Source organism: Protomyctophum bolini (assembly GCF_963924005.1).
Source record: "Protomyctophum bolini genome assembly, chromosome: 21".
Lineage (NCBI taxonomy): Eukaryota > Metazoa > Chordata > Actinopteri > Myctophiformes > Myctophidae > Protomyctophum > Protomyctophum bolini.
In genome coordinates this window covers 19260982-19333070 of record NC_137882.1, presented here as the reverse complement: position 1 = coordinate 19333070, position 72089 = coordinate 19260982, and the positions used below count along the sequence as shown (strand labels likewise).

Below are 72089 nucleotides of genomic sequence, written 5' to 3'. Positions count from 1 at the left end.
TATGTGATTTAACAGCACATTTCTCCTCTTGTTAACAGATCCTGATGTCCCTACAGAGCCCATGCTGCCAGAGGACCGCTTCAATGAAATATGTAAGTCGCGTTGTCCGATAAACCATCACATAGTAATAATATATCTAATACTAAAACATTATACATCCATGGGCCCACTATCACGTCATATTGGGGCGGCTGTGGCTCAGGAGGTAGAGCAGGTCGTCCAATGATCCCTGGGTCGGCGGTTCGAAGTGTCCTTGGGAAAGACACTGAACCCTACATTGCCTCCAATGAGTCGGTTGGTGTGAGCTCACCACCATTGGTGTGGGAAGGGAGGACGCTGGTGTCGACTGTTCGCCACTTCACCTCCAAATGTATGAATGAATGAACCATTGTAAAGCGCTTTGAGCACTTGGAAAAGCGCTATAAAAATGCAATTTATGATTATTAATATTATATGAGTAGAATTATCTGTGTTTTTATTTTTTTTACATGAGTGTACAATACTGCTGTACGCTTCCAGCTGTATTGCCATGCATGTGACAGCACACACTTTGAGCTTTCGTTATCGTCTCTGTCGGGTGTAAACCTCATATGTCCAAAACTGTTACTTTTCAGGATTCACGTTGAAAAACAGCAAAAGTAGCAGATCTACAAGCTCGAAATGCCTCGCAAAGCGATGCATTTCGAGTTTGTAGATCTGCTACTTTTGATTATTTTGTGGGACGCTGTAGTATGATCAAGTAAGGCATTCATTTACGAAAAAACTAAAAGTTAAAATATGGAGATAGGAGGTTTCTGCCCGACAGCAACGATCTGACATTTATTCGCATATGATGTTACATGCATACTGTACATATAGTTGTAGACGGTCTTAACGAAACACTATAAGATGATACTGATGTTAAATAACTTTCTCCGTCCCCGTCTGATCTACGCGCAGTGGAGGAGGTCACGGACTACCCGGACACGGTGGAGACGAACGAGGTCAGCGGGCCGGGCAACATGCTCAAGACACTGGACCCCATCCTCATCACCATCATCGCCATGTCGGCCCTGGGCGTGTTCCTGGGCGCCATCTGCGGCGTGGTGCTCTACTGCGCCTGCTCGCACAGCACCATGTCCGACAGGAACTTATCGGCCCTGGAGAACTATAACTTTGAGCTGGTGGACGGCGTCAAGCTAAAGAAGGACAAGCTCAACGTACAGAACTCGTACACGGAGGCGTGAGGTGAGCGGGGGGAGACAGAGGGAGAGGGAGAGGGACGGAGAGAGAGCGAGAGCTCTCTTTAAAACCGACCTGAGCGGGGAGATGTGCAGGGCTCGCAGAGCGCGCACAAAAATACTTTGTCGGCATATCCTCTCTCCTATGTCCGCTGGGACAAGGGGGTGGGGGGGGGGGTGATGGGGCTAAACGGACTGCTGCCCCAACCCCCCCCCCACCCCCATCACCCCCCCCACCCCCATTCACCGGATGAGGGACAGGTTCAGGAACCAATGGGAGGTTTTGGGACTGATCCATGCTTTTCTCAGGAGCTGCAGTTAAAAAAGAATAACAGAAAAGAAAAATGAAAAGAACAGACAACTACAACAACCCGCCACTAGGGGACACTGTGTACAAAATAAATACAGAAAAAAAAAACTATGTACAGATGATTTAGATGATATTTTAATTTTCTATTTTGATTTTCATTCATTTTTACAATCGGATGCTGGTGTTGAGACCAATTTATTATAATGTCTAAAGTATTTATCGTTTTCTGGGAGAAAACCTTTTTTTTTATTATTATTATTAATGTTATTATTGTTATACTTTCTTGGAAGGCTTGTCGTTAGTTTTTCCACATTTGTTTCATTTTTTATGAGAGGTTATCAAAAATTTCAAATGAACCATATCTGGCGAAATGCCCACACATTGCCCATGACTGGGCATACAGGGTGTACCCATAAACCATGACCCCGATTTCCTGCCCATGCACCCACCCACAACCCCCTTTGCCCCTTTAATCGGTCCCGCCTGTGGCAGTGTATGGTTCTGACAGTGCCTTTAGTTCATCTTTGTTGGCCTCCTGTGTTGATTTGGCTTGTTTTGTATGTATGCATCACTTTAAGTTATGATGACACAAAAACACGGGGCACGATATAATTATGATATATCACAGTATGACCTGCAGAACATAGGATCCAATGAGAATGCGGTCCGTCCTATAGCGCTTTGTTTTCTTTTGTTCGGTTCCCGTTTGTTTTCTGTCCAAAAACCCACATAACTGTAAATAAGTTTTAATATATTTTATTGCCCTTTTTTGAAGAAAGTAAAAAGGTAAAAAAGAAAAAAGCTGCAGTACTCCCTTTTTCATGGGTTGTGTGTCTGTGTGTGTGTGTGTTGTGTGTGTGTGTGTGTGTGTGTGTGTGTGTGTGTGCGCGCGCATGCGCAGTATCCCTTTTTCATGGGGTGTGTGTGTGTGTGTGTGTGTGTGTGCGTGTGCGCGAGCAGGCGCGTGTGTGTAAATACAATCGCTGTTTTTTCCGTGAAAGGTGCCGTGTTTTAAGATTTTAATTTGAGATTAGGCTTTTGCTCAGAAGAGCGAGCTGTGTGACGCTGTGTGTATTCAAGCTGATGAGCTCTTTGAACATAAGACGCTTGTGTCAGCTTACATCAAAGCCCCCTCTCATCATCACAGTACCATGAAGAAAAGTCCAGCAAGACAAAAGGGACACAAATGAAATTATTTCACGTTAAAACACTTTCTTCATTCTATCCCTCTTTCTCTCTTTGCGACTCTGGCTGGAGATTCTTCACACAGCCTCAATTCACACATTCACAACGCAAGTCTATCGTCAATGGCAGTGGAGATGGGAAGAGTAGAATTTCTGCCAGCATACCAAAAAACAATCTTCATTGCTCTGCTTTTGGCAGAGGGACTAGACTATTTTGTCAACTCCAGACTTCACTGTGGTTTGTTCACCGAAAAAGTGCTATCTGGACTAATGCAGCTTTGTACGCACTTTTTCACTGAATCCCTCGTGGTGGGATTCCTTTCAAGGAGTGGTGTGTGTGTGTGTGTGTGTGTGTGTGTGTGTGTGTGTGTGTGTGTGTGTGTGTGTGTGTGTGTGTGTGTGCGTGCGTGTGTGTGTGTGTGTGTGTGACTGTGTTTGTGTAATTTAGTATGCATCCATGTGGGTGAAGTGGGTGGGGGGGGTTGCACACTAACTGAAGAATGGTGCTATCGTTACTCCCATGAATCACGATCACCCCTTTCCCATTATTCACATGCTGTATTGTAGCTTACGGCCAAGCCGCAAAAAATAAAATAAAAGTTTAGTGTCTCGCGTGTAGCAGCCATAACATTGTGATGTCAGAGCTGATGTCATAACGAAGGGACACCCGGTATACACCGGGGGATCAGGTGACATCACTAGAATCAGGTCACCTGAGCTCCCGGTGGCTTCACCAAAGGATGGTCGCACCCCTGTCTTGCTGCCAAGGGTTTTCCTTGCAGCACAGAACATCCACGCCCGGGGCTGTGGTCCAACCACAGTCATCACCAAGCTGAAGTTCATAATAAACTGACTTGCCCTGTCAGAAGATAAAATCAAGAGGGGTAAACAAAGGCTGACTGTAGAACAGAAAGTGGTGGTCTGTTTTTTTTATATCTGTTTGTACGCTTATAACAAGTGCATACATCTACTCGATGTGAACTCTTTGAAATCTCTATTGTTGTTTGCAGGATGGGGGTGGGGGGTGGGGGTGGGGGTGGGGATTACCCCCTGAAGAGGTTTTTTTATTTAATTTTTTTGGGACCATAAGGGAAAAGGAGACTCTGTACAAACTCACCCGCGTGTGTGAGATTGACATTATCAGGACACAATTGGGGCCCCCGTCGTTGGGCCCGGGAACTTGATGGTTTTTAAGCACTGCAACAATCAGAGACTTGATCCTGAGAAGGCGGACATTTTTCTCACATCAGTGTGCTTTGTATGTGATGTGCTGTGGTGAACACATTTCCAAGCTTGTTCATTTCAGAGTGTCTCTCCCCAGAAAGCCCTACTATTACTACTACTACAACACACTCTGTGCTTTTCAGCTGACTGTAGCTAAGACACTATCCGCTAAAACAAAACTAGAGTAAAAAGGATACTGTAGCGTGGTCTCAAAAAAAAAGAAATGTTGTTGCACTGATAAATATATTTAAGACGTTTATGTGTTTATAGCATTCATTTGCAAAAAAAATGAAAAAAGTCAAAAACACAAAAAACGTGTTCGTTTCTCTCTTGTCATCTTTTTTATATACATATATATAGTTTCAGATTATGTGAATTCTGAAATATAAAAAAAAGCTATTGAGATGTTTTCATTATTGAAAAATGCATAACAGATTCTCCCAATTGTGACATCCCTGCTCCCCTCTATTGTACCTGACATATTCCGGCTTCGTTTTTTGTACGGTCATTCAGATTTTGTGCAGATTTTTGTTTGTTTTTTTACGAGAACAGTGGGGGAAAATGACTTTTATTTTCAATACTGCTTCTGTAATTTTGCTGTTGTAGGAAAAAGATGAATAAACAGCAAAGGCCTTAACAAGGTGTAGTAGGGGACATTTGTATTGTGACTCCTCCCGATCTACTGACCTCTGTGACCCCCGGCATCTGTTAGTCTACCCATTTCCTGTTGACCACAACCCTCAAACCAATATTCTTCCAGCCAGTAGCCTCGCGGCTTCAGCGCGGAGAACAACAGCACTCATTGCGTACAGATCAAAATGTGTTATGGTACTTGTCGTGTAAAAGTGAAAATACAGGCTGGCAGTAGTGTTACAAAAATAATAATAGTATGGCCTGTCCAGTCGTTATCTGATTTAACAGCCACCCCATTCCAAAGATTCAACCTAAATAAATGGATTTTTATTAAGATGTACACAATGCAGGTTTGGTTATTTTATGTATTACCTACAGTAGGCCTATAACAAGGTGGTTTTGACAGGTTGCAGAGAAGATGTGCACAAGTGATTATTTCCAACATTCAGGGAGATTCAATTCCACATGGGAGAATGCATGCTTCTTGAAGTTCCTGCAGCAAGGTGTACACAGTACACAAAACACCGTTCATTGACACGGGCAGGCAGTTCTGTGTTTGGACGAAGAAATCATTTGAATCTTAAGCAGTCTTCCCGAGCAGATGGAAACGACTTCGAGGAAGTCTCTAATGTGAAGCATCCCCACCTATCGAGAGTGGTAAACAGTGGTAGGGATGATGGCATGGCGAAATGGGCGGGTACTGACCACTAATGGGAGACTGATGTGCACCAACGCTCGCTAGCTCAGCTGTTTGCATGTTGCTCTGTCATTAGTCTAAATTAGACTTCGTTTTCACCAAGCTTTCACTGAGGGTCAGCAAGTCCACATCTTAAAGAGTGCGTGTCTACGCCGTAGTTCTAGTTTGACGGACTGAAGAGCAAAAATAAGTGAAATACATGATTTTTTAATAAGCTGAGTCATTCTTCACCATAACATTAAGTGCATGAGGTAGTGCGTAGTGCGTGGGTGGCTCAGGGGTAGAGTGGCTGGATGGTTGCCAGTTCGAACCCGGGCTCCCCCAGAGTTAGTGTCGAAGTGTCCTTGAGCAAGACACGGAACCCCTAATGCCATTGGTGTATGAATGTGTGTGTGTGAATGGGTGTATTTTAATGCACAATCTCTGTAAAGCGCCTTGGATAAAGGCGCTATATAAATGCACCATTTACCATTTATGAGGTCAAATGTTCTTAACATCTCCATCAGGAATCCTTTCTAGAGCATGAAACTCTTTTACGCACCGGGATTTGAATACCGAGAATCATATTAATACAACATATTAATACCTACAACAGCGGTTTTCCACCTTTTTTTCCAGAATTAATCATTTAGTCTATTGGATGCAGCCAGGAGATTCCTGAAGATAGAAGTGAAGAGGACCAATTGATAATCTCTTAAGGGAAGGATTTTCTCCAACTCAGAGTCAGGCCGCTGGGTCTGGGTTATAGTATACCATGCATGGACTATATTGTGAATGGGTTGGGATCACTTTGGGTGGAAATTATTGTATGGATGGACAATTTAGAGTATGAAGTATAATCGATCCAGACCAGTATACAGGTATATAGGTCGAAGGTCGCCACCTATTGTTGAATTCAGAGAAGATGGAGTGAGCATGTGACTGATCACCTGATCAGGAAGTTGGCAGCACTGCATGGTTATTTGTTTGTACTAGCTCTGCAGGCTTCACATTATTGATCTGATTCATATTTTCTGAAGTCAAGATCACTGTTTGTGTTTTGTCACAGACACAGCAAACAAGAACACAAGAGAAGCAGCAAAACAAAGCAAACAAAAATAAACGGGAGGTAAGTTCACATTAAAAAGCACTCACTGATCACTAGAATAAAATGTTTAGCATAACTTTCACAGCATTTCAATTCACATGCATTCAAGACTCCTCTGTATTATGGCTGCTCAACAATATACAGAATTACAGATCAAATTGTGGTACTCACTTCAAACTCAGCTAGTAGTAATGGCCATCTTCATCAATACTAGACCTATAACATCACTTCATTGTACCTCAAAGTTTTCTATAAAGGTCTATTACTACAGTACATGTAAATGGCGTATATATTTTGTCTTGTAAATACCTTTTATATGAATGGGGTCCCTTTGCAGGGCTCTGTACCTGGGACACCAAGTACAGACCCTTAATTGGGGATATACAATAGATCTGCTGAACATAGCAGATCTACAGTTTCACAACTTTGCCAAATGTTCACCTCACACTCATAGTATGTTTGCCTATTATGACATGCCCAGAATAGAGAGCATAATGAAGGTTGATGTGTTTAATAGTACACGGGCCAGGAGAGAATATAGTACCACCTGAGGTGGCAAAGTTTCTTTGGTACCAGTTTGTTTGTATAGGGTTCTTTATGATAACCATTTAAAACAAGTATCTTTACTAATGTTTTTGGACAATCATTGTTTTTGCCATCAACAAACTAGACATTCTTCAACCGATGCCTCGGACTGGTCTAACAACATCATCTGCAATGCCAACCTGTAGGACCTCACTAAACAAGACACACTATAGAAACCCAACTCAGGACGAGGAATGGAACTGGATATAGGTCACACACTTCGAAGACCAAATAGTTCACTAAATCACAAAACATGCTTTAACATGGAACCTGCAAGGCAGGAGGAAGAGACTAGACTGAGAAGAACCACAGAGAAGGTCTAAGGAGATTAAGGCGCAAGGCTGTCATGGAGCGGAGAGCACAAGACAGAAGAGGATGGAGGCGTTTCATCAATGGCCTATGTTCCTCAGGGATTTAAAGGCCTATGTAATGTAAGTAAGTATTGTTTTTGCCATTATCGCCCTATTACAGTATCCATCCACACAGTAGTGTGAAGGGAGTAGAACTATAGTGGAGACAAGTTATTTTATAGTTGGTTGCTTGCGCTCTGAAAATAGCCTATCTACAAACTTGTGTGAGCTCAAAAGCAACACTGCCACACAGTAGGTTTGTGTGCAGTCAATCTTATGTAGGCTACCACATATTCTTTCCAGTATAAAGAACATGTATAAACAGGTTGAGTTTGTCTATTTCGTGCAACATGGCGGGCTCCGTGGAACAGGACCAGCTGCTCCCTTTGTACTGTAGATATAAATAGTACAGACATTATAATCCAAAATGTGGGTCGCCCTGTTAAAAGTGGTGAAAGGTGGGGTTCCTCCTGTGGGGTTAAGCCAAGTGAAGGGAAGGGAATTGCAGCAATAGTGGATCGCTTCAGGCTCTCATGCTATCAAGACGGTCAAAGGCAACTGAGGCAATTTAACACGCTGTCGCTATCTAAATTACATTTTAACCTTTGCATAAGACTGGATAGTCGTCGAGTTTAGGTCAAGTGCTACGGGCTAAGGTGGAGTGAGTCTGAACTTCTGAAGAGGTATGGGGTGTCTTACTGTCTTCAGATTATGGCAGAACCTTGTGTGTGAAATTGAGTAAATCTGAAGTTCTAATTGCGTTTGGGAGCCAGAAGGAAGAAGTCTGTCAGTCCTACTATATTGTAACTTTGATAAATTATGATCCGTTGTGATTAGAGTACATTATAACTGAGGACATATTGGGTAACATGGCCGCCACCGTATTTTGGTGGCCCATCACACAGTGGATCCGACCAATAATTGTCTGAGTGGATCATAGTGTTGGGGGCTTTGTCAGAGTACCTGTTGTACCCACCCTGTCTGTATCCCTTTTATGCCCATATATAGAGATTTCTGATGTCATCAACATATTCCCATATATTGGAATGCTCATATATAGGCCTAACGGATGGACGGCGGTTACATCTACATGTCTATCTATATGGAACCACACTAACCCAACAGCCTCATACAGTATATGCACATGACCATGTATGGGCATAGCAATGGGTTCTGTGGCCCACCGTCCACCCCAAGGCAATTTTAATTTAAAGTAGCTATAAGCAATATGTCAAAAATGTAATGAGTACAACCCTCTCAAAACATTTAGTCTCTGTGACACATCTAGGGGCCACAAACTGCATTCAAAGATTTTCCTAGAAGCTTTGTCATTGGTCCAAAAATAAATGACAAAGCTTCTAGGAAATTATTTGAATGCAGATTGTGGCCCCTAGATGTGTCACAGAGACTACATTTTTGGGGGGAGTGTTTTCTGTCTGAATTAGAAAAAAAAGATCATTATAATTTTGACATATTATTGCTTATAGCTACTTTAAGACAATAGGGCCTTCTTGGCCCCTAATTAGCCTATTATATGTTTTCCTTTGACAAACCCTCTCAATAGTTTACAGAGAGACTGTAGTTTGTCAACCAATCCAGTGTGGTTGACAGGCAGCTATGAGTTTGAACCCCACCAGTAATGTGGTATAGCAGGACCCAGGGCCACTGAATCACTCAAGCCTGTCTTGGGATCTTCAAAGAGCTGTTGTCTGCTCCATTTCGTCTGTTTAAAAAAAAAAATTGAAAATCAAAAAATGACTTTCAAGTGATTTCTTTGCTCACCAAGGAGCTGCTTCTCCTTTGGCTGTACCAAAAAGAAAGTCAGTTCCTTTTAAAGGTGGCCACTAACAGTAACTACCCATGGAGCATCCGTGGGACATCGACCGATTGGCAATCGTAGCCCGCCTCTTGCAAGTGCCCTGCCGGCACCTGGCGTGCTCCGGCAGATGCTGCTTGCAGCCTGCAGTACTGACCAGGCTCGGAAGGTCCACGGGCCCTGACTACATGCATGGGGCCCGTTTATATAAAATTAAAATATATTTATTTATTTAGTTAACACTCAAATATATGTGGCCCCCTCAGCCAGGAATACTTTATTCCTGGCTATATAGATGACAAGTATTTTTAAGATTTTTACTTTTGTTTTTGCATGCAATTATATATCATAAAGATACTGTATTTTAGACTGTAAATCCTGCATGTGATAAAATGTCTACAGGTGCTTTCTTAACCCATGCATGCATTTACAACAGACATTGATTTGTATTTTATACATGCAAGTTGCATGTATACAATATACAAATCAAATGTCTACTTGCATGATGCAAGCTCACAAGTCTTATGAATATGGTATTTGCCTATACCCGACTGTCTGTCTGGTTGGCATGGGGGATATGGAAGCGAATAGATGGCATAATTAATTCAAATTAAATGGCATGATCTATTCCCTTCCATAGGGGTTGGGCCAGGGGCCTCCCAGAAAAGGTGGTAGGGCTCAGAAATATGACGGGGTATTATTAGTTGAGCCATGATTGTAGACATAGTGTTGGTCCTGGTAGCTGCTGGGGTAGTAGGTGGTGGTGGTGGTGGTGGAGTTGGGCACGTTGGACTGGGCATTGCAGGTGGTGTTGGTGGTGCCCGGTAGACTGGTCAAATCATCTCCAGTGTTCCCCAGGCTTTCTGACTCCTGGAGGGTTAGGTCAATGTTCTCTGTGGTGAGTCTCTGAGCCTGGTGGTGGTCTATCATGGCCTGGCCGGCCTTGACCACAGGCCCGAGCTTGGGGGTGGCCCATGTGTAGACGCGTCCCGATTCACTGACCACCAGCACGAGCATATCGGTTCCCGTCAGCTTGGCGAGCTCCTTGACCTTGTTTATTATGCCGGATTTTCGCTTGCTGAAGATTCTGGTTCGCCTCGACTTGTTCTGGATGAATTCGATGTCTAGCTTTATGCGACCACGTGACTTCTTGAGGGCGGCTGCCTCACTATTCATCGTCACTAGTCTCACCCTCTTTATGCTGTCTCCAGCTGAATCCATGGAGACAGTTTCATTCTCTGACACGTTGCGCATAGACATTCTAGCCACTCTATCTCTGTGCACCATTGTGACAAATTAATCCTAAATGAAATGCAAAACCAATCATAAACACAACTGTCAACTAATTATGTGTGGCTGTGAGCTGTCTTTTAAAGGATCAAATTATGCGACGTCACGGCACGCCTAGTCACAATTTGTGACGTAGGCCTACATGTTTTGTATAAACGCCGTTAAACGGCCCCTCTGAAACGGCCTTCCATAAGAGCGGGCCTTCTATGGCCATGCGTGACGTCACGTGGCACGCGTATTAAAACCTTAGAGTATACATACTCTAAAGATTAAAAAAACCTAAAACCGATTAAAACCTAAACTCCGGCGCACTTCACTGAAACTGTAGCCTGTCATTCTGTCAAGTCTTGAATCAAGAACATTGTGTGTAGTACCTCTGTTTTGTCACAAGATGGGGCGCGTTCCTAAAATTCCATGTAGTCTGGTAACTATGACGATATAATGTATGTTGAAAAATAGCATGCTGTAAAATAACGCCATGTAAAATCTAAATGCTGCATTTTCAAGTAAAAGTCCCGCGTGGAAAAAAATCGTATGTTAAATTCCTGATTGATATAGGACTATACATGATGTAGATGAATAGTCTATTGAAAGCATCAATGTAGCCTAAGCATTTGAATATTTTAAATTAACCCATGTAACAGAAGTACTCCTAATCTCCTATCATCCTATGGTATATGTTGAAGCTGTTAAGAACTCTGATAGCACTGTGTTTTGTTTGTAAGACGTTATATTAGTCCTAACCAATAATCAATGTGTCAAATTGCATTTTGATCAGAAAATAGAGGATTACAAAGTAGAAGAGTAACCTTTAGCTTAAAATGGACATAGCCTACTCAAGATACCACAAAATTGTAGGCTACTTAGGCCTACCTGTATATGCCTATGAGTACATTTATGTAGCCTACTGTATCTAGTTACAAAGGCAAATTATATAATTTGAAAACCAAGGTTTAGCTGGTTCTGTAGGAGAATATTAACCATAGACATACGACAGTAATCATATGTGGATGTAGGCTATTAACCCACTGAAACTGCATTTATACAGTAATTTCTCAAGCATGCTCCATGTGTGTACTAACTAAAATAAACCACAAGGGGGAAATATTTCAAAGATTAGTAAGGTCATCTGTCAGGTCTTTCTCCCATTCATTGTTCTTTCATTATCTTGTAACACAATTAAAATGTAACAAAATACCATCTAATCATGTAAATGAACCAAGGGGGTGTTTTGCCTATCAAAAAAAGAAGAAGCATATTAGAAAATGAGAGAGTGAATTGAGCATCGCCATATGCAGAGACGAAATGTTTTTATAATCATAATCATCCGGTCTAATTCATCATGGGGGCTCGAGCCCCGCCGCCTCCACAGAGTCTTCGTCACTGGCCATATGTGTTTTATGAGAATGTCTTAACAATCCCATTTGGACTTTATTCCTGAACTCATTTAAATTGGTTACTCTATCGGTGCTTATTACCACTGGAATGTTCTTTCCTACTGATAAAATAACTCTGCAGTTAATGAGACGTAGCCAAGTCACGTTGACCCTTCCACGAACTTAACACGATGGATCAATTGTAGCTGCATTTCTTTCACAGTTTAAAACACATCGGCTGCAGACAACGTTGGAATGTAATGCATATTAGAGACATGGCTGGACCTATGGATTGATCATCTACAGGTAGAGTGGCACATCTGGATAGCGTGCAGTTCCATGGTATATATATCTCTTCCTAGGTCATGGTTTCGAACATCTGGACGCATGTTGGACATGCTCTGGTTCTTCACCTCAGTCACATTCTGTTTGCGTTCATGTGTACTCCTAAATCAGAGATCAGCGAAGCCCAGTGGCTCCTAACTCATCTTACAATGTGTGATTTGTGTCATTAAATTGGCTGGTTATCTGTACATGATCATGAATAGAACAGACAGACGGATTCCATTCATTCCATGTGACAGCCGTTTGACAAAGTAGCCTATAAATTATAGGGAGTCTAGCGTGAAAAAGGTCCTATTGACCAGAGCAAGGGTTCCCAAACTTTTCAGGCCTCGACCCCTCCCCCACCAAAATAATCATAATTTGAACTGGGGACCCCCCACCCTGACAAGCACTTGGAATTGTAGGAGTTGAGGCGTCACAGTTGAGGCGTTTGACTCGATTCCACAGATACACATTTCACATTTTTTGCCCTCTTTCTTAGGTCATATTTTACAATTTGGCCAGTGTTTTTGACTATTTATATAGTATAGTTTGTGGGTTACCTTTTGATGTAGTAATAGTATTATTATTATTATTACACTTATTATTTAGAGATGCTAAAAAGTCCTAAAATTGTTACCGTACTATTTTTTTCCCCTTTTCTTTTCTGTGAAAAACAGAAAGCAGTGTTGCACATTTTAGGCTAATCATCTGGGTACCCCTCAAAATCATGGGGGTCCTATAGTGTCAGGTTACTGAGGGTCAACATTGTACACACACACACACACACACACACACACACACACACACACACACTGTACACTGTTTTATTTACTCTTGGTATGTGTGCAATGCATCTGTATGTTCTTGCATAATATGCATATCGTTAATCAAGATGTCAATCAATCAAAGTTATAGCCTGCCCCTATATAGAGAGACTGTCATGGAGGGGATTGAGATGAGCTATGTTCCCTGCTTCAGGGAGGGGGGGGGGGGGGGGGGGGAGACATTCTCTGGAGAGTAAACAGGAAAGCTTTCAACATTTCCGCTATACACCTGTCCAACCCCAAGGACGAGGAGGACATTCTTTTAACGAAAATTGCAAAATGTATCTGGTTGTGTTTTTCATGAGACCAATCCAAAATGCAGTGGTATTCTGAGGGCTGGGAGGGGCCCACTCAGGAAGGGTGAACATTGAAAGTCCATATACTTATGTACAAATTTGAGTAATTTCTTTTTACTTTCTTCAGTATTTACACATTCTACCCTACTACATCTCAGATTACAATTATTTGATTACTTTACTTATAGTTACTTTGTAGATTTTGATTATTACAAAACGCACTAACCACTTCAGCCCTACCGCTATTTCAGCGGTATACTTTCCGATACTTTTGTACTTTTATTCAAGCATATTTGAAATACGGGACTTCTACTTATAACAGAGCTATTAGTATTGGTACTTTTACTTAAGTAAAACTTGTGAGTACTTCTTCCATCACTGATATCCAGTTTTCAGAGAGTGAATAAGTTGTGCATATTCATTACTGTCACTTTGCACTTTTTATTTCCTTTTTTTGTTGTTTATCTTTTTTTTTATACTTTAAATGAATGTTTCTTGAGAATGCCTGATCAGTGGAACTGGAAACATCTGTATGGGATTTCACTGAGATTTACAGCCACCACAGAAACACGCGTTCCCATTTATATTTATATTTGAGTTGGTAACCAAATGGACCCAAGAGTCCATTTGGTTTAATTTTACGCTCCCAAGAGTTAAATTATTGTTAAACATCTGCATTAATTAATTTACAAGAAGTCTACACAATTACCAACAAGTTTTGGGTCTGCAAGGCTAAATCTCATCAGATGATCCATGGCTCAAAATTAATTTGAAAACTACTGATCTAGAGTGATGGTGGTCTGACCTGCATGCCTTGCTCTATTTGGGTATGTGACCTTGCATTGTACGTAGCTCCTTCCTCTAGTAGTCTTCTTACTGGCTTGTATTTGTATTGTTTATTCTAATCTAGATCATCGACAATCTTATTGATGGAAGAGTGTTTTTAACCACTTGAGTCCTATTCAAAACAATGAAGATCTACAAGCTCGCAACGTGTCACGATGCAACATATGAGAAAGCAGTAGTTTAACAACCAAAAATCATTAGGTAAATGTCAGTTTATTTTAATAGCTGGCTGGTCAAATACAATATTCAGATGTAAAGTGCTACAGTGTGATCATGTTTCTCTCTTTTTTTTTTTGGAAGGTTAAGTGGCCAGTCACAGGCCCACTGTCCAAAGATGCGATTAATGCATCTTTATATTGCTCTGTGGCACAACAGTAGAGCCTTGTTTAGCTGTTGGTAAACTTTTACATTTATTTGATATGCTACTTCAGAAGCATTACAAGTCATACATTTTTATTAAAAACTAAAATGACTGCCAATAGGCCTAAGCTTTAAGAAAAAGGGTAAGGTTGCCAAGAGATAATTTCTTGCAACAGTGTACCCATTATACTGTAGGCTACTCTCTCACTGAGTCAACAGTGTGCCCATCCATTATAATGTAGGCTACTCTCTCACTGAGTCAACAGTGTACCCAGCCATTATACTGTATAGGCTACTCTCTCACTGAGTCAACAGTGTGCCCATCCATTATACTGTAGGCTACTCTCTCACTGAGTCAACAGTGTGCCCATCCATTATACTGTAGGCTACTCTCTCACTGAGTCAACAGTGTACCCACCCATTATACTGTAGGCTACTCTCTCACTGAGTCAACAGTGTACCCACCCATTATACTGTAGGCTACTCTCTCACTGAGTCAACAGTGTGCCCACCCATTATACTGTAGGCTACTCTCTCACTGAGTCAACAGTGTGCCCACCCATTATACTGTAGGCTACTCTCTCACTGAGTCAACAGTGTGCCCACCCATTATACTGTAGGCTACTCTCTCACTGAGTCAACAGTGTGCCCATCCATTATACTGTAGGCTACTCTCTCACTGAGTCAACAGTGTGCCCACCCATTATACTGTAGGCTACTCTCTCACTGAGTCAACAGTGTGCCCATCCATTATACTGTAGGCTACTCTCTCACTGAGTCAACAGTGTGTCCATCCATTATACTGTAGGCTACTCTCTCACTGAGTCAACAGTGTGCCCATCCATTATACTGTAGGCTACTCTCTCACTGAGTCAACAGTGTGCCCATCCATTATACTGTAGGCTATTCTCTCACTGAGTCAACAGTGTGCCCATCCATTATACTGTAGGCTACTCTCTCACTGAGTCAACAGTGTGCCCATCCATTATACTGTAGGCTACTCTCTCACTGAGTCAACAGTGTGCCCATCCATTATACTGTAGGCTATTCTCTCACTGAGTCAACAGTGTGCCCAGCCATTATACTGTAGGCTACTCTCTCACTGAGTCAACAGTGTGCCCAGCCATTATACTGTAGGCTACTCTCTCACTGAGTCAACAGTGTGCCCAGCCATTATACTGTAGGCTACTCTCTCACTGAGTCAACAGTGTGCCCACCCATTATACTGTAGGCTACTCTCTCACTGAGTCAACAGTGTGCCCAGCCATTATACTGTAGGCTACTCTCTCACTGAGTCAACAGTGTGCCCATCCATTATACTGTAGGCTACTCTCTCACTGAGTCAACAGTGTGCCCATCCATTATACTGTATAGGCTACTCTCTCACTGAGTCAACAGTGTGCCCATCCATTATACTGTAGGCTACTCTCTCACTGAGTCAACAGTGTGCCCATCCATTATACTGTAGACTACTCTCTCACTGAGTCAACAGTGTACCCATCCATTATACTGTAGGCTACTCTCTCACTGAGTCACTGGAACCTTGCCATATGACCTTTGAGTGACAGACTGCAGTACCTTCTCCCTCAAGTGTTAGAAGTTACTTCATCTTCTGTCTGTTTCCGTTTTCTTTGTGTTATAGTTTAAAATGTGTTGTCAACCTAGTATTGTATATACTGGATATAATCAACTGTTGTTTTGAGGTCATACTGTATTATATTATATATGGGTTAGAAAGAATTGCATGTTGGCTGTGTCAATGCTGATACAAGTCAAACTGATTTGCCAAGAGTGAAGCACTGTGACCACATAGGGTTTTATGGTTTAAAGCTATGGAAAATTATCTTCTACACTGTACTACACAGTGATTAAGAAGGTACGGTACTTACGGTACGCCACCACATGCATAATTGTGAGTTGTGACCATTTTTTCATTGGAAAACTATAGACTAGGGCACTAGGCCATTTTTCCAATGCTGCTTTTGGGCCATAATGAGATTTATAGTCTGTGGAATGCAGTTTAGCATCCGGCCAGCAGGGGGAGTCGGTCCAGTCGGAACAGGCCAGGGTACAGTTGTGATACTCGTTCCATCTGCGAATAGAAACTAAGTTGTGTTTGGCGGGAACAGCAGCGATCTATACCTGAGCCACAGACATATTACACATATTTATTATAATATATAACTGCTCACTGAGCTCAGCTGCGGCTACAGAAGCAGTATGGCGGGAGAGGACCGTTCACGTGACTTGGAGGGCTTCAAGAAACAATTACAGAGTTTGTTTAAATCATTTAAAAACTGCCCATGGAACATTGACCATGGAAATGGTGGCAAAACATTCTGTTCCGAATTCCGCAAGGTAAGATATAGAGAGGGGGTTTAGTTTAATGAACATAAATAAAAGCCTCTTCATGCTAACTTACTGTTACTTAATACTTATCCCATGCATTGCTTGGCTGGATGGGCATAGGGCAGCAAGTCCAGGGACCCCCAGGGGTCCGTGAGGGAGTTCCAGGGGGTCCCCACAACCCCAGATAAATTTAGTTTTGAACCAAATTGACCCTTTTGGGTCTGTAACTCTGAGAGTGTACACACTCAGAGTTAAATTGATTTTTACAATATACATTGGGGGTCCCAGAGATGGAAATGCCATTACATGTGGGTCCGTAGACTAATGCATGTCAAACTGGGGGTCCTTGAAAAAATAAACGGGTTGAGAATCACTGCTGGAGCCGTATAAGAACCTTCTCTTATGGGGGGTCCGCAGGCTAATTAGTATCAATTTGGGACATTCTTGACATGAAAAGGTTTGGGAACCACTGCTCTATGGTCACCCAGCTGCCAGCTCTGATGTTGCTGGAGCTCCTTCTCGATCGTCCTACGCCATGTCATTTAGGCCTCCCTTTCTTCGTCTTGCCTTCTATAGTGTAATGCGACTCTTTATTGCATTGATGTCCATTCTGAGGACATGGCCAATCCAGGTCCACCTATATGTTTCTCGATTATACTGTCCATGTTGTCTTGTTGGGTGATTTGGAGGAGGTTAACTAACTAAACTGTAACGGATGTTAAAATAAATCTTTCTTTTGTTTTCATGTATTTATTATTGCAAGTATAGGCCTACAACATATTTGTTCACTGCCACCATTGAGCATACATCAATGGTGCATCAATGCATTAATTCACTCACTCTTCCCCCCCACACACACACGTGCGCGTGCCATAATGGTGTTTTTACTAGCACTAGCTGACCAAGATATGTGACTGTTTTAGTACAGTGAATGTGTGGTGGCAACTCATACATGAGTTATACATTACAGTTATACATAAGGCATAATCCTGCCACTGACTATGCTTTGCATTTTTGTAGCCAATAGTGACACCAAGCATCTGTTATAAAGGATGTATGTATAATATGTTTATTTTTCTTTTAATGTCTCTCTAGCTGGTGGAGGAGTACACATGTCACTGGCAGACTCCACTGTCTCGACTCAGAATCCTTGAGGTTGCTGTTTGCTACTTTGTTCGAGGCTCTTCCTTATTTCGAGTAGGCTGTGAGGATGTGCACGCCATGCTCAGCAGTCTGGCCTTGTAAGTGAACAAACCTGGCCTATAAACTGAATTCAAATTTCAAGAATTATTTTCTCTCCCAGCTATAGGGATATATTAATAGTATCATATCTGTTCCCTCATAGGAGTGTGTTTGAGCTCTTGCTGTTCTTTGACAAAGAGGACTTTGATGAGGATCCACTGAAACACTTCACTGTTACATTCCAGGTCAATCCATTTTCTGAATGTTGCTTTTGTATTTCTGTGAAGGGCTTTGACAGCAGCTACACCCCTAGAGTAGGCCTATTTTTTATTTTACTGTAAGTATAAAGCACAAGTGCACACTTGACACTTCCTTGGTTCCTGTGTCTTTTCAAATGTCTGAGTGACGTGTTACACATAGAGTAGGGATTTTCTAAGTGGCAAGGTAACGTTCACTATATTGTGTCGTGTCTGATTGCAACTTTCGATTCGCATCTGTCTGACTCTCTGGAGAGACCTGTCTTAGACATTGAAACCCCCTGATATAGTGTAAAAATAAATAAACTGTGCATTGATTGTCTTTCAGGAATGTTACATGTGTCTTGCAAGGCATCAGAATGTACACATGATCCAGGTGAGCAATTGCTTGCAAGATGGTGGGCCATGGGCAAACGCCACTCTGCAGTCCATCCTCACACATGGCACTTCACCACAGACTGAAGGTTTGTAATGGTGGTACCTGTCAAACTCATCAACAACCATATTTTAGCATTTGTTGTATTCTGAGAATTTGTGCAAACATGATTTAATCTTGTGTATCTTATTATAAATTTATTAAAAAAAAAAGATTTACACCCATATCCAGGGGCATAAGACATTCAATGTGGTTATCCAGAATGTTTTCCATGACTCCTACACATACAAGTAACATGTATGGGTGGACAATGACAAGTGATAAGTTGTGTGACTCTCGTTCCTCACATCCATGATGGATCTCAATAGACTTCACTCCTCCTTTACGACTCCCTGCAGTGGACAGATACATCAGCTCCCAGCTGCCGCTGTTGTTGGAGCTTCGGCTACGCTATCTGCTGACCTGTGAGAGGGTCAGTGAGGCCATGGCCCTGGCCAAGTGCTGCTCTCAGCATCCTGCAGCAGGGCAACATCACTTCTTCCTCCAGGTGTACCTCACCTGTCTTCACAAAACCTCCCAGCACGACCGTCTGCTCAAAGAGGTGGGCTGAGTGACTGTGATGAGGATATACTGTACGTATTGCGTCGTACGTGCAATGCACGCATGTTGCATGTATGAGCGATGGCTGTATAATATTGACTTAAATATTTTCAAAATATATATCTCTGGGATGTTTTTGATATTATTTGAGATGGAAACTGAGGACGGAGAGGGGAAAGCATGTTCAGTCTCGGTCATACCATGCATAAATATAGTGGTTATGATTTATGTTACACGTGCAGTTTAAATACAATGGAAGATTTTCTCAACCCCACAATTTGATTTGGCAACCATTATACACAAACTGTCTAGTTCAGGATGACGCTGACTGAAATACCTCTCCTTCTGTGGGAAAAGTGAAGCATCTTGTATGAAGTGAAACTACTTTCTTTTTTGTTGTAACATTTACTTCAGTAATTATTATCATCTCACTCAACAATGGTATACACTAGAGTAGTACGAGTCGAGTATATCACTTTAAGACCTGATGCACATCTATGTGCTTCTACCTTTAGAACCTGAATGAGGTGCAGACTTCACTTTAGATTCTCATTTAAGCTCTCGATTTTTGTTTCTGTCTTTATACAGAGTCTGAGACATACCTTTTTTATGTGAACTAGACCTGTACGTGCCCGCCACAGTCGGCCACCGGCCTACTTGGGAACGATGCAACTTGGGAACCTAATGATATACGTTGTCATAGCACCTGTTTTAACTGTCAGCTGGTGTCCCACATGGAGATCTGTGTATGTGCCTGTGCCCACTGGCAGAGCCTGATTGGTTTTGCCTCAATTGGCTGGAAATTGCACAGGTGAAAGGAGTTGGCCTCATTAGGCCCACTGGCAGAGCCTGACCAGGTGAAAGGAGTTGGCCTCATTAGGCCCACTGGCAGAGCCTGACCAGAGCCTTTTATGGTGGTTCTGGAGACCCTTTATGCATGCTTTATGTATGCAGGACAGTATAGAAAGACAGGCAACACACCTGGAATCAAACCAAGGACTTACAGTTACTGTAGCTATTTAAAAAAAACAGATCCAATATATGCTGTGTTTCTGTTCAATTTGGTCCTTGTACTCTCATCATCCAGTTAGCTAATGGAAATTGAATGACACTGGTTTCTCTTCCCTTTCCCCTTCAGGTGGGGTATATTAACAGCAAGGATGCTGTTCAGATCATCTGTAACATGGAGAGCGAAGAAGAGGATGAATCCATACTGATCCTCACCAGAGCCTTCCTCTCCCAGCAGCTTCGTATAGGAGACATGGCCCATTTGTCGTAGGTTTTACTGTCGATAGAAATCTATACAACTTATATTAAAGGGCTGTGTGTATGATGTATTTCTCACCAAATTTAGGACTTGGCTATTGCTGCTAATTTGACGTTTCTTATGCTCAGGCCATCTATGTCTACAGTCTAATATAGTTTAATGTTACTGTACACGAAATTAGCAATATTTAGTCTAAAATTTAGTCTAATGTCTTACAGTGACCTTGTCTTCTTATGGATTAAACTCCAATTGCGATTGCAAACCTCCAAACAAGTTTTACTCGAGGAGATTCAACAGCTGATGCTGACTGCCACCAATGTCAATTCAATCTTCCCTTTCATCAGAGTCATTCTGGAACAGGTGAGTAATTTTTCTTTGAAATTTAAGAAAGAAGCTACCCATTTTGCTCTTGAACTTTATAATGTAAAGGTAAATGCTGCACAATTTGCATATTTTAAAATGTCTGAATAATAGCTGAGGCAGACTGAGAAAATAAATAAAAACAGTCAATAACTTACGTCTTGCAATAATAATTTAATTTGTTTACTTTAATAAAATACTGCGTAGTATTCTTCAGCTTTTACATATTTCAGATTTCATACTCAACAGTCTCATTATCAATATTTAGTTGGGCAAAGAAGGGCACCAGTTTTGTGTGGAGCTGTGCACCAAGGCCCTTCAGTCCTGCCTTCCCTGTGACGTCCTCACCAAGTCCCTGATATACAAGACCCTCGCTGGCCTATTTCCCAATGACCTGGAGATGTGCCAAGTCTGCGCACTGCTGGTCTTCTTCCTAGAACGCACCGTGCAGGCTTTCAAGATGGTGTTCAGCCTCTACATACACCGTGACCAGGAGGACCACACAGAGGCCAGCCCTGTCGGCAACCACGTTCGCATTGACACCCTCCTGGTAGTGCAATACTATTTGTTTGTCTGAGTCACTGCTACTGTACGTGTGAAACTTGCTATACCCTGTGTTACCTGGCTTTTGATTTCAACTTTTAATTGTACATTGTATTTTTACTGATTCTTTAGGTCCTAAAGAAGGCTTTGTACTTTGACCCTGAGACCTTGAACCTTAGCGCTCTGAAAGCCAGATGTTTAAATCTGCTGATTGAGAGGTTGGACAGTGATGCCATAGAAGAGAGCATGGTACCTGACACCTGCACAATTGAGCCGGCTTTACATTTAAACACCCATTCAAGCACTGTCCAGCAAAGAACAAACGTCCTACACAAGGCAGCGGAGAAGAGGTGTCAGACTAAAGATGAAAATAATCACATGGCAACCAAACGGTTTAAGGCCAGCTCTGATAAAGCTGCACGCTCCTCTGTTGACCTCGCCGCAAAGAAGAAATGGAATCCAGGCTCACGTTCTGTGAGGGAAGCTTCAACAAAATCGTTCAGGCGATCCCTTCGGCAGCTTGAGAAAGCAAAAGAGAATTCACTGGTGTATCACAGGCAAATCACACAACTCTCAGAAAAGAAGCCCGCAAAACAGAACATAAAGAAGCCGCAGTGGCTCATAGACCCAGAACGTCCTGAGGAGTCAACTCTGTCTCATCACAGGAAGTTACGATCAAACGGTAAGTCTAATGATGATGATTTTACAAAACTGAATGTGTTCAACCAGTGGTCTGGCAAAACACTGTCAAAGTAAAAGGGCATCTTATGAAGAGGAAGGATAATAAGCATGAAGCCTGTATTTACCCTGGGTTTGTTGACAATAAAATCCATCTAATACACAATTTAACCCCTATGAAGGTGACGTTATGATTTCTGTAACATAATCCAAGTGATAACATGTTATGATTTCACAAATACAAGGTGATCTTATATTTTCTCAATTTTCTTCTTCCTAGGTGATATGCCTTTATCTGCATCTGTGGGTTCTGTGGGGTCTAACAGTGCTTCTGCAAAGTCACAACACCCACCACGACATCCACCACAGACCAGCGGAGCTCAGAATTCACACAAGGCGTCCATTTCACGTTTGGGTAAAATGAAGAGAGACGAGCCCAAGAAAGGCAGAAAACTCAACGAAGATGCCAGTTCAAAAACACCCATGCCACAAGTGAACACCAATGGTAAGTTAAAGTAACTGAAGGCTGGCGCTCTAGTTGGGTCATTTCTGATGCTTCCATGACCGTGGAAAGCAAAGGTCCGTTTCTCAGCGGATTTGCCATCTATGTAGGTTAAATAAATTACAAATTGAGTTCCCATGCCCCTCGCAAAAATGCGAGCAAAATCTGTGAGAGCCCAAAATGGCTATCATCAGCTGTGACGAAAGTGAACTTTTCAATCGTTGGGCCTACAGTGCTCAGTAGAACTTGTTTTTGTGACTTTTTGGGTTGAGAAATTCAAATTGTTATTTTAGTAAACATTGCATCCTGCCAAGAATGTACCAATTGGTGCATTCCTAAATGTATTATTTATTGTACTTATATAAATTGTCTGTCTATCAAAAGCGATAAAATATGACAGTCGGATGATGATGTTTATAAAACCTCTCGTGTCTGTAAAGAAACTATTTATCATACGTCGATTTAATAGCCAGACTGATACGGTCGTGAGTTACCGCAGTGGGGGAAGCCATGTTTGTTGTCTGACGCTGTTGAGTGACGGTGCTGATGGCCAATCGGCTTACTACTTGGCTACGTTCGGATTTCCGAACGTAGCTGACACCGTCGTCCGTTCACACAGATGCCATTTAATTGTTTCCCATGCACAGGGGACTTGTTGGACAGAAGTTTTGTACTCTTCTGCACTCACCTTTTCACCTGACTCTCCCCTTCTCTCTCTCTCTCTCTCTCTCTCTCTCTCTCTCCCCCTCTCTCACTCTCTGCTCTCTCAGGAGTGCGGTCCCAGTCTTCCCAGGTTCAGGTCCTCTCCTGTTCTGAGTGTACAAATGCCTACAAGTCTCAGGTTTTCCTCTTCAAACACATGAAGAAGAGCCACAATAAGCTCTACTGCCTAATGCTGAAGAATGGACAGATCCCAGTCACCAGCTCTATAAACGGCCACAAACAAGGTAAAACAGACAAACTGATTTACACAAGACAGAAAACCCACATCTGTAAAAACTGTGACAAGAGTTTCAGTCACTTAAAAGATCTGACCACACACCACCGTGTCCACACTGGAGAAAAACCCTTCCACTGCAAACGGTGTGACAAGAGTTTCAGTAAGTTGGGTAATCTGAAAACACACCACCGTGTCCACACCGGAGAAAAACCCTTCCACTGCAAACGGTGTGACAAGAGTTTCAGTAAGTTAGGTCATCTGAAAACACACCACCGTGTCCACACCGGAGAAAAACCCTTCCACTGCAAACGGTGTGACAAGAGTTTCAATCAGTTAAGTAATCTGAAAACACACCACCGTGTCCACACCGGAGAAAAACCCTTCCACTGCAAACGGTGTGACAAGAGTTTCTATCAGTTAGGTAATCTGAAAACACACCACCGTGTCCACACCGGAGAAAAACCATTCCACTGTAAGTACTGTGACAAGAGTTTCCTTTGCTCAACTAGTCTGAAAACACACCACCGTGTCCACACCGGAGAAAAAACATTCCACTGTAAGCACTGTGACAAGAGTTTCCTTTGCTCAAGTAGTCTGAAAACACACCACCGTGTCCACACCGGAGAAAAACCATTCCACTGTAAGCACTGTGACAAGAGTTTCATTTGCTCAAGTAATCTGAACAGACACCACCGTGTCCACACCGGAGAAAAACCATTGCACTGCAAGTACTGTGACAAGAGTTTCCTTTGCTCAAGTAGTCTGAAAACACACCACCGTGTCCACACCGGAAAAAAACCCTTCCACTGCAAGCAGTGTGACAAGAGGTTTAGTCAGTCACATAGCCTGAAGACACACAAGTGTCAACACACTTGAGCAAACCATGACAATGTAAACAGAGTGGTCACAAACACACAAAAAATGTCCACACCTATCCATCTTAATGCTTGGCGCAAGCACGGACAAGTCATGCCAAAGGTACCACAATGGGTTATTTTGTTATTAATGCTTTGCCTCTTGCTCAGAATGCTCACATTATAAATAATTGTATATGTTTCACCAATGTTTGATGGATGTCTAGATATCTTACACTGCCTAAATAATTGACTTGTGGTGTGGTGACTTAATGTTGGGATGAAAAGAAAATCTGTTCAGTTTTTGTTGTTTGTTGAAAGTTTTACTTTCCCACCAGACTAGATGTTAAGTCTGCCTACTTTATTACAGGGCTGACGTCATCTCCTACTTGATGTCAGCATTAGTTATTATTTTGTGTAGCCAGAGATGATCAGAGAGAAACCCAGTGCTAACAAACTTGCATCTATTCCTTTGGAAACCAACCCTGATTCTGTCCCTGATGTCTTTGCATTGGTTCTGTGATGCTGTTATACATTTTTTAATCTCCAAATTGTTTCCACTCAGTTCTAGTCCCTACATTGAAATAAGATTGCCCCACTAGACAGAGATTTCTGATGTCTGGTGTTATTCTTCCACTTGTTTAATCTGTACCCTGACTGCGTTCTCTATCCTGATTTGATGAAATTTGTTATCCCAACCGTAAAATGCATTTTCAGTTTAATAAAGCTGGAGATAGGCCTACATGGAGACTCCTGTTACTGAACAAACGCACTATAGCTGCTTTTTAACACTAACATAAAAACCAAAGAAAACCACTTACCCTACATTACTTTACATTACCTTTACATTACTTAAGACCATTTTCCAAATATATATATTTTTCCATCAACCCATTGACCTGTGTGGCATCTTCCTAAATGTTGATATATTCCGAGGTAAAGACTTTAACCCTGGTGTCTCTACTTGAGATTATAGGCTATGGATCTACTTTTTATTTGATACATCTGAAAAACAACACTAAAAAATAGGGATCCTGCCTGCAGTAAAAACGATTGATATAAATGAATAGATATTCCTATAAATAGACAGTCAGACGAGTGGGCGTGTCTTAAAAAGTGACGTCGGTTGGTATTTCTTCGAGGAGGCGGGGTTAAGGAGGAGAGACGGGGAGTCGGGGAGATCGATGCTGCGGACTGCTGTCCGCCTGTCCGCCCCGTTCTGCTTTCTACCACATTTACATTTTAAATTGAACATTTTATGCATTTTTATTTGTATTTTTTTACTCTACTGCGTTCACTTAAAATAATGTCATTTTGATAGTTCCTTCCGGCCTTCCCCCGTGTTTTTAGAGGGGGTAGAATCAAAGGAATGAGCAGCAGAGAGGATCTATCATCTACTCGGTGACTTTTCTCCAAGCAGAAAGTGAGTGGTGCCAGCGGGGCAGATTGTTGCTGTGTCTGACTGTGCTGCATAGCGGATCGTTTCAATAAGGATCATCTTTATGCTGCCTCCGGACTAATACCAAGGTAAAAAAACACTTATTCATCATCCACTTATACCCTAATGCCGCTTAAGATTGTGACGTACACCAATTAAGTTACAACAGCTACGTGTGGGACGTAGTTATTCAATTCATTAATTTGCCACGCTTAACGGGTTAGTTGTTATTTTTTTATGATGACTCCTGAATAATTTTAGGTGAGATATTCACCCAGGGCAGGATAGGCGTTATAGAAATAACTTGTTGCGTTTTCTGAACGGTAAACCGCTTTTCACACGTGTCCCCGTTGTGTTGAAAAGGTGTTTGAAACTGGTCAGTGCATGGTCATCGTCATTCAATCTGATCAAATGACATTAGAGATATGAGATATCATGACAGCACTGTCTGGAAATCATCCGAGACACGGAGACGAGACAGGCCTGTGAGCTGTGCGGGTGTGCGTGCGTGCGACTTGGCCTAAGATTTAGACAAGAGTAGACTAGATGTATTATTTATCCCATAGGCTACGTGTGTGTGTGTGTGTGTGTGTGTGTGTGTGTGTGTGTGTGTGTGAGAGAGAGAGAAATAAGGTCATATAGTGTTTCACTGTTTTGGTGAGGTCATGACCTGTAGCTAACATCAAAGTGTGTCCCAAAGACGGACAGTAAACTTCCAACCACACCACTGTACTGTTATGTTATTCCATTCAACATTTAATAATCATAATTAGCCGGTTGGCCTGGATGACAACTGTTCATTTACAATTCATCATTCATAATTTTCTATGGGTTGGCCAATTTCTTCATTACAGTCCCTTTCATCAGATACTCTTGTTGCTTAAGAGCTTAATTAAATCACTCTGCTACAACTCAAGCCTTGGAACCTACTGTACAAAATAACCTCTTAAATGGTCAAGATAATTTATTAGGCATTTCTATTGGGACAGGATACTGAAGAGAGATTGGTGTGTGTGTGTGTGTGTGTGTGTGTGGTGTGAATTCTTTGACAAAATATCCACATGTAGACTTGTAGCTACTATTGACCTGAAATTGTGGCTCCACCGAAATTCTAATTGGTCTTCCCTGGTTTACCTGGCTGGCCTACACCCAGGGTTGAAATCCATCTTCAACCGCTTATCCGTAGTCTGGTCGCGGGGGCAACAGCTCCACCAGAGAGCTCCAGACTTCCCTCTTCAGAGCAACATTAGTGACTTCCTCCTGGGGGATCCCGAGACGTTCCAAGGCCAGTGAGTCGATGTAATCCCTCCATCTGTGCCTTGGTCTGCCCGGGGTCTCCTCCCAGTGGGACGTGCATTGAGGACCGCCTAGAGGCATCCTAACCAGATGCCCGAACCACCTAAGCTGGCTCCTTTCTAGGTGAAGAAGCAGCGGTTCTACTCTGAGTCTGCATGCACGGGAGTCCGACATGCGACTAATGCTCCGTCGGAATTACGTGCGGATCGCACACTGTATATTATATACAGTAGAGCTTCCAGCTTCTTGCTGCACGTTATGGTGATTCTTTGTAACCACATGAACTCTAGTCTTTCTATCCTGGGGCTGACATTCTGCAACAATGGCAGATCTACAAGCTCTGCTGCTATTTTTCTGCTATTTTCAAGAGATTTGGTCTAGAGGAGGGAAAAAAGGAGCAAGACCAATCATAGAGCCATTGGGGTCTCTGGTCAAGTTGGGTCAACTATAGCGAAAAGTGTTTGAGTGGTTTAAGTCAATAGTGTACCGAAGTCCTGACGTCACTCGTGCACCCCCTGGGTTGCATTGGTTTCTACTCTCTGGAATCGTCTCACGTAAAAATTGTGGTCCAAAAACTGTCTCAGTGATATTGTGGGGGAGGTGTCTGTATCGTTTACGATAGTCAGTCACTCATATTTCATACAATGTTTCTGGCAAAAATTCTACTAATTTGGTGGCGGTAACATTTTTTTCTCGCCGTCAGTTGATTCTAACCACGGAGATCATTTGCATATTTTTGAACAAAGTTCTTATTTGACCCAATATAAAAAAAGACTATGGGAATTCAGAATGGGGGGGAAAAACGCGACCTAGGTAGGATGTGTAAATTACGTCAGACTTCGGTGCTCTATAATATATGCTGGAGACAGGGGACATGTATGATATATTCCCAGTGAAATCTTCATCTTCAGTGATAATTTAACTCTGAGATTGTGCAAATGGAACCGTACGGGTCCAGCAGACCCAGAGTGACACACGCGCCGATCCGAACCACTTTCTCTAACCTTGTAAATACAGCTGACCGCTTTGACTCCTCCATGCGGCTCCACAGTCTAGAGGGCTTAGTTTAATTAAGGAAATGGACGGCGTGGGGGGTGGCAGGGAGGGAGGGAGGGGGCTCCGGGGGAGAAAAAGGAGACTTATGGAGGAGGAGGCTTAATTGGAGAGAGTGGGGCCCATCTGAAGGACAGCCGAGTGGTTGGGGCGCACGGGGGGGGGTATTGAACGCCAGTAGGGAAGGACAGAGGAGAGCTAATTGAGTAGGAGGGTACATTTAGGAGGGGTTGGGGGACGGGACAAGACGGTAGCAGGGAGAAGGTAGCATGGGGGTGAGCTATACCAGCTGAATGGATGTGACCTCTAGCCTGGCTAACAGCTGCCGGAGGGGCTGCAGTCCAGCTGATTTACGGACTCTGCTGTCAGCACAGCACACACACATAGAGAACCCCCCCACTGCCCCCCACCCTCCCGTGCTGCCCCTTCTGCGGCACATGCAAGCAATGTCTCTTGTCTGTGCTTTTATGTCAGTGTGTGACACAGACCTTTATGTGCTAACGTGTCTCCTTAAGAGAGGTGCGTCTGTGTGTGTGACACTTATACATATTTTAGGGGGGGGGGGGGGGGGGCACACCGTTGCGCGACTAAGTCTCAATTATTAGGCTTATGGCCCCTATGTGTTGCATCCATCCCTTTGAGACAGAGGTGATAAATGTGCCCTGAATGGCCACTGTTGTGAAAAGGGGGATGTGTGGGCCTGGAGGGGGGTGCAGTACAAATGCTTGCCTGTTAGAACCATTATCCCAAACACTTGCACACAAATACACGTCACCCTACTGTAAGAGTCCTCATGAAGCCTTTGGTTCTGCAGAGTGCATACAGTGACGAGCTAGAACCTACGAAGGAACATCCTCAGCTGTAATTGTTACATTAATGCATCGTACTTGGTTACATTAACACGTTGTACTCAGTTACGTTAACACATTGTACACAGATACATTAACAGTCCGTTTATGTTACATTAATCACTTTCAACCTGGTGTTATTTTGGGCATGTCATATAATAGCAAAAGCAAAACAGCTGATTTATTTTTAAGTTAGTATAAAATAGGGCTTATAGTTTAACTTGGCAGAAATAACACACAAATAACACTGTTCTTTGTGATACTTGGGCATGGCAGCTTCCTTTGTTAACCTTGTTTGGACAGAAAAGGGCTCCTTTCTGATGTTCCAAAAATATCTTTTGGCAAGAGCTTTCATTTGTAGCTCACGCTAGATTGTGGGGTAGGCTTCAGAATGGGTTTGGTTTGTGACCTCCAGAATTGGCCGAGCTGAGAATGTTGCCTTGTGCCCTCGTTTCCTCCCTGTCTCCACCTCAAACTCAAAGCTAGCGTTGTGATTTTCTTTTTAGGGGCCTCTTGGCTTCTAAAAATGGCCTCAGAGAAGCACTCTGAGGAATGAGGCGGTTAAACTTGACCTCCGTCCCCCGCTAGCCAAAGTGTGCTGTGAAAATGGGGCTTAACATGTTATATTGTTAGTAAATAGTAGAGTAGTGTTGCAGCCATAGGTTGCAGCCTGTGAGATCTACAGCTCTCAAATGATGTTTATTATAGTAACAGCGAGGCACTGCAAGTAGAAAAGCAACTTTGTTTATTCCAAAAAGCCCATTCAATGTGTGTGGATAAAACAGACTTGGGTTTACAATGCGGGTTTATTCACCAACATCATGACATGCCTATTTACCCAGACAATGGAAGGTAAATATTACTTAAGTTGGGAGACCAACATATCACAGACTCAGAATCTCATTTATTTTAGGTTTTAGTAAGGCAAATGTGTTACAACATTATCCTCCAAGACGGGCTTATTTCACTGTGCTTTTCATCTGTATATTTTAATAGACAAGTACTGTTTTAATTAGTATTGTGTTTCTACATGGAACAAAGAAAGTAATGGTTCCATATACACCTTACTTTAAAGTAATTTCATGGAGAGCGGTGGGTACAGTGATGAGAAGATTTGCAATATGACAGGAGCTGGACTCTTTGCTGAAGTCCTTGTGACTCAAAAGCAGTATGCGGTTGCGCCACCAGATAGAATAGCATATAAATATGCTATAGAGCTTTTGCAAATAAAGCCATCTCTTGTACGAGTTCTATGTATGTAGTCTGTTTGGAAAGACTGCTCAGTCACATCATAATTTGTAGATTAGCATATGACAACCAATATTAGATCAAGTGGATGTGTGGTTGTTGTTTGCATTGTCGTTTCATGTCCCTATCCATCCTGTGCCCGGTTGTAACGGACAGCATTGATCTAAGGAGCAGCCGCAGCCAGTGACTTGTGATCCTCCATATGCATGATGGATCTATACATCAAAGACAACAAGAACAATGAATCTGTATGTTCTGTCAATTTGGAGAGGTCAGTGAGTCACCAGCAATCTAGAAAGGTTCCTCACAAAGTAAAAAAATATCACACCTGTGTCATACAACAATGAATCTGTATGTTCTGGCAACTTGGAGAGGTCAGTGAGTCACCAGCAATCTAGAAAGGTTCCTCACGAAGTAAAAAAAAATCACACCAATCAGAATTTGCGTCCCCTTCGTCTTCAATGTTTGTTGTTACGCAATGTTTGTGTTTACACAAACACTCAAAAATGTCATTTAATGTTTGTGTAGGACAAAGTTTGTATTTGCACACACACTAAAAATCTTGACATTGGACTAAAAAAACAAGAAGAATAATGGCGGCCGATAATATCATATCAATATAACTTTATAAATACAGGTTCTGTTTGAGCGTGATGATCTCATAGAAGCCTGGAGATTCCCTGGTTTTCCAACATCCTGGGAATCTCCAGGCTTCTACAAAACCATCAGGCACAAGCAGAACGACACTCGGTACAATTAAACCATCACATACTACCACACCCACACCAATTAGTGATCACATATTATTTGATGGCACGAGTCCGCACGACAGGCACATATTTGTACCCTACAAGAAAATAATCACTGAGCCTGTGAGAGCCCTCTTTCATGCGCTGTTGCTAAAACCATGCCCCAGCCTAATGAGTACTACAGTAGTTTTGTTTTGTCTGGAGCACATTCTTTCCAATCAGCCATGTAGGTCATGTTTGTTTATCAATCAGCTGTGGTGTGACTCTGCTCCCTGATGAGTGGTCTTATTTAATGACACCAATTTTACCCAAACTACTCACCATTTCATTTAAAACTTTGAGTGGAATTTTAAAAAAAAAGAACGGCCTATATGTCAAATCTGAATCTTGCTAGACCTCACTGTAGCAGAGCTCCATCTAGTCTACAATACTCCAAGGCTATGCTTGTTTTTTCTCTTAAAAAAAACTATTTCTATTCAAACAACAACAGCTGTACACTCTTCAGACAGATCAGAATGACAGAGCATCGTGTGAGTCCCGAAACCCAATTTTAGAACAGTGTTCATTCCGTGCCTCTGAAAAGAACGCTGAGAATGGAACATGACAGTTATTTTTCTACTGCTCCCAGGAGGAAATGCATGTAACTGGACTGCTTACTGTTCTAGGTCTAGAGTTTTTTTTTTCACAATCCCACGGCAGCGGAAATGGAGGCCCTCTAGTTCAAGTGTCGAGCCTGGAGCTCTTAATGAAAGACATCTGAACATCATTAACATGCCAGTTAGCTAGCATTAGGACCTCAGCAGAAATGTGGCAGAGGTGTTGGCCCTCAACGGCAGTGTAGTAGGAGTTTACAGTCAGATTATGTCTAAACTTTGACAGGACCGTCTATATATAGAACAAACAGTCAAGCTTGAGAATAACCGTACAGTTTGCACATGACCCTTGCTTCTGTTGGACAGCTTGAGCATTTTCCTCCATGTAGCTGCTCTGATGTACAATCATACGGGTATTCATGCAGACATGCACTAGTGTATACCTCCTCAGCCAGCATTTCTTGATTTTCTTCTACAGTACATTAGGTATTTGCATTGTATCTGCAATTATGCATGACGAGCTATAGGCATTTATTCTCAAAACTGAACGCAAAAGTGAACAACAATATGGAGGAGTGAGAAATTAAGTTCCTTTGGCTTCCTTTGCTTTCCTGTGCACCTGTCACTGTCATTCTTGGTTGTTGGAGAGTAATAGTTTGTCTCCTGGATAAGGGTGTCGTGGTGAAAGAAGTACCCCTGCTGTGATTTAGGGTTGGCTCAACACGTGGGGAGCCCCATCTTTTGTTTTGTTACTTAATTTATACTGATTGGCGTGCCAGCACAAGGTATTTTGGGGGCGCTCTGTTTTGGTTGAAAACTACCCCCAGGCAGCAAGACCTGACACCAATACAACTATCTGAGTAAAGTAACAGAATAGATATTACATTGAGTCATCAGTTAATTTTCAAAAGGGTTATTATAGACAAATGAAGCCTCTTTCTGATAGTTTGTTCTGCTAACACACACACACACACACACACACACACACACACACACACACACACACACACACCGAGGAAGCTTTGTTTGGTTCATCCCAGTTAGATTATAGGGATGGCCTGGTTCAGCACTGTGCATCAGACACGGTGGATTCACACAGACAATATGCTGCCGTTTTGACTGAATAATACACTTTAGTCTGATTGTCTATCTCTGCCGTCCGTCTGTCTGTCCGTCCGTCTGTCCATCTCTCTCTAATTCTGCCTTTCCAACCTTTTCTTATGCTCTCCTACCCTCGTTTCTCTCTTTTTCCCCGTCTCGAGTCACGATCATTTGTACTTAACAATTCATTGTTTTACAAATACTTGTGATTAACGATTTCATTGTGTTTTTAGCATTGAACATTGGAACGTATGCATTTTAGGCTTTGTAAACAAAGATAGCACAGGGCAGATATGACAAATTAGTAACTTCAATTAAGAAATGATTCACATATTTAATAATGTTTATACTTTAAAAATATTTTAAAAGAAGTGGCAATTGCCGATCTAGAAGCTCACAGCACGTTGCATCGCGACTATGTCCGCTGCTTTTGAAAAGAAAAAGAGAAAAACACAATATACTGTATATGTAATTATGTTTATGGAAATATCTTAGTCATGGTGACATGGCTGGGGTCCTGCCCAGTGCTTATACATGGGCCACGCGTATTGGGTTTGTTTATGGAATGTCTGGGTCATAGTGACGTGGCCATGGTCCGCCATCCGGCCTCCCATTAGCCAAATGTAATATATAGGATCGTGACAGACTTACGTCAGTAACTCAGTATCCCATCTTTATGTCCTGGCCGCTTCAAGGGGGATATTTGGCTGGTTGCCAGACAGCAGGCTGCATGTGGGCTTCCTGTGTGATTGGGTTTGAGCTTCCTGTGTTTCAGCAAAGGAAGGGCCAACTCAGCAAGCCCAGAGAGAGACTGGCAGAGGCTTACTGTGCAGCCGCCCGCAGCCGCGCAGACTGAGCTCATAACGTTTGCAAGGGTAGGGGGGCTTCCCTGTTCCCTGTTCCCAGCCCCATCCCCTCTATTGACGCACACTATTCTGGCCTGTTGCTGTCCGTTGCCTGTCTGTCGGTGATCTGTGTCTCCTCTCAGATGCTCACTTAAACGGTAAAGCAGATGCCACCATGTTGACAGGATCCCGAGTGATGCTTGTATAATCCCAGGTCAAATATCACTCTTTTCTCTTTCGGTTGATCTGTGAGATGATTTCTTTTTTATAATATGATGATTAGATTCTGGGTTGTTTATGCCTTTATTTATACTGTAGGATAGTAGTCTCACATGAAATGGGGAGTGATGCAAGGTCATCGGGATTGGGATTCGAACCCGTGACACGCTATCAGGCTGTATTTGCAGTTTACGTTCCAGAAGTAGCATGCAAATACAAAATGTCACAAAATGTGTCACAATATTGAACATGATTGTAGATCACATTCAGAAAGTATTAAAGGAGTAGTTCACAGGCTTCTATCAATTACAAAATTTACATTTCATCATTTTAGTTGTGTTTACCGTTAAACACATCATTATTCTTATTATGCAAGATAATTTAATGTCGTCGAGAGGCGGGCCAACATTGCATTGCGTGGTAGAGATTGTGTGTCAGTGCTAGTGTATGTCTTCTGGATCGTAATGCCCTGCTGCTTGACTGCGAGGGCCAGGTGGAGAGGATGATTCTGAAATAGTTTGTTAGCGCGACTGCAGGGCTATTTTCACCGCAGAGATAGAGCCGCAAATAGTGACGTGGAGTTCTGCACTGTTCAAAACAGTGAGGGCGATACGCTGGGAGATCTATTCAAACCAGATGTGTTTTAGACATGGAGAAGAAAGAAAGAGAAAAAAGTGTTATTGATGTTTCTTGCAGTAAACGCACGGCAGGTACCTGAAGTTCCTATCTAGGCAGTGTTCCACCAGAAGTATATCTTTAGCCCTTTCCCATAAAGCTGGTTTGAAGCCAGTTTATGTGACACGTTGTTCCATCTGAAAAGGTCAGACTGCCACTTCTGAGAGCATCTTATCTGCCTTTTAAGCAAGCCATGATAAATGGTTGGCTTTTAAATCCTACAGTATATACTTAGTTGACTGGCTTACCCCAGGGGTCTATCCGTTTTTTCCCTTTGCCTTAAATCTGTTCACTTAGCAGATCTACAAGCTCACAATGTGTCGTATTACTGTTACTGCTAGCTCTGGTCCATAGCCCTAATGCTAATTCTGCCCTGCATTAAGGCTATGGGTCTGATCGTGTCTAGCTCTCGCATGAAATGCAGATGAGCCTCTCTTCTGTAGCGGGAATATAAAGAACATTTTACCTACTCACCATTACAAAGACGGGTTGTGTAATTAGAATGCCTACTTTCCTTAGTGGATGCACTCTGAGCCCGGCCCCCACCACACGTATAAATGCATAAATGGTGGAGTAACTAAAAGTATTTATTTTCCGGTGGAAAAACAATCCCTTTCTGTCCAAAAAGTACATATTAGACAGGCCGGTCTGCATTTCATGTGAGAGCTAGACGCCATCGGTTCCATATAGCCTTAATGCAGGGTAGAATTAGCATTAGGGCTATGGACCAGAGCTATGTTACTGCAAATCGTGAGCTTGTAGATTGTAGATGTGTAATTTTCACTGAGTGTTCACTGTTCACCACAGAATTGGGACGTTGGGGTATTTTAATGGTCTCTTTGTACAATTCCACATCCACACATGTGCTCAATGTGTGATAATGGCAGAAAATAATCCGTTTGTGCTGTCTTGACACATTTTAGGTTATGCATACAATTTCACTAAGGTTACATTCACATTTTCGGACAAACAATTAAAGTAGCCTACTGTATATGGCTTTGTGAGTGAAAGCACACAGGCTAGCAATTTAGTTCTCAAGTGGATTGAATGCACCTGAAACCAACAATTCCGTTTGTTTTTCCTCTCCCACTGGACTCTGCGGTATTTGTGAAATAAACTCCTGCTTCCCTTAACATGCTTTGAGTGGAAACTGTTGCTAATGGTAATGATGATGGTAAATAATTTTTGGTCTATGTAGTACTATAAACCACATCCCGCGAACAGTGTTTCCGTGAGAAAAGATCACTTTGGATATCACATATTTTTATTATTTCCCATATCCGTATCCTGGATGCCTTTTGCGATAAACCACCCCCAAACAACATTGACATTGGTCTCATTACTAGTCAGATTTATCGCATGAAAGCTCTTAGAGCTGAAGAGTCGTGTACTCCTGTGTGAGCTCAATGAAGACCTGCCCCTCTCCTCTGGTCTCCAAGGACTAGTTGATTAATGGCTTTTGTCTGCCATGAGAAGGACCTCCGGATGGGGGTGGGGGGGTATAGGTGGTCCGCGAGCATGGTAAGACACAGACAGACACTGTTTGGTATTCTCATCCAGCATTGCGGGGAAGCTTGGATGTCTCTGTGCCCGGGTATGTTCCACTCTTGGCGCTGTTGAGGGGGCATGCAATGATGTCTAGGGGCCACGGTTTGGCTCCGCTCGCACGGGAGGGAGGGAGACGAGGAGGGGAATGTCGGAGGGAGAGGATGGGAGTAGAATGCCAAAGATAGGCTTTATCATCTCCCATGATGCAGTGGAACGTGAAGGAGACACGCAGCAGTTGGATGGGGTTAGGAGAGAAGTGAAAAGGGTTTAGGAAAGCACTCACATCCAAATGATAAGGAACCAGATGCGGGACAGAAGACCACGTGAAAACAGAACACCAGTGGACCCTCACTAGATCACAGGCTTTTGACGTAGCGGCCTCCATGGGAGCCAAATGGAAAGGAGAGGGGGAAAGAATTCCAAAATATTCTATAAAAAATGGCATTTCAGTTCAAATTAAATTCAGAAGATTTATAGAACCAGTTTAACCACTAAGTTTCATTAGGAGGACTATGGTAAAACATTTTCAAAGATGTGACCTTGTATGTAGATTGTCTGTTTCCGCTACTACTTTGTTTAGTTTAGTTTAGTGAGCATTGAGCAATCTCAGTAGGGGTCCACAGCCAGAGGCTATGGCTATTTGTGGGTCGTTACCATGGAAAGGTTTGGGAATCATTTATATTGCACGATCCAGTGTGTGGACTCCATGTTTTCATGGGAGAGAGAGCACGTGGCCATTTGTCTCTTACTCCACCTGCTGGGTAGGGTGAAGTCAGATCAGTAAGAGCAAAACAGCCACGCGTGAATGTGGTCATTAAATTAGTTTGAACAGAGTGTAGTAAAAGTTTCTTTCCCTTTCTCCTTAGAATTGAGGTGCCCCCCCCCCCTCCTCCAAGCAGGGAGCAAAAAAGACCGCCCTTTCCTGTTTTTCTTTCTTTTCCATTCCTCCTACTCGTGGCCGGAGAAGAACAGCTCCAGAGTAAGGAAAACTCCCAGAGCTAGAACTAGACTCCTGCAAAAGCACTGTGACTCTGAGACACTGCCAGGCCCAGGCCTGTTTCGCTCTTTCTCTTTCGTCGTCTCTTATTCTCTTGTGACTGTCCACATTCTCATTGTCCATTCATTCTAGGGCTCGCTAGCTCGCTGCATCAAGTTCTGCCAAGGTTTTGAAGACGTAGTAGCTAGATTTTATAGGAGAAAAAAACAAATGATCCGACCGTTCATTCATGAAGTCTACGGCTCAGATAGAACCTGACTTTTCAACTCTACTTTATCCTTTCTGTTTATTTGACCTGAGGCCAATTCTACAAATTGCTTTCTAAATCACTAGTTCTCAAACGTGTTTGCGTCAAGGATCACCAAAAGGATATGTATTTGGCCGTGGGCACGGACCCCCTATCTGAAAATGTTTTGTGCCAGTGACCCACAGAAGAGAAGATGTGTGGTAATTTCTTTTCCAAACACTCAAAAATAGCAGATGTACAAGCTCACAGCATGACACACTGAGCTTCTAGAGCTGCTATTTTTGAATAGGCAACAACGCTAAAATCTAAAATAGCAGATAGATGCCATCCCGGTTTTAATGGGTTAAGACAATATGCCTTAACCCATTAAGGTTCATTTTACAATTGCTTTAATATAATACTTTTTGAGGCAATGAGAACAACGGGTAAAGATGCCAGTTTTGGATACAAGGTGTGAGAAATGGCAGCATGCCATGGCTCACGTTTCTCAAAGTGCAGTAAAGATTATTGCAGGACGTGGCTACTGGGTGACTGAGGCTGAGCACATTGGGGTATGGTCCAAAGTGCAGTAAAGATCATTGCAGGCCGTGGCTACTGGGTGACTGTCCTGCACATTGCGGTATGGTCCAAAGTGCAGTAAAGATCATTGCAGGCCGTGGCTACTGGGTGACTGTCCTGCACATTGGGGTATGGTCCAAAGTGCAGGAATGCATTCCAGCCCCCCAGCCTTACCTCGTCCCACCTCGCCAAACGAGACCAAGGAGCCCGTAAAAGTAAAATAAAACAAGGGGCCATCAGACAGAGACAAGAGAACCAGTGACTCATTTCAATAGCTTTTTCATGCTTTTCACACTGGTTTATTGATTCAACGTTTCGATCACTGGGATCTTCTGGAATGAAATTCTGGCCCAGGACTCACCAAATGTGTGATATGACAAAGACAGACATAGAGTTGAGTCGTGCGTTTTTTTCTTGCCGTTTCTTTTCTTACCTTTTTTTCTTACCGGTGTCATACTACTATACAAAGTAGATTATCCCTTTTCTTGAGCAAAACAACCCTCTGGTTTCAGCTCAGTTACTAGTATGCTGTCTGGGCTTTTCCTTTATTTTTGTTTCCACACACAGAAATAGTTTTTGGCTTTGCGACTGTTTTGCTTCAGTCCCTTAATAGTCCCCTGCCCACCCCTCCCTCCTCGTACTGGCACTGCAATCTGACAAGATATATGGCCGAAAATGTTGTGAATGTTTTTATATTGTGTCATTCACTTTCCAGGAGAGATGAATCAAAATGCCTGTTCCTATAGGTTTTTCTTTTCTTTTCTTGCCATTATCATGGCTAGCTAAATATATGGCATCTTGGTTATTGGAGCTCAGCTCAACAAGACCTCTCTCTCCTGCTCCTATATCCTATCCTTTCTCCATGATGCGTTGCAGTTTTTAGCGCTTTCCACAGCTGCTAAGCTTCATGGATAGAAAACGCCATGGCTGTTTTTCTAACTTGACACCTCGCTGGCGTTATACAGGCATAGTTTGCATTAGAATGTTTCCCTGGAACTCAGAGCTGAGGTCGAGAACGCAAGCTTAAAGAAATAACTTTTCGAGTTTGTGGTTTTGACAGAAATAAGAGGAATGTTGGGTGCCTGGTGTCTCAACCGGTTAGTGCACAGACCATATGCATCTCGTTAGCGTGAGGACCCCGAGTTTGACTTCGACTCCTGTCTTATGTCAAGTCTCTCCCCTGTCTGCCCTTGGTTTCCTATCTCTCTTTACTTTTCTGTCTGAAATAAAGCGTAAAAATGCAGAAAGGAAGAAGAAATTAAAAGAGGAATGTGAATTTATTTTCCTCACACGTCAACTCGATATTCACAGTGTCCGGACAACTCTCTTCTCTCATTGTCCTTAAATCCTGTCATAAGCTCTTGCAAAGACCACCATCACACCCTCTCTCAACAACCAAGCCCATTACTATTTTGAGCACCAACATAACTGTTTTCCCATAGCTTTATCTCCTCGCCAGAAGGCTGTTGGTAGCTACTGTAAATGACAGTCCAAGTGCTTCGAGCATGCCTGACAGGAACAGTGTCGTATGATGATGGCCGAGCCAGGCTAATTGTGGCGTTTACCTTGAGTAAGGACAGACACACTTGCAAACACACACTTGTAGAGCAGTGCAGGGAAGGCCCAAACAGGCTGATCTAATGTGGGGGGTTGTAGACTTACTGTCTGCCCTGCCATGTGTATATAACCGGACACGCACGGGTCGGGCACACAGGAATGCTTCGTTCAACACCATCCTTGCAGTGAACGTCATCAGGAACCTCCTTCACCACAGCATTAGGGAATGCAGTCTTTTAATGTAGCCACTATGAATAACCATGGCAGGGTTAGAAAAGGAACACTTTTACTGTAAGCCATGCTTTGCGTATCAAATGTGTTTAACCACTTTCAACCTTTCGGGCATGTTTTTAAGAACGGTTAAAAAACAGGGCGTTCTACAGCGGCTGTTTTCAGCCAATGCACGACGTGATGCCATCGTGCGATGAAGTCTAAAAGAGGGCTTAAAGTGTTTAAAGTTGAGTGTTGGCTGAACACTGTCCGTCTCGCTTTAATGTGAACCATGTGCCTTTAATGTGCAGCACAGTAGGGAATTAGCCACTGTTCTCCCTCTTCTGCACTCGCACCCCTGGGATGTATGATTTGTGACGAGGCAGGAAATTGCCCCTTACATTCCACATGTTAATTAGATTTGCGACAACCCGAGCCGGCTCGCCATAACAACGCACCAGGCGATATCATTGATTTGATTCATTAATTTCCTCCTCAGCCACTTTACTGGCTCTCATTAAATATAGCTGATAATAACAAGTGCTATTTCAGCCAATGCTGGGTACCGAAAGCATCTGTGTCATTTTTTATTTTAGCGTTGGCTGTTCAAAAATAGCAGATATACAAGCTCACAGCGCGTCACTTCGTGCTGTGCTGCAAGCGTGTGCATCTGCTATCTTTAGAAAAAGCTTGAAAGTGTGGGAACTACTGATTTTAGAAGGCATTTGTAGAATCGCCCTCCGGTCTTAATGGGATAATCGCCGATATATCCCTTTCTCCTCCTCACTGAGTCCGAACCTTCAATATTCTGTTAGGCCTCCTGGCTGAGTGCATCTCGTACAGTATTGACGTTAATGCTTTTACTGTAATCTCCGGCGAGTCATCACTGTCGTCCTTCTTCCAAGATGTCTTGTTCTCTAATGGGCTGTTTGGCTCCAGAGAAAGGCCATTTAGTCAGTCCCCTTGTTTGTTGGTAAGCCGTGATGTTAGCTTTTAGAAAATGAGGAAATGATTCATTGACACGGGTTGACCAGAAGCCGTGCACACAGCCGAGGGATCAATGGACATGACGGGAGAGAGGCTGACTCCTGGGAGGCCTATGTAGACTATTTACAGTAAGAAGTGATGCTGGGAGGCAAAGAGAGGCTGCTGACTTGTCAAGTGTGCGTGTGGCCGTGTGGCCGTGTGCGTGCGTGTGCGCTGTTGCGTTATTACATTAGCTCCCTGTCACTGTGACTGCCTGAATAGCAAAGCCCCTGTCAGTGGTTATTATATTACTGCCAATTATAACTACAGTAGGCCGTTTTACAGATGTAATCCATCATTTGCTAAACACCCTCTTTAGCTCGCGGGGAGCTTTTGTCCAGGAAATTATAAACACAAGCATCCGAGTCACCAAGCACTGCATGGGGGTTGCACTGTTAACAAAGAGACATTTTTGACTCGTGCCTTTTTAACCACATCAACATTAAAGTCCCTATTCTGGGCACGTCATAATAGGTGAACATTCGTTGAAAATATAGGCAAACATTTTGGCAAGAATAGCAGACCTATAATTAGAATTACATTGTGACACATTTTATGCTCGTAGATCTGCTATCCTTGGTGAAGATACGGTATGTGGTGTGGACGGACAAAAGGAGGGGTCCAAAAACAGACCCCTTGGGTACCAAGTATAATAAGTGTTTAAGTGGTTATGGGTAGGCTAATAGGCTAATATGTTTGTATGTGTGTGTTTTCAGATGGACCTGAAGCTGCTCTTTATATCCACCTTGCTGGGGGTCTTTTGCTACAGCAGGGCTCAGAACGGTAAGATGTTCATCATGTCACATCTCTTGTGTTTTACCAAAAAAAACCTTCTTAAACCAGGTCAGCACACATTTATCGTTTGTCGGAATGGAAACCGTGTGCAGTAAATCTGAAATACGTATAAGACTCACAGACACAGTTATATATTTTCAGTCTTTCTTTTTAAATGGCAGATCAATCAATCAGCTATTTTTACTACCTTTTTTGTGATACTTTATATTATGAACGAAGGACGAAGTAGGGCATCGGTATTCGGCTCTCATGGCTGCATCAGGACATGATATGATGTAATAAGCATCGATCTTGGGCTTATACTGGACAACGAATGCCCTCCCCCTCCAAAATAAGACGTTCGGCCCTAGCCATAATGATGTCATTTAACCACAAGCTGGGCGTCACCTTAGCGTCACAGTGCTTAGTGGAGAATGGAAAAGAGCGCAATGTTCCACCACCTCCCTCTCCAATTACGCAGCGTTTCAGCACAACTCGTGTAAATACAGTGGGCTTTAACAGGCTACTTCTGCTGGTACCATCTCTCTCTCTCTCTCTCTCTCTCGGTGTCTCTTTCTCTCCTTTATCTTCCACGATCCAGAGGGAAACGACTGCATCAGTGCCAATGCCAAGTTCTGTGGGGAATGCATCCAGGCTGGGGCCAAATGTGGCTGGTGCACAGACCCGGTATGTGGAGCCGAGCCCTCAGCGTGCTGCTGTGTCATGCATAGACAGATCGGCTTGCTATTAACCCATTTAGGCCTGACCTCAAAATGAAAAAAAAAAAATCTTCTAAATCCTCCAGTTTTCTGAAATAAATAATTTTTCAAAAATAGCAGACCTACAAGCTCGTAGCGCGCCACTCGGTGGCGCACTATGAGCTTGTAGATCTGCTATTTTTCAATAGCTAAATTATAACATGTTTAAAACACCAAAAGGGGTTCCCGCCCCAAAATGCGTTAATAACTTAGCGTCCACATTTTTGGGCATGTCATTATAGGATATTTTTTATATTTCAACATTTATTAAAAAATAAATATAAATAGAAGTAGCTGATCTACACACATTGTGAGCCGCCCTGTACATAGTGAATTTATACTTTGTCATATGACAAATAGTAATTTAATAACCACTGCCGGGGGCTTTGCTCAGGCAGAGCTTAAGTGGTTAAGGCATTACTTATTGCAAGACCTGGGCATGTTTATACAGACCTATACGTCCATAAAACTTTCTCTGCCATAAGATTGTTTTTTGTTATTATTGTTTAAAGCGCAAATACAGACAACACGTGATACGTGGTGACTAGGGATGTCTCGATCACGTTAATATTGCTTCTGTTCTGATTTGATTTTGTGCATTTGCCGATACCGGTTTTTCCCGATCTCAATCGGGGCACACCCTAGTGGTAACATTGTCCTTGACCGTGGCCTCCCCTCCCCTCCCCTCCCCTCCCCCAGGACTTCCTGAGCCAAGGGGAGACCCTGTCGACGCGATGCGACGAGCTGCAGTCGCTGAGGAAGAGGGGCTGTGCTGAGAGCATGATCGAGAACCCGCGAGGACTAAAGAGGATCCTCAGAGACAGGCCGGTGTCAAATCGCAAGAAGGGAGGGGAGAAGCTCCATCACTCCAACATCACACAGATCCAGCCCCAGAAACTCTCCTTGACCCTCCGTTCTGGTGAGGGACAGTCAGGGGCACATCCCCACTATAGTGACTGACAACACACAGTCCAACATACTCACTGTATAGTGTATGTTACACGTATTTGCCCCGGAACAGCCCCGGAACAGCATTTAGAAAGTTGCTGTCCATATGCTATTTCTGATGCAGTTCTGAAGTTGTTTTTGTCTCTTGTATAGGAATGCATTTACTCCTGTAGTCATGCAACAAAATATACCCGTTCAAAATGCAGCTTTGAAAGGAGAAGTTCAGTCATTCTTGTACACAGTATAGGGTATCCGTTCCTTTTTGGTGTGTGCCAATAAAGAAATGGAAATGTGAGTAATTTGTCCGCCATTTGTTACATTTATGGATGTGCTACCTTTTTGGAATTATTTTAATTCCTATTTCTTGATGTATACTGGATTTGGGTTTAGCACTCCACTGAAAACCATTGCTGATGCGCAAACTCGCTTTCTCATTTAGTATAGGGTATGTTCCTATAGCGTGTGCAGATCCTCTACATTCATGCCATCTGTTTTGTGTAGGTGAGCCCCAGGCCTTCAAACTGAAGTTTAAACGGGCAGAGGACTATCCCATTGACCTGTACTACCTGATGGACCTGTCCTATTCCATGAAGGACGATCTGGAGAACGTCAAGAACCTGGGAACCAGTCTGATGCTGGAGATGTCCAAGATCACCTCTGACTTCAGGATAGGTGAGAAAATCACTCTGATCATGCAGAAAGTTACACCTGTCCGTCCATGAACAGTCATTGTCTCCACCAGAGTATGTTTTGGTGGCGCTATAACTGGCCCATTTGTGTTTTACTTATAACTGCACCGATCTGTGTAAAACTTTGTTTGTATGTACACTCCTTAGAGGCCATGGAAAAACTTTTGACCTGCTTTTTTCACATCTGCTCTTTATAGCGCCACCAGGAGGCCGACTTATGTAAAACACATTTTTTTATATTACTCGCAAATCGGTACACATACGGTAAGCTCTATTATCAAGACGGGTCTGTTTGATTTCTCATATTCCACCCTGATTGGCTAAGATTGGCTGTGGAAATGCCGCAAAACATTAACACAGTGTTGCGGTGAAACGGCACGCATATTCCCACTAGGGCAAGCTGAGGAAGAAATGCCACTTGACACTTTTCCCAAAAAGCTCCTATCCTGGTGGAGACCTGAGCTCTAGTTCAATTTGTTCTGGTCAGTCTCCCCATTTATGCCCTGCCCACAACAATGCACGGCAGGGTATTGTAATCAGCCCTGTCCCGTTCATGGGCCAAAGGCCTGACTCACAACTTCCGATCTAGCATACAACATTGATGCATGCTAGATGTAAGCAAAGGGTTTGTTTACATCTTGCCCCAATGCATTTCCAATGGAAGTCACATGGTTTGACACAACATTTGTGTTGTACGGCTTTCGGCTGTGTTTCGACTGCCCCCCTCCCCCTCATACAACAATAATGTTGTGTCAAACCATGTGACTCCCATTGGAAATTAATTGCGAGCTTTCATCAGTAAATAAGTCTCATGCATCAGCTATACATCAGTCTGTTGTAAAGGTGTGAGTCAGGCCATAGGCTGCCCCGAAGAGAAGATTAACATTTGAGTCAAAAAGGTCAAATTTGTGATTGAATGAACTTGGCAGTCACAATTGTCCCTTGAGGCTAAGGGATCAAAAACGCTTGTATTGAAAGAGCCTAAGATCCTACTATATATTCTTGGAATCTCACCTCTGTCTAAACACCTTTTTTATCCTCAGTGGGTTCAGCAATTAAAAAACAAAAACATAGACATAAAAAACTCGCCACTCTGATTGCGACCCGTTTATTTTATAAATGTTGTTGATCTAAACAAGTATATCGCACCAGAGAGGTCAGAGCACGGTGGTTTATTTTTCATTATGTTCCGGACATATTTTTCAATCTCGTTTCCTTTTATCGTATGTTTCCGAAGGCTTTGGCTCCTTTGTGGAGAAAACGGTCATGCCGTACATCAGCACCACTCCGGCCAAGCTGCTGAACCCGTGCACCGGGGACCAGAACTGCACCAGCCCCTTCAGCTACAAGAACGTGCTGAAGCTCACCAGCGACGGCAAGAAGTTCAACAACCTGGTGGGCATGCAGCACATCTCTGGGAACCTGGACTCTCCTGAGGGGGGCTTCGACGCCATCATGCAGGTGGCCGTGTGCCGGGTAAGTAGCAGTGTAGCCGTGTCTGTGTGTTATAACCCACTTTGAGCTTGTTTTTCTGTTAAGTTGCTTGTTGATTTTCTTTTCATAGCTTGTGAAAATAGCTCGTGAAAATGTGGCGCAAATCTTTGAATATATTATGTTCTTTCAGATCCAACATTTTTAACTCAAATCTTTGCTTCTGGGTCGGCGGCTAAATACATATCATTCTGGGCTTCCTTGACATGGAATAGTTTGAGCACCACTGACATAGAAACATAGGGTTTTCAGAAAACTCATTTATTTTTTAATCAGCCCTCAGTCCTAAATGGGTTAATTAATTCTCTCGCATAATCCGGCAACACTGGTAAGTAAGGCATGGGAAGAAAATGCTGGCTGGCCCACTGTAATAAACACATCCAGGTTTATATTCTCACAGTCATGTCTTGCAGCGATATAAAGTTTATGTGGTGATTTGGCGATTATATCAATAAAAAGGATTTTCTTTATGAGATGGTGGTGTTTACTAGTGGACTTTTATTTGAATGCACTGATAATCAGCTCAACATGTTCACATGGGTTTCTTTCTTTCTTTCTTTTTATCCAGGTTTTTTTTTAAATCGGATTCATAGCAAACTCTGCTTTATTTGTACAGCTTTAAAGGAAAAACAATAAAGATGAAATGCTATCTTTTACAGTAATTTATTTTCTTTTCATTGTTTTCCATTCATCAGGAGCAGATTGGCTGGAGGGACGTGACCCGCCTGCTGGTGTTTTCCACCGACGCTGGCTTCCATTTTGCCGGGGACGGCAAGCTGGGCGGCATCGTTCTCCCCAACGATGGGAAATGTCACCTGGAGAATGACATGTACACCATGAGCCACTACTATGTATGTAATGCAGCATTCTGGTGTTTCTTTTCACCTTTCTAAAAATGTTCACAAATACCCATGGTACAATTTACAATTTAGGTCACAACAACACATCACATTGTGACGTTTTGTGAGCTTGTATATCTGCTATTTTATACCATGTGACACACCGTCCTACAGCGACGTATACATTAGGCATACGTGGGTAACTTAACGAGCTCCATGTGTGAGAAAGTGCTTGGATTGTCTCTTTCCACTGACATTTTGCATCTCTATTTATGGTGAATTGTGGCTTTCCTTTCTCTCATTTTAGGATTACCCCTCCATCGCTCATCTGGTTCAGAAGCTGAGCGACAACAACATCCAGACCATCTTTGCCGTCACAGAGGAGTTCCAGCCTGTGTATAAGGTTAGTCCTCCCTCATTCTCTGGATGACAGATTTCCAACTCAATTTGTCATGTTACTCAGTTGAAAATCTTTTTTATTCCATTTATTTTCCAAGCAAACTTGTTGCGATGAAGCGTAAAACAATTCCATTCTGCAATGACCTTTACTGTTGTTTTTCATTATGTTCTTTTCTCGGTTACCTTTGTCTTTGTTGATCATCTCCTCCTCCAATGTGAGTGAGCATGTTTGAAAGAAGCCCAGTAGTTCCAAACATTTACCTAGACTACCAGCATCTGCTCCTGATTAACAGTAGCATTGCCTCTGCGGCTCTGACGATTTCCTTCTGCCCTGCTGCTATTTGTTTTAACCCAACTGGATAACAGAGCTGGATAAAAGTTCCATTGTTTTGTCCACCGTGACTGAAACCTCAATACGGAACAAACACCTAATTATTTCAAATATTAAGCCCATAGTGAATCGTTTTTAAATCTAGAATAATGGCTTTAGCTTACCAGAGTTTCTTAAAACCTCATAGTTACGGGTTTTACAATTCTGTCTACCGTGCATTTGTGTTCCACGGTTGAAAAGAAGAAGCTGACAAAGTATTGTTCTTCCATCGTGGCTTACAGTTGGTTTCCAGTGATTGCAGGATTCCGCTGACATAAATTTGCACTGATGTATATTTTCTCTGCGTAGGAGCTGAAAAATCTGATTCCAAAGTCTGCAGTAGGAACACTGTCTGCCAACTCTAGCAATGTGATCAAACTCATCGTTGACGCCTACAACGTAAGTACAGTATGCTGTAGAATAGATTCGCTGTCAATCACTGCCTTTCACTATGACTTATTGTTATCTAAATCGTTAAAGCATTAGCATTCTCAATGTCTTAGCGAGGGATTTTTTTTACAATGATTCAAACTATTTTGAAACATGTATTCATGCTCAGCGCTGGGCTTAATCCACTTGTGGATTGTGGCCTGTCTAAACAAAGCTACCAGCTGACATTCCGTGCAGGGCTGTGATAACATGTTATGTCCGTGTTTTTGTCAGTCACTCTCATCGGAGGTCATTCTGGAGAACAGCAAGCTGCCAGAGGGAGTGACCATAGCGTATACATCCCGTTGCAAGACCGGAGTTGTCAGCGACGGTGAAAACGGCCGCAAGTGTTCTAACATCTCCATTGGCGATGAGGTGGGGACTGACGGAAGAGATTTCCTTCTTGTTATATTCATTTTGTTTTTAAAATCACGACTGAAATGGTCAATGGTCAATGCCCAAAATGTACAAAACATATCTAGAATTCCTGATCTGCGTTTTATTTCAGTACAGTGTGAAAATAAACTTTTTCAACAAAGGAAGTCCAACATAGTGGACTTTATTTTGCCTTTAATTATTAGAATTTTAGATAACGTTGAAAGCACATCATTGATTTGAAAAGCAAATGAAGCTTACATGCTGACTACATGGGAATATGAAGTTGAGTTTAACATCTGAAAGTGTGAATAAAAAAACTGTGGCATGCTATGCTACTGTGTGTAGAATAGATCATAGTCAATGGGCTCAACATGAAAGAATCACCTTTTGGGATTTTACACAAGGACCCAGCATTTAATCTGACTGGTTGCTTCCTCTCTCCCTTCACTGCTAGGTGATGTTCACTGTGACTGTGACCGCTATGGGCTGCCCCAAGCAGGGCAAGTCTGAAGTCATTAAGATCAAACCGCTGGGCTTCACGGAGGAGGTGGAGATCACGTTGAACTTCATCTGCGAGTGTGAATGTCACAAGGACGGCGTCCAGAACAGTCCGGTCTGTCACAAGGGAAATGGAACATACGAGTGTGGTGCCTGCAAGTGAGTTCCTGTCTTGGAAGAGTCCTTGTGCATTTCATTAATTATCATGTACTATAATACAAGGCCAGTTTATTTTTCTTGCAGATACACAAAAGTGGTTTAGAGTGCCTTTACATAAGGCACAACAAGAAAGGGAAATAAATCATAATAGCCTAATAAATAAAATGGAGAAACAGAAAATAGCAAAAAGTGGTGTTTTGTTGTTGAAGTATCTCGTAATGTATCCTTCTGTTAATCCACCATGTGGAAAATGCCCATGATACCATTACTGGTTTTGTGTTTCAAAAACACTTACAGTATGTTCCCAGATCATATAGGGTTCTCAGACCGTGGAATTGACCCAAAACTCTCCAAACAGAGCTTATGTTTTTTCCAGATACCAATAGTCCATACATTCCATGAATTTACTCAAATCATGTCAAATGTAGCCAAACAAAATATGCTAGTGTCCCCCTGAACTCTATATGAACGGCCGTGTGGAAGTCATAAACTCATTTTGTCTTTAGGCTTCCTCTTGATGTTTTGTTTTTAAATCTGGGATCAGTTAGTAGACCGGTCTTTGATGACCTGATACTGCTCCAGGTTCATAATGTAAAAGCAAGTCTGAGGTGTAGTTTGGCCTTAATACAGTACATTGAATGATTTCAAGGCAACCAGCAATATTTTAAAATTAAGTGTTTAACTCACTGGAAGTCAGAGATCTGTGTGTGTGTGTTCAGCTTTCTTAGTTCTAGTTATAACTAGCAGGCAGCTGCATTCTGAATGAGCTCAAGTTTTCAGATTTGTTTTGTTTTTGGTGGGAGACCTGAGAGACCAGATAATGTTTGTCTAACTCCTGTTTAGATTTGAACCCTTAATTCCAGCAATATTAGGCTGTCTAATAGGCTGACGTTATTGACTTTGACTTTTTTGATACTATATAGCTTTTTGTCCTAACTTTTGTCACATTTGCCATTGACACAATCTGTGCAAATGTTACGTCATGATCATCCCCTCACTTCACACAGGTGTGGTTTTTATAATATAATTATAAAATCTAATTACTCGCCCAGGATTACATTAGAGATTAGACAATTGACACTGGGTGAAAAGAAAATGGATTACAAACATCGTGGGATAAAAACACCTGGGTGTGTTCATCAGTAAGAACAACCTGAGTTGAACGAATCCCATGAGTGATAAAGCACTGTCACTGTCAAGTCTGTGGTGTTCAGGGGTTGATCATAATATTCAACCTCATCTGTCCTCCCCTACGCCTCAGGTGCAACGAAGGACGCGTGGGCAGACAGTGCGAGTGCAGCAGCAACGACGTGCCCACAGAGGACATGGACAAGGCGTGCCGGAGGGACAACGGCACCGACATCTGCAGCAACAACGGAGACTGCATCTGCGGTAACTGCGAGTGCAAGAAGAGGAACAACCACCCCGACGAGCGATACACTGGCAAGTACTGCGAGTGCGACAACTTCAACTGTGACCGCGCCGGGAACAAGCTGTGCGGAGGTGAGGATGACAAGCGGGATGTACCTTAAAGTCACTTAAACACTGTACTTAGTTGACCTTATTCCCTTGGGCCCTATATTCCTATCTGCCTGTATTCTACACTAAATATCTTAATTGTAAAAAATATATGTATTTATCTAAATCTATTAGAACAATGTGTCGTGTTGCAATGCGCTGTGGGCTTGTAAATCTGATATTTTTGCTGTATGTTCGCCCCCAGACTAGGAAATTGCTTGGCGTCACTAAGTTGGTGTTTAACACAAATTAATTGCATAGATGCAGAGATGCACTATACTGTGTCTGAATCATGTGATGGCAATTAGATTTACCACAAATGTTGAGAATGCATGTTGTTTGGAAAGATGCTAGTTTCATTGTTTGCCTTGTATCCTAGTTTCTTTGAGGCACATTGTTCTCTCTGCACTCTACTTGGTGACTATTTTCCTCGTTTGTTGGCTAGGGTTCATGTAGCCTGGGCACCATTTAATTTGGGTATATGATCCTGTCGGGAGCGGATGATATCGTTACGTCATGTTGTAGTATTGTTTTGTAGTCGACAGGCAGGAACAACGGGCGGCAACTTCCTTTTCCCTCAAACCGATTTTTCTCAATAAAAGCTACAGGCTACGAGAGCTTTTATTGAGAAAAATCAGTTTGAGGGAAATGGAAGTTGCCGCCTGTTGTTCCTGCCTGTCGACTACAAAACAATACTACAACATGACGTAACGATATCATCCACCAGGATCATACAGACTTTTGAAACAGAGACCAGGCTTTCCTCCGAGGTGGTGGAAAGCCTGGTAAGGCGGGGTTAGGGTTCATGTTTACTCTGCTTATAACGGTCTCGCACTCGCTCTGGATAAGCACGTCTGTTAAATACCTTTTCATTCCAAATGTTATTGAAAATGAATGGAACTAACTGGAAACAACCTTGTTTGATGACTTTCCCTTGCGCCCAGGGCACGGACGCTGTGAATGCAGAGTGTGTATGTGCGACCCCATGTGGACTGGGAGTGCCTGTGACTGTTCACTAGACACGAGCACCTGCATGGCGAGCAACCAAGCCATCTGTAACGGCAGAGGAACCTGCGATTGTGGAACCTGCAAGTGTTCCGACGCCAAGTTCCAGGGCCCCACCTGTGAGGCCTGCCCTACCTGTCCCACAGTGTGCCCTGAACACAAGTGAGTGAGCTCACAAGTGTCTCACCAATGTGCCATTAGGGATGGGTATTAACCCATTCAGGGTGTTTTTCAGCATTATGTTATACTTTAGCTATTGAAAAATAGCAGATCTACAAGCTCATAGCGCCGCTGGAACAACACATTTTGTCCCTGGAACAACACATTTTCAGATGGGGGTCGGCGGCCAATGACATTAAATATTGAGCACCACTGATATTGAATAAGTATAGACATACAGTAGGTATTTCAGAAAACTGTCATGGCTTAGAAGATCTTTTTTTTATTTTGACATCAGGCCTTAAAAACAAAACCGAAATTAATTATGTTCATCCTACAAAGTATCAAAAAGATATAACTGAAGTAAGACAAAATTAAAGTAGAATTCCATACTAGAAGGTGTACTACAAAAGTGCATTATTGGCTATTTCCCCTACCATAAGCCCTCAATGAATTGCATTGAATTGAATGGGGCTATGGGGTGTTGTGCTAATTCGCTTATTTCCATCTCTCAAAAAAATATATTTTTTATATCCTCTCTTCATAATGTAAATAGTATCCCAAGCGGCACACTTTACTACTTATTTCGATGGAAATAGCCGAATTAGCACAAAAACCCAACACCCATTGAGGGCTTATGGTAGGGGAAATAGCCAATAATGCACTTTTGCACAAAATAACACCTGGACATCTTTGGTAGGGACGTAAGAAAGGCTTCTAGTATGGAATTCTCCATTAAGCACAGAAGCATTTGGGAAGTTTTGGCTTATTTTGGAAACAAAAATATATAATCATCATCATCATAATGAATGCAAATGTAGAAAGATGTGTTTACACTCAAGAAGCAAAGTTTTGGCAGGAAAGAGTCTGTATTGGCGCCAAAGCACACCGACACCGCCATTAACAATATTCCCCTGCAGGGAGTGTGTCCAGTGTCGGGCGTTCGGCACAGGTGAGAAGAAGGATGTATGCGAGAAAGAGTGCAGCTACTTCAACCTGATCAAGGTGAAGGACCGGGACAAGCTGCCCCAGCCCAACACCGCTACCTACCCATTGATGCACTGCAAGGAGAGAGACGCCAACGACTGCTGGTTCTACTTCACCTTCGCTGTCGTCAACAACACGCTGAAAGAGGTCCATGTGGTAGAAACACTGGGTAAGCAACAACATGGAGAAAGTTATGTCCAAAAAAAAACAGGAGTAACCAGGTGCTCACAGGAGATAAAAAGATGACTATTAGTAAAAGGTGCTAGCTCACACGGATCAAACAGGATCAAGACACAGAAAAAACAGCAGGCGGTCCGGGCACTCAAAGATAAAAACTGGAATAGCCTTTATTTAATTAAATTCATGTTTCGACCATGCAAGGTCTTCATTAGGGCGAAAATGAAGAACTTGCATGGTCGAAACATGTTGGCAGTCACCTTTTAATTAAATAAAGGCTATTCCTCTTTTCAACCTATGCCTGGAGTTCCGTCATACGTATTGTTTAAGGTGTTTGTTTACTGTACTCCCCTTGTCTTTCAGACTGGAGTTCCGTCATACGTATTGTTTAAGGTGTTTGTTTACTGTACTCCCCTTGTCTTTCAGACTGCCCCGCCGGCCCGGACATCATTCCCATCGTGGCGGGCGTGGTGGCCGGCATTGTCCTGATTGGACTGGCCCTTCTGCTGATCTGGAAGCTGCTCATGATCATCCACGACAGAAGAGAGTTTGCCAAGTTTGAGAAGGAGAAGATGAATGCTAAATGGGATACGGTGAGTGAAAAAAACTCCCACAGCCAATAGCTAACAATAACTGGGAAAGATGAGCATTCAGGGGACATTTGTGTTTGGGGGGCTTTTGGCAACATTCTCCAAATGTTGAGTAATTGAGATGTGGAAAACAGGTGTGTTCTGCTGTGCAGTACGGAGACGAGCTACTGAAGAACTGTGTTTTCACAGTAGCAGATGAGATGGGATGGGAATACCAGACCTGTTGATAACCTCACTCCTTTTTCTACTGTCTCACAGCTGCGTAAATAAATAGAATGATTTACTTTAAAAAAAATGGAGACTCTGGAACTTTTGGGGGAATGTCAAATACCCTGAACATATCCCCCTTCCATCTCTGTTAGCCAGCATCAATATGAACATAGGTCCTTTTTCTGTATTACTACTGATTTTTATTTGATTTTTTGTATTTTGGCTCCACCTAGTGGAAAGTGTTTGATAATTCATGGAAATGTAATGTTATACTGTGCTGTAAATCGGGTACTCTACTAGTATTTTTGACACAGGTGTCCAATATCAAAGGAATATTTGGGCACATAGACACCTAATTTTGTAGATCTGTTTTCTTAGGAAAAGACAGATATTTCTTAGAACACAATCATTGTCCTTTATTTTCCAGCAAGATAATGGGTCTCTTAATTTAATTTAAGAGAGATGTCGGTCTATAGTGTTGCCAGTATTTGTAGAAAGGGAGAGCTCAGAACATATTCACAGTAGAGTAGAGACATTAAAATCCAACCGTGGAGTCACTGTTTGTCCTCATTTCAAATATTTCCTTCTCTGTCTTTCGCACATGTTTACCATTATGCCTTTTCTCCATCTCTCTTATTATTTAGCCTATTAGTTAGCTGTGCTTATATTTTATTTCCCAATTGTCTACCTGTAGCAAGAGAACCCCATATACAAGAGTCCTATCAATAAGTTCCAGAACCCAAACTATGGACGTAAAGCTGGCGTCCTATAAGTTTGTATTCATTTCCTCTCTGCTTGTATGGTCTGACTGCATGGGCTTTCTTTTTGTATGCATCTCCTTTTTCACTCTTAATCTCACTTTTCTGTGTTTTGTTCCACCTGTACCTCTATCTATACTACAAGTGGGCAAACTATAGGCAGGTACACACAGTATGAGTCATAGTTAGTTGGAGAAAATGCATGAGAGTGCTGTGATAGAGAATAGTTAAAGGTCACAAAACATGTACAGGGTTTTAAAATATTAACCACTTAAAGTTACTACTATATACTTGTACTTGTATATACCGTTGTCCCTCAGGGGTCCATACTAGGCCCCCTCCTTTTATCCCTATACACCAAAGTAGGGTGTCTATAAGCTCACGGCGTGTTGCATTGTAAGCTTGTAGATCTAATATGTTCAGCAATTATTCATCTATTATGACGTGTCCATCAAATAAACACTAGGGTTCATGTGGTTAATAGTAAAAACCTTGCCCAGCAAGTATGTTGTCTTATGAAATCAGTGTGAGGTACCTGTTTTTTCTGGGAGTTTGGCTCATTATTAAAATAGCATGTTGTGATGTGATGTATTGCTCTCTGTCCGAGGTAAAGGGTCACAAATTTTGCATTTGTGTCAAAGTGGATATCTGGATTTTGCAGTGGTTTTCCTATTGTCTTACCTGCGATGCACTGAAAATGTCAACACATGCACTTGTATGAGCGAGACTCACACTTTCTTTGTTTTGCTTTTTCAGGGTGAGAACCCAATCTACAAGAGTGCTGTTACGACTGTGGTCAATCCCAAATACGAAGGCAAATGAAGGCCCTCCTGGTTTGCAAGAACATTGTCGGCAAGCATTTGAGAAAATGACACTATATAGATCTGATGGCATGAGAGGAACGTGTGGTAGAGCCTCCAGTGTGTCCTTCATCACTAGGAACGTGTGACAGCTTCTTCTACACAGTATGTCCTCCATGAGGGGAACATGTGCTAGATCCGACAGTATGTCCATCACTTCACATCAGTATTATTAACAATTTGGCCTATTTTTAATAACAATTTATCATTGATTTCTTTCTCATTGTATTTTAAATGTACAGTATATGTGTATATATACGTTAAAGTTGCATATTTGCTAGAGATGATGGAATTAAGGTGTGTTTTTTCCTGCCACAGGACTGGTATGGGTATTTTTTTTATCAACACAATGTGTAGACTATGGATGTATGATGGACAAGTATCTATTTCTCTTTTTCTCACTTTCACAATTTCTCTCTCACTATCATGTTCTCTCTCTGTTACTTACATTTATCTCGTCCTCTCCAGATACTACTCTTACTTTCTCTGTGCACTGATGTCTTGTGTATTTCCAAGAGGACCTGAGTTAAACACATAGTTTGTCACACATAGCACATTATACATAATAATGATATATTGATATGTGTATATGTAGGGCAAATACAAACAAAATGTTGAACAATGTTGAACATTCAATGAAGGTCAGTAGATTACATTGTGGTAGATAGCATTATCAAGTTAGTTGTGGCTTGCAAAAGTGCAAAATTCACATTGGTAATACATTAATAAATATTTCAAAATGTATTTCTTGCACTCTTAAGATGCGTTCGGAAGTACGCTCTGAGCTCTCTTGTCGTTCTTAAATTCAGAGTGCATCTTCATGTAACAAAACAGGTAATCATATTTTGTATACATGGACGGGATGAATTGAATGAATATTAGAAGATCAAAATGGAAACGTAAGTTCATTAGTATCTCCTCTGAACGTGATGTCTACAAATTAACATCATCAAAACCAGGGCACTCTGAAATTTGAGTAGATTCTCAGAATGTATTTCTGAACGCAACCTTATGAAGTACTGCTCTCCTTCCCGAAGGACAGAGACAGAGTAAATCAATGGTCCATATTAAAAGCATAAAATTGTTTTTCTCACAAAGGGATTGTATACCACTTGTTTTTAAAGGTCAAAGTGTGGCCGTGTTGAACAATCAAATGATTTGTATTGTTATGATTATGAAATGAAATAAGGTACAACTAAAATGCAATGATCATTTTATTCTACATTCTCAGGTCCTACTCTGTGCTCATGTCAAGTAAGCCAAATATATTGTCTTGTTTTTTTGTGCTTGTCTTTTTGTCAGCTTACGTTGCAAATTGTGAACACGTTATGAACTCACACTTGTGTATGTCAGTAGAAAGTTGTTTGTTTGTTTAATCTTTTTTTTTTTGATTGCCCAACTGAATTGAAGAGTATGAGTATCACTTGAATGACATCTAGTATGCCCCTGCAATACCACACAAAGGCCTACAGTAGATAGGTCTACATAACTCTACACGCCGTATGGTTTTCAAAGTGCCTTTTATTTCAATATTATGTTCTCCTCCCAAATTTATTTATTAAATAAAGTACAGAAAATGTGAGTGAAACTTGTTGTGAGCTTGAATTTATTTGAATAACCCTTAAGTTAAACACTTTCATTTTTCATTATCATACTCAATACTAATTAAATATATTTAGGCCTGGCCTAAATATATTTATTTATATATAATTGCCTACATTTTAGTAATCTGTTCCGATTCTGTTGCCCCTGTTAAGCCAGATAGGAATTCTGTGGGAATAAATATGAAATGTTAGTTTGCTGTTGCCTCCCACAATTTTCTTCATAGCATTCAGAGATTGTGGAAATTTGGAATATTTGTCTGGCTACATGAGACTAGCTGTAGCACACAACACAAGACACTTTGGGGTCTAGACTCTAGATTTACACGTGTTGCGCTCATGTCCAAAAATAATGCTCACAATGCAGGCTTCACTTCTTATTTTATGGGGGTTAAGTTAGGGTAAGTGATATTTTTTTGGAGAAAAGAAAATTGTTAACATATTCTGATAATCATAGTGTCCGTTACAGTAATGGTCTCCCTGTCTCTCCAGCTCAATAATAGAAGAGCAAATAAATTTTCACTACCCAGCTTCAGCTTCATTTTTATAGTGTCCCAGTCAATTTATTTGTGTCATCACCTCCAATTGAATTATTTATTATTATTATCATTTATTAATTTATTATTTTTTACTTTTAAGCTGTTTGCTGACGGAGTTCTCTATCCTGATTGGATGAAATTGGTATCCTGACCTGGCTGAAAATGCTTTCTTCTATCAAGTTCAAGTAGTATTGAATTTTGTTTTGTTATGTCATTGTCATCATGCCATGCAGCAAACTGTTTACTGCATGGCACGATGACATAAGTTACATATAAATATTTAATCAATTAATTAAATACGTCACGCTGCCTCGTGTCATTGTGTACTCCGTCACTTGTCAAAAAGAACAGTTTGCGTTTGTAGATCTGTTCTTATTTTGGCAAGCAACCCAGGAAGTCGACGAAATATCGCGAGAGTGGAAGTGGGGCATAATACAACACTGTAAACAGCAGCAGCAGTTATTTTTTGTCTGTTTGATCTAAAAGAGCTAAAAACACACACAAGCAAACAGCTACTGCACTACAACAACATAAAGGAACATGGAGGACGACATATTAACAACGTTGAAAATACTAATAATCGGAGAGAGTGGCGTTGGAAAGTCCAGGTAAACAAACGAAGAAAGCTGATGTCGTACGTGGCTGTTTATGGCTAAAGTTAGCGTTAGCTTAGTGGCTAAAGGCTCGTTTATATTTCGTCGCACAGCCCGTCCGACAAGACAAGATACGAGAAACGACGTGGTGACTTTTCAACTAAATGGAATTGAAAGAAAAACGTTTCGGCAGAAAGAAACGCGTGTGTATTTTTGGCGAGCGACCATAAAACGTTAACATAAGCTCGTCGTGGTGATGATAACACAGATATGACGTCACATATGTTGCAATCCATTGGAGTTGTTTTTCTTTTGTTGTCAAGTGTTCAGAGGTCCGATCGATGGCCGTCACATCTCTGCCTCGTTGTTACTGTTAGATTCTGGTGCAGGCAGGAGGTGACAAATTATAGTCCGAATCTCAGATGATAGAATGTGGTGATGGTGGATACACATTATTTACTTTTTTGGCTAGTATATAGAAGTGTATATTTGTACGTCTCTAAATGTTATGATGAATTGAACATGGTGGACCCTATTGTAAAGAAGTGTAATGCTTTTATGGTGTCGTCCACAGTTAACAGTTTTTGTATTGAGTATTTGAGTTGTGCTTTAAATTTACTGTAATTCTCCAATCTGTTAATAAATAGTTCGATCAATCAATGTCGTTGGGGAGACTGGAGCAAGTATGATCTGTATTACAACAACAACACGGATAGCAAGAAAGCAGTTCTGAACCCTAGGCCTGTTCTTCTCAACCAGCAATACAATAAGATCATGATCTCTATTCTCTAGCCTACATTTTACGTCAAGTGGGAAAAGGCAGTCTCAGAGGAATGTTGTGGGTGTTGCCTGTGTGTGTTACAGGGTCAGGCTATTTGAAATTGAAAGAGCACCACTACTAAGTTTCAAGTGTCAACAGTATGGATATGTAACATATGTTGCTGCATATGTAGGGGAAACAGAAGTTAGATGTGGGAAGGACAAGCTATAGGTGTTTGCATTGTTGTAGTGGTGAACATTATGCTGGTTCAGCTCAATGACCAATAATAGTGACGAAGGTGAACAGAATCAGAGATGAAACGAGGATACTGTTACAGCCAATGAGATGGATAAGAGACCATTTTAGTCAAGTGGGAAAAGGCAGTCTCTCTGAGGAGTGTGGGTGTTGCCAAAAATGTGTTGGCGTTGTCAAAGCTATAATAATAATCAAATCGGAGTAGAACCACCAATCAGTCTCACCGTTAGACTTTCATTTACAGACCATGCTGGCATGCTGTATCACTATGTCAATTTCAACGTCATGTTGTAGTTTGTGCCACTGCCAGACCACAGCTTACTGAACCCAGCTTGTTGGTCTGTCTTAACACCCATGCCTGCAGTCTTCTCTAGACTGCATGAATAAAGTATGCTTTTAGGTGAGCCGCACCTTGAGAATTGAACCATCACATTGAAGACTGGCATCAGGTTTACTGTGGCCGCCCAGAACTGTAACATGCGCTAAAGATACTGAGCAATCCAGTGCTTGCATTATAACAGTAATTTGACTGGTGGAACTTGGTTAAAGCGTACTATGATTTTCAAGGCATCCACTTGACTGTTTCGTCCATCTGCTGTCAATATCACAGTGTAGACACCCCCCTTTTTTTTTACTTTCTGGGGCTGTGCGATTAAAAAAAATTCACGCCTCATGGGCAATGTGTGAAATTATGGTGGTAGGCTTGGGTCACCATATCAGAAATTGAAACTTCAGTATAACTAACAATGTTGATCTTGGACTTATGTTGTGCTGCACCAGCCTATGATACTACTCACTAGTCGAGTATAGAACATTTGAAAATAAATATATTTTCACTATTGTGATGCAAAGAGTTGCGAGCTGTGCTCTGTGATTGACTCGTCTGTTATTAATAGGACAACCACTACCAATTCTGCACCTCATAACTCTGCCGAAGCCTTCGTCACACAACCTTTTTCACTGAATGACTACTAGCCCAGATTTAAACCCATGAAGCTAAGTTGGCCAAGAATGGATTTCATTTCAATACTTGGTGTTCTTAATGCCAGAGAGGCCCTCAGGAATGAATGCTTCCTCAATATCAGTGGTGGATGATGTCTTCTACGTCTGTTTTCATCCCACTTTTGGTTCTTATATATTTTGTAGTAGTGAGAATGCATACATCGTGGGCCTAGTTTAGTCTTAGTTTATTTTATTTTTTCTTGCAGTGGTGGCGAATACTGTGACAGCAGTCACAGTAGCACATCATCACTAATCTATTTATTAAATAGTAATACAGAGGAAGCACAGGCTACTCTTTAACCCATTTTGGTGTTTTAACTAAGCATTATGTTAAAAAATAGCAGATCTACAAGGTCATAACGTGGCACAGAGTGCCGCGATACGAGCTTGTAGATCTGCCATCTTTGAAAAATCGTGAAAATGTGGTGCAAATCTTTGAATATATATATATTCTTTCACTACATTTTAACTCAAATATTTGCTTCTGGGAGGTCCCTGGAACTACATATTTTCAGATTGGCGACGGGGGTCCGCAGCCAAAATACAGATAATTCTGGGGGTCCTTGACATGAAAAAGGTTGAGCACCACTGACATAGAAACATTAGGATTTTGAAGACATTTTGTAGAATCTAGTGCCAGGTCTAAATGGGTTCCCCGACACACACACACACACACACACACACACACACACACACACACACACACACACACACACACACACACACACACACAATATGTGTGGACCAAGGCTCTCAAATCCTCAACAAGATTGTCTACATGGCAAGGAACTCACAGTTAGTTCTCATTTTACCTTCATAAATGACCCGTACAGAATGCACCATTGAATTTGGCCGTTGCACAACGTAGCTCATTGACTATGTAAAACTTCTAAGTTCAAAATGTACAGTGCTCCCATCATCGCCCTTGATGGGCCATGGAGAAAGTACAAACGTTGTGCCAGTGGCTTGGTTTCGGGGAGGAATGAGTGTATCCATCTCATCATCATTGCAGTGATTAAGGCCTTTGCACTTGATTAGTCACACAGTGAGCAAGTGAACCCTGTCCTCCTGACCAAGTTGAAGCACTGATGTCATCTCAGTCTGGAGCTCCGAGCTCCCGCCTGGGACTGATACTGTAACTGTATGTTAGTAGGAATGTGATCGATAAGGAGACGGCGATGATATGGAGAGGTTTTGTTATTTGTCTGGTTATATGATGAAATGTATTATTAAAGGTGCTGCTGTAAGTGATATTACTTTGTTAAAATAATAGCTCCACTTTCCCGTAGTAATTATTGAGTTTGTTCAGTAACAGGGATCTCCTCGTCCTCACTCCACATTCAGTGAGGAGAGAGAATTCATACCTGATAATGCATAAACAAGTGAAATTGGAAATGATTAATTTAGAAAATGAAAATAAAATAGACCCCTGTTACTGAGCAAACACTATAGCAATGATTACTATCCTAATATAGACTAGAGCTTACTGTACATTTTTGAACAACATTTATTTTAAGCAAAGAATTTCACTTACAGAGCATTTAATGCTGATGAACCAGAACAACAGTAATTGTACTCCTATCGTGTACCTGTACTCAAGATAAATAAACCATGTGATGTTTATACCGCACGCCTGGTTAAATGTGGCGAATTGTGTTAAGTAAATTGAAATGGAAAACCAACACTTGAGTCACACACGCTCAGTCTGTGAAGAATCGATTTTCTTAAGAGTAAAAGTCTCTTAAAGTTGAATAATTCTCGCCCCTTTCCATCTGTCACCAGCCTCCTCTTAAGATTCACAGATGACACGTTTGATGAAGAGCAAGCCGCGACAATAGGTGAGTGACAGAGATGAGTTCTCCATATCAATATCAACCTTTCTCTTGAAGGCAGACAGAAATGTAACCTAACTGGTGTAACAGTCCTGTAGAGTTGCAGCTGTCACCGCTCTAGATCTGATGTGAAAAGCATTTGAAAAGGTGACATGTTGCGTTTATGTTAAGAATATCTTAAATCTTACAATGCAAAATGCTGTATGAGTGAGTGACTATAATTCTAATACTGTGTTTCTGCTGTTTCAATATCGCCACGTTGAATCAATTGAATATGTAAACCAACACGTCTTTTGTTGGTTTGAAAGGGCTATGAAAACTATTTGCACATTGTGAGACATTGTGAATGTCCACGCCCAACCGATGTAGCTAAGCAAGCACTATGTACTCTCATTTGTACACATTTGTCCAATATCTTATTTCTCAAATCAATACTGTGAGGCACCCTGGCAGCAGGCATCACAGGTATCTTACTATCCAAGCAGATTTAATATTCTTTCATAATCACACCACTCCAGCTATATTACTTTGTTTAACCCATTTTGGGCGGGAACCCCTTTTGGTGTTAGCATTGTGTTATGCTTTAGCTATTGAAAAATAGCAGAACGACTGACATAGAAACATAGCTTTTTCAGAAAACTGTCAGGATGTGGAAGATACTTTTAGAATCTGATCTCGGGTCAAAATGGGTTAATTTGAACTGACACATGAATCTAGTCCATCTGTTCTTGTAGTTAAATGGAAACCTGTCACAGATGAAGGTGCAAATTGCAGCCACACAAAAGGTAGTCCGTCTGACTGCCTAGTGTCTGGACGTCTGCTAAGAGAAGACGCCATCATTCAGTGAGTCTGCGTGACTGCTGACCCTACATATCCGCACAGCCACCTAGCTGTATGATTTATTCTCAATTTAACGGGCAGTGTGTGAGATGCTTGGAGCAGACTGGGAGATCCATCTCCTCCTGTGAAATAGTGACCTTAGCAGTATGTGGTTTTGGCAAGTAGCTCTCCTGCCAGATTCCGCTGTATCTGTGAATAATATCAGGAGCCTTTTTTTTATTTTTATGGGATATTAAACATTTTGTGCATCAAGGACATCCTTCCATGTTGTTTTTCTGGTGGCCTTGTAGCGGTTATTAGCCCACTGAGCTAATGTTCATTAAATCCTTCAACAACTTAAGATTCACGGCCAAATTGATGACTTTGAGAGGCAGCGTTATTTATATATATATATATATATATATATATATATATATATATATATATATACCCCCCTCCTCTAACCTACACTACCTAATGTGATTTTGTGAAGAGCTCCTCCTACCTCACAATGCCGTCTTTGTTTAAGCAACCATAGGCAACATATTCCCAGAGCTCTTGAGTATTAAAAACACTTTTATCCCCCTTTTCTGGTAGGCATGCATCACTGTTTTACTTGTCCAACCGGGTGTCTTTGCCAAACAGATGTCTCCATAGAAGTCTAACCTCTTGCGTTTACCTCAGATTCATTGCAGGGAAATGGCTGGTAATTCACTATCTCTCTCACACAATCAGATTAATCTCCCCTTAATCCCTAAGGTACTTGGCTTGCTGCAATTGTTTTGTTTATCTAAATGTGCTGGATTCAGCGTTTGGATTATTGTCGCATTAGCACACAATGCAGCTGCCCAGAGAGACACTGATTAGGTTGATGTATCTGCTCTGCATGCCGTTGTCATCTCTTTTAACCCCAAATGATCCTAGATGATCCTTTGTGGAATTCTGACTGTGTTATGGTGGATATCTTGTTCTTTTGTTACTCATACAGTACGTCTCATAATCCATTTTACTCCAAGTCGGATCTTAACCTTTGTTACTCTATCTGATTCAACCTTTGTATCTTGATTTCAGTAAATAAAGATATATAAAAGTTGGAGGTACGTTGTGGAACTGTTTCACAACTTTCAACCTGGCGTCCCTATCTTGGGCATGTCATTGTAGAAAATGTCAAAGAAGTGATCATATATAAATAGAGTATAAGTGGTTAATGTACAGAGGTTCATAGAAAAGGTGACAATGACAACACTGAGACATACAGTATCAAACACTGAACATCTAGACACACACAGTTTAGGATGACATCACTTCTTTGATAGTTGAAGATCATAGTTTGTAACCTATCTCAGTGCCCTTGTGGTTCATGTCTGTCCTGAGACTGGGAGGTCGGGGGTTCAATCCCAGGCCAAGTCATACTTGAGGTCTGGATTGAGGTTAAGTCCCTGCGACATACTAGATAACAGATTCATGTCCAGGGGGTGTACTTGTGCATCAAGCTGCCTTACGTCACGCTACAGAAACGGGAGATAGGAGTCCTGACCTATGCGCCACATGGCTCAGGAACCGCCGGTCCCAAGGATACTGGGGACGTACTCTCATAGTTTGTACACTGAAAGCCTTTTGCAGCCGTCTGCAGTTGGCCTCTATCTGTGAATGCCAGGCTGTTTGAGGTCAGCCATAAACAGCCTTGTCCACAGAGACTTACCAACCTTGACTCTGGTGCAAGCAGTGGCTTCGTGTCGTGTTGTGATATTGCAAACAGATGGTGCGTGCCGTCCGCTTACAGGGCCTGTCAGTGAGCGTGTTGTAAACACCGCCTGTTTGACTGCGGAGCTCCGGGTCTGGAGGAACCGTTGTTTGGTGTAAATTATTCCACACACGTGTACAGATAGTATCTGAGTAAACCCGCTAGCCAGTCATGTGGATAGAACGTGTGTGTGCGTGTGTGTGTGTGTGTGTGTGTGTGTGTGTGTGTGTGTCTGTCTGTGTCCTCACTGTCCTGGAATGTCCCTATGATGCTGTATGTGCATCTGTGAATGAGTTTGTATCTGTGCGTGTTAAAGAGTGGACCCCTAGCCTGCTGGCCGATATGGACAAAATCAAATGCCACAATATCTTTCAACAAATACGACAATATAGAGGGTATACGCATGCTTAAAGTGAATGGCACATCGAGTGGCAAAGCAACATGCAAAGTGAGTTTAACATTGTTTAATGTTGTTTAATGCAATCAGATATGACTTTTCTGTGTGGATGTATGGGCTGTCAAGGCCAGGAAGTAGTTTTTTGCCACTCGGTAGACGTTCCTGCATAGCTTCCTGGTTTGATGATGATGTCACACGCATACCCTCTGTTGTGGGGATGACTATTGGTGCTTTCACAAAATAAAATAATTCACAATGATTTGTTTTAAATAAATGATCTCTCCAGTAATGGCTACATAATAACATGGGTAAAAGAAAATAATAGACCAGCTAGAACAGTCAGATAAGTTCGGAAAATGACATCACTTTACTGTAATGCATCCTTTAAAAGCAAGAAAAGACAACAATCATGCCATATCACAATACGTCTCCATATCACAATATTAATATAATCTCGTGGCGGCCCAGCCCAACCCTGCCCTAGCCTGTCCATCTGTCGTCTTGAGCCTTTCTCTGGCCCTGGCGGCTGGCGCTCCCGTTCTCAGGCGTAAAAGCGAGCGAGGGCCATCTAGAGCGCCGCCGGTCTCCCTGGTAAATCTGTCAGAGCGTGCTAAAACCAGGGGAAATATGTCGTCCCGGCGCTTCATGCTCGCCGAGCACAGTGAGGCAATAGGAGAGATTTACTTGTCGAGTGCGAGGAGGACGACGCTGTTATTTTTATGTAAATGTCTGTTCCACGGCAGCCAGGGCTTTTAAACGGGTGAATCATGGCCATTCCTGAGCGATGTCACAGGTGGTTCACGTATAATTCGTTTTTTCATCAAGACCTGCGGTATTGGTTTCATTTTTGCATATTAAAGCACACAGGCCCCCTATCTGTTAGATATAAGTGCGCCGTAATTTAAATCCCAGGACACAGGCCGGGGCTTAGCATCTGGCTGTCTGAACGGCCGGGGTTAGCGGAAGTTCAGGGACATTGTGTGGCATGTATGTTTTGACAATTCATCACAGACGATTGTAGTCTGTCGTCATGATAGAATATTCTTGGCAGCCGAGCGACCAGACCTGCAGCAGTCATCATACTTGGATTTGCGATCGGATGAGGTAATTGTGGCCGTTACAACTGACTGATTGGACCCTGTGCTTCCCCCCCCCCTTTTGTTGTTTGTGTTTTTTTCCCCTTTTTGTTGTTTGTGTTTTTGTGTGCATATAGGTGTCGACTTCAAAGTCAAGACGCTCACTGTGGACGGAAACAAGACTAAGTTGGCCATATGGGTAAGTGGCAAAACGCTAATTCACTTCCTAGAGGAACACATTCAGCCGTGTGTGTCTTTGCAAAGTTTTTGCAACCAAACTGTGTCCCTCGCCCCTTTGCCTTGCTATCCCCCAAGTACCCAGAAGATGGTGCCAAAGTAATACCATTTACTCAAAAGTATGCTTTGGGGAACAAATGGCAGTGAGACTTTTTTCCTGTCTGTCCTGGTTTTCCTCCTGTTTAAAGCCACAGTGTGTTTCCCTACAAGTGTTGTGCAGCGAGGCTGAGCTGCTTGTGTTTTGCAGGACACAGCAGGCCAGGAGCGCTTCCGTACCCTGACGCCTAGCTACTACCGAGGAGCCCAGGGAGTCATCCTAGGTAAGACAAGCGCGCGTGTGTGTGTATGTGTGTGTGCGTGCATGTGTGTGCATGCCCTGTACTGTGCCTGACACCAGTCCATCAGGCCTTGGTGCTCCGGCTGTAAAGAGCGTGATGGCTTTTCATCCTGTGGCCCATGTGCAAACACTCACACTCTCTCCCAGTTCCTCCGACTATATTATATATCTGTCTCTGGAAGTCCGTTTTCACCCTAAACTGAAGCCACTCAAATGGACACACATGCACAGACATGGAGAAAGTTACAACTGTTAATACAGTACTAAAGCAGAGATCCTCCACAGCCCACACTCTTAATGGCACACCATAACAGTTGGCTCCTTCTTGCAGCTCTAGTAAATGGAAGTAGAAAGACAGCTACCCCCCAAACCCTGTATATTATCGCAGTCCTAAAATTGGAAATCGGTAAAATGCTTAGTGAAAACAAATTTTGATGATACTGTTGGAATAAAATGTGTTTCTTTTGTCACAAAATGGCATTCCGAAGCCTTGCTTGTATAGACTTCAAATGTATGTCAAAATGTATGTAATGTAAATCTATTCTGTGCCTGAACAAGGCAAAGAATCTGCCTTCCGCTTCTGTCCCTTTTAACCTAGGTAAATGTGTGTGTTTGTTTGTTCATTCTGGGCACCCCTTGTCCCTTGTCTCTCGTCCCTTGTCCCTTGTCTCTCGCCACCAGTGTACGACGTGACGCGGCGGGAGACGTTCACCAAGCTAGACAACTGGCTGAACGAGCTGGAGACGTACTGTACGAGGAATGACCTCGTCAAAATGCTGGTCGGGAACAAGATAGATAAGGTGAGCAAGCAGGGCAAGCGGTCCACAGCAGACGGAGCAACGTGTCATATTTACTCCTTTCAGCTCGTCAACTTGTGCAGAACAGGATGGTGGACTTGTTGTTTTGTCCTCATGTATTATTGACGGGGTGCGCACGCTTTTCCGACACACCGAAGATCCGAAGCGGGGGGACATGCGATGCGATGCGAAAAAGCGATGGTCCGACATGCGCTGCTCCCGTGCTTGCGGTTAGGGTTAGGTTAAGATTGAGGTTTCGGATCAATAGTATGTCGGAACTAAAGCCTGCACCCTTATTGACGAACAAAACCCCTCTGCCAAATAGATGCCTGACTCTGTTGCATTTGACACTGACAAATAATAACAATAAAAGGAACGCTATGATCAAAAATACCGCAAAATCGCAATTTTCCTTTCTCTGCTGTTCAATATATTTGGTCAAACTCCACCAGCACACTGGAATCAATCAATCAATCAATCATGCTGATTGGGGGAGGGGGAAGAGAATTGCTGTATAAATAACGCATTATAAATCCATCATATGCTGTTCTTCGTCTGAGAACGATCCCTGGTCTCGCATCGAGCTGACAGGTCTGCTGGTCAGACTTCACACGAGCCATTACCTCTCCTTTTTGTTTTAGGAAAACCACGAACTAGACAGGAACGAAGGGCTGAAGTTTGCAAGAAAACATTCCATGCTTTTTATAGGTAAGTCGGGAGGACCCCCTCTCTCTTCTCTCCATCTCTCTCTCACTCTCCCTCTCTCTGTGTCTGAGTGAGAGCAGAGCGTCGCGCAGGGGAAGCTGCTTTTGAAATAACTGTCATTCTTGCTGAGGAATGCTTGTATAGCTCTATTTATAACACGGGCCTAGACGTCCCCTCTGTCCACTACTCCACTCGCTCTGTGAACCCCCCCAACACACACACACACACACACACACACACACACACACACACACACACACACTCGGCTCACCCTACCCACCCTACCCAGTCACTGGAATGACTCGTGTTGCTTTAACAGCTTGGGCTTCACATCTTCATCAAGCGTTCCTCAAGCTGTCCATTAATTTCAAAGAAAGGCGGCTCATTGGAAATTGGATTTAACTCTGATCTTTCCAAACCTTGTCCTAATATTATTAATTGCGGCTTAAAAAAGAACGCTTCTAAAATGAGACTTTACATCTTCATCCGCTTGTCATTACTGTCTTGTTGTTTCTGGACACTGTCAGCGTTTAGGATAAATCGTTGCCAGTAACCCCCTCTCTCTCTCTCTCACTCTCTCTCTCTCTCTCTAATTACCTCCTAAGGCCCACTATTAGTGTCTGGGGTTGACAGTTATTGTTGAGACATTTTCCACTCTGCTCCAGCTGGGGAAGCCACCACCGTGATGATGACATCGAGGTGTAGACATTAATGCTTGTTGTGTCTGTGTCTCATCTCTCTCCCTCTCTCTATCTCTCTCGCTCTCTCACACACACTCCCTCCCTCTGTCTTCTTCCTGTCCACCAGAGGCCAGTGCCAAGACGAAAGATGGTGTGCAGTGTGCGTTCGAGGAGCTGGTGGAGAAGATCATCCAGACGCCAGGTCTGTGGCAGAGCGAGACGCACGGCAGAGGAGTCCAGCTCACTGACCAGGACGCCGGCGGCGGAAGCTGTGGTGGCTACTGCTCCCTTGTGTAGACGACAACACGGCCCTGAAACATCACAGACGTACACACACACACACATATTGCATCCAAGACATGTAGACGTTGCATAGTACGAACCTTTTTCTCACAGACACACGCACACACACACACACACACACACACACACACACACACACACACGTGAACAAAGAAAGCACCCTTCCAGTGTGTGTGTGTGTGTGTGTGTGTGTGTGTGTTTGTGCTGTCTTAAGCAGAGGTCCATCTTCAGGCACGAAGGCCGCAGTATTCAGACAGTCCCCCATTCCTCCTGCGGTGTGAGGGTCCTTCCTGTACACTCACCAGCTGTGTTCGTACAAATGCCGCTGTTTGCACCCCCACCACCACCCCTCCCCCCATATCATGGCCACACAAGAACACTAAATCCATTGCAGCCGTCCTGGCGTTCTTGGCATGTGAACGGATCGATGGGGGATATCTTTCGTTCTCCGGTTTTTGAGCGGTATTCCTGTAACGTGGCGTTCAGACTCGGGTCAGATCGGTGCATACTCTCTTCACGCGCTCTGGAGGAGTAATTAAAATGAAACAATGAAGTAAGCCCCCAAAACTATAAACCTCCCTCTGCTGGGTATGAAGTTAAACGGAACGTCCCTGAAAGTATGATTAGAAGAAAATGGAAAAAAAGATATATTGCTATATATTTTTTCTTTTGCTTTCTTTTGTGTGTGCTTATGTCTCTTGTTTGCTGAATGTCCTTTTAGCCTTGTGCCCTTGCAAAGCACATGAATACATGAAAACCCAGGGCCTCCATCCTGTGTACTCTGCCCTGCATGCCTCGTCCCCGACACACCTGTGCACGTATCACTTCTGACGTCTCCAGGAATCTTATCACACTGTGCTGTTTTCCCATTTCCCCTCTCACCACATCACCTCCGTCGAGGGCGTGTATCTGGGAGGTGATTTGAAGGAAGAAGGGCCATACTGTACAAAAATGGCTCCTTTGTTCACAGTGTGCGATAGTTAACAAGCATTTTTAGAACAAAGTTTTACTGTTTTTTTTATTGACTTGGACTATGAAGCATTCAGTGCATTTTGAAGGGTACATAAATCAAAAAGATTGGCACCGGTGAGCTTTCCATTGTGTGTTTAGAATTTTTAAAAAATGGGGGGGGGGGGGGGGGGGGGTGTCAGGGTTGCTCTTAAAACTGCACGCTTTGTTGTGTAACTAGTTGCTTTTAATGGGGTGCGACCTGCTGGCACTCGCTCACTCCAGACAGATAATATCAGCAATATCGCCGCCTAGCTCTGCTGCAGACTTTGTGTAGATCCTTTTGGACTTGGACAGAGACAAAGGAAAAGCGTTCAATATTAAACAGGACAGTGAGTCATAGGGGTGTTTCCATTGAAATAAGAGGGGGGGTGTAAAAAGCTGTGCGCTCCACAGCACTGATGGATTTCACAGCACTCCTCGTGTTCGTGTCCAGCAGGCAGGTTAGGGTGTGCCGCAACCCTTAACCTCTGTTAACGTTTGTTGTATTCGAGTGCCGACGCTTCTGGGCAAATGTTAGTTTAGAGACAGATATGCAGATAATGACACGGATGCCTTTATTTTTGTCTAATTCAACAAAGGATACTTATTACTTACCTTTTATCTTGTATTTTAAACTGCATGGGAAAATCTTTATTTTTTTTGTTTTGGTCAAGGAATGACCTACAAGAGACTTGTTGTCTATGAACACTTTACTCTTCAGCACTAAAGTTATTGACTTGTACCATGAAACCTTGTATATGGATTTACCATCGGAAATTTGTGGTCCATTTGTCCCAAAGGACCTTTACTTAATTATTAAACTGTCTTGGGTATCTTTTCATCTTGTTCATAGTTCATTATGTGAAAAGCATATGGATACCTTGTACATTATTGTGTATTTAGGAATTCTATGAATTAATTCCTACAGCATATGACCGTGTAAAGTTGAATGTATACTTGCATCAACAATGAACCGCCCTGTGTATTAAACTAAATAAAGCAACTTTTTAAAGGGATATGTTTCATGTATTCATCTAATGTACCAAGCTGTGTTGAGAAGCTGTTGCTGGTTGCTTGAATGCATAGAAGCAAGAGTAAATCTTCATAAGTAATCGCTTTACTGTCCCACCCAATACTTCACCGCAAATGACCCATAACTTGTGTTGTCATCGTTACCGTGTTGGAAATGTCACTGTTAGGTGAGGGGTTCCTCACTCACCGCTGTGTGCATTCCTCTGTCTGCCCAATAGAGATGTGTTTAAACAGTGTCCGAGGAACCCTTAGACCCCAGACTTGTGATCTCTCTAAATCATCCTTTTTTTGGCAGGCCCTCTCAGGAAACACCACCGTGGCCATAACTCTCTTTTGCCAGCGCTTTAACTGGTATGCGCATAATTCCTGTGTGATTATGAAAGGGCCCCGGACCTGGCAGAGAGAGTGAAGAAGACTCTTGCAATAGTAAGCGCATCCCTCATCTGCTGCCACAGTCCAGGCAGCCGTCTGGAAATATGTCGCAGTCAAACAACAGAGGCATACAGCATACTAATGCCTTCATGTGTGCCAACAATCTGCTGGATGCTGTTGCTGCCGTTTCCTAGAGTCATCGACTGAAAAACATCAGCTCATCTTTGAGGGCTAGTGCTGAGAGACTGTTTTGAAAATATTTCCCAAGAAAACATAGCTACATACTCGCCAGAGAACTGAACTCGGAATATTCAATGAGAAGATCTGCTGTTTTCATTCTCCATTAGACAGCGCAAAGATGCACAATTTGTCTTTGCCCCACCGTTTTGCTCCAGAAGCCATAGAGACACTCTCCAGGGAGCGGTCTGATGGACTGACTGTCTGTCTGTCTCGCCTGTGTCTGAGTGGCCAGCCAGCCAACAGAGTTGATCTGGCTCTCATTAACACAGTCTTGTCTCTCTGATTCTCCTGTGGCGCAGCGGCGGGCCGTATGGATTTTGGGTTAGCGCTCCTGCGAGCCACCCTCAGGAGAGCAGTCACGCTGTCATGCGTAAAAATGTTACGAGACGCAGGGCATCGTTTCATAAGGTGTTGGGTTCCCAGACGTCACTCAATTTGTCATGCTCGTTGCCATTTGCTATCAGTTAATTGTTTTGCCATGCTGAGACCTCAACCTCTGCCGCAGCCATCTGAATCCCACATTGTATGGAAGGGCTGATGTGTTGACCATAAGGATTCAGTTGGACAGTGAGAGTGCGATAGAGCCGGGGTGAAACAGGAGGAAGGCTTCTGAGTTCAATTTCACGGAGGATCAAGAGCCTTGGACCCTACGCTTCAACCTGTACAACCAATATCAACGTTGATCAGCCTAGATCAAATCCAGGTTACTTGCTCTGGGCAAAATGCCTCAGGGGCACCTGTAGGTCTGCACACTGTTTACTTTCTGAGGTGAGGTAGAGGAAAATGCCCTTTCGTGCCTCCTACACGACTGTCTGAAGCCAGCCAACGCCAGGCTCTGGCCTCTCTTATGTTACCCTTCGGCAGCACCAGAGGAGCGTGAGGTAATGGCCCGCACGCCCAGAACTGATGGCTCTGTCACCGCAGGTGGAAACACTTTGATTACATGGAACCTGGTGTTTACATTGTTGCACCCGTTTACATTTAGACTGGGATATTTCATCTGGCGATGAGACGGTCCCCTTTCAGGCCTTGACTGATCTGTTTTGAGCTGTGTGACCTGCCCTAGGCCTTTCAGCCCTCAGGGTTCCTTTGCACTTTGACTCCCGTCAATCCTAACTCAAACTGAGGGTGCTGGGGCCTTGTTCTATTTGTGTGGGCCTGGGATTTTGTTTTGTTCCTTTTCTTCTGCATGTTTTATCCAAGTTGAATATCTTAATAGACAGCACAGTATGTACAGGATA

At 42.6% G+C, this 72089-nt stretch overlaps 3 protein-coding genes across 7 annotated transcripts in view; all 3 read left to right on the top strand.

Moving 5' to 3' along the window:
* The window catches only part of nrp1a (neuropilin 1a), a 79312-nt gene extending 74455 nt beyond the window's left edge, over positions 1-4857 (top strand). For all 4 annotated transcript variants that reach the window (XM_080793449.1, XM_080793451.1, XM_080793448.1 and 1 more), the window contains exons 17-18: positions 39-92; positions 940-4857. In XM_080793449.1, the coding sequence (XP_080649575.1) occupies positions 39-92; positions 940-1226 (341 nt within the window). In that variant the 3' untranslated portion in view covers positions 1227-4857. The remainder of the gene's footprint in view (positions 1-38; positions 93-939) is intronic.
* A 20653-nt stretch (positions 4858-25510) lies between these two features.
* On the top strand, positions 25511-56125 carry LOC308336581 (integrin beta-1-like). Of its 2 annotated transcripts, XM_080793993.1 has the most exons (17): positions 25511-25860; positions 41258-41324; positions 41917-42002; positions 42773-42992; positions 43523-43693; positions 44948-45186; positions 45897-46052; positions 46348-46443; positions 47119-47208; positions 47473-47613; positions 48071-48273; positions 49535-49776; positions 50736-50958; positions 51876-52111; positions 52546-52712; positions 53614-53691; positions 54434-56125. In XM_080793993.1, exons 2-16 carry the CDS (start codon positions 41258-41260, stop codon positions 53689-53691), a joined length of 2415 nt encoding a protein of 804 aa, XP_080650119.1. In that variant the 5' UTR covers positions 25511-25860; the 3' UTR covers positions 54434-56125. The 2 variants fall into 2 exon arrangements, with proteins under 2 accessions (XP_080650119.1, XP_080650120.1); XM_080793994.1 differs by lacking the exon at positions 53614-53691.
* A 980-nt stretch (positions 56126-57105) lies between these two features.
* rab18a (RAB18A, member RAS oncogene family) lies at positions 57106-70220 on the top strand. The gene is made up of 7 exons (XM_080794380.1): positions 57106-57285; positions 61070-61125; positions 65293-65354; positions 65640-65712; positions 66411-66529; positions 67168-67234; positions 68039-70220. Exons 1-7 carry the CDS (start codon positions 57218-57220, stop codon positions 68206-68208), a joined length of 615 nt encoding a protein of 204 aa, XP_080650506.1. The 5' UTR covers positions 57106-57217; the 3' UTR covers positions 68209-70220.
* The last annotated feature ends 1869 nt before the right edge of the window (positions 70221-72089 follow it).

Bases quoted from the DNA above. Each gene is read 5' to 3' on its own strand.
- rab18a (XM_080794380.1), top strand. From the start codon at position 57,218: ATGGAGGACGACATATTAACAACGTTGAAAATACTAATAATCGGAGAG. The intron at 61,126-65,292 runs GTGAGTGACAGA...GTGTGCATATAG, and splicing joins AGAGCAAGCCGCGACAATAG to GTGTCGACTTCAAAGTCAAG. The intron at 66,530-67,167 runs GTGAGCAAGCAG...TTTTTGTTTTAG, and splicing joins TCGGGAACAAGATAGATAAG to GAAAACCACGAACTAGACAG.
- LOC308336581 (XM_080793993.1), top strand. From the start codon at position 41,258: ATGGACCTGAAGCTGCTCTTTATATCCACCTTGCTGGGGGTCTTTTGC. The intron at 42,993-43,522 runs GTGAGGGACAGT...TGTTTTGTGTAG, and splicing joins CTCCTTGACCCTCCGTTCTG to GTGAGCCCCAGGCCTTCAAA. The intron at 52,112-52,545 runs GTAAGCAACAAC...CTTGTCTTTCAG, and splicing joins CCATGTGGTAGAAACACTGG to ACTGCCCCGCCGGCCCGGAC.